The 70,457-nt window shown below is 42.1% G+C and overlaps 2 long non-coding RNA genes across 6 annotated transcripts; one reads left to right on the top strand and one right to left on the bottom strand.

Moving 5' to 3' along the window:
- Nucleotides 1-27,488: 27,488 nt before the first annotated feature.
- Nucleotides 27,489-50,800, bottom strand: LOC128778537 (uncharacterized). Of its 4 annotated transcripts, XR_008424091.1 has the most exons (8): nt 50,724-50,800; nt 34,968-35,107; nt 32,733-32,789; nt 31,820-31,874; nt 31,677-31,712; nt 31,310-31,595; nt 30,074-30,156; nt 27,489-28,633 (listed from the first exon to the last, which is right to left on the bottom strand). It is a non-coding gene; the product is annotated as an uncharacterized LOC128778537 (long non-coding RNA). The 4 variants fall into 4 exon arrangements; XR_008424095.1 differs by lacking the exon at nt 31,820-31,874; XR_008424092.1 differs by lacking the exon at nt 31,820-31,874 and having other exon boundaries at nt 31,310-31,712.
- LOC128778536 (uncharacterized) lies at nt 28,323-32,423 on the top strand. Of its 2 annotated transcripts, XR_008424090.1 has the most exons (3): nt 28,323-28,433; nt 29,686-31,832; nt 32,147-32,423. It is a non-coding gene; the product is annotated as an uncharacterized LOC128778536 (long non-coding RNA). The 2 variants fall into 2 exon arrangements; XR_008424089.1 differs by lacking the exon at nt 29,686-31,832.
- Nucleotides 50,801-70,457: the final 19,657 nt, after the last annotated feature.

Raw genomic sequence — 70,457 nt, 5'->3', positions numbered from 1 at the left:
AGTCACATGATGTCTCACAAAACTTCCCCTGTTGCCTTATTGAGGGATGGGGAGGGCAGAGCTCCATGGTCTGAGATAGGTTCCTTGGACACCACCCAGGAGAGTTGTGTGTAAGCATATGGCTCCTTCTACATCGGCCAAGCCAATCCACTTTGTCCCAGGGACACTGAACCCTGTGAGCCCCTTTTTCCTCCCAGCTTAGGGAAGCAGCCAGCCCTCCAGGAGCTTTTGGGTCATGGCTGGGCCACCAAGGGTAAATGTCTGGCTATCCACATGCTGCCAGCATTGCTCTAGCAAATGTCAACATGAGCAGCTGCTGTACAGGGGATTCTCCTTCATTGTGATCAGGGCCTGGGACAAAACAAAACATGAGAGAGGGAGAGACAGGAATGCCCTGTGCTCCTGGACAGGGCTGCATGCACAGAGCAGATATCCTGAAGCCTGGGGAGAGGTGGAGAAAGGGACAGGCAGGGAGAGAGACACTGAATTTGTGATAGGGGAATTGGGCAAGTCCTAGAGAGTGAAAGGAAGAAATAGAGATGTGGTTAGAGAGAAACAGAGACAAAGAGGAAGTACAAGGGGGAAAGTAGAGACCTGGTCCAGGAATGTGGATGGGGTGAGATGGGCCAGGGGAGAGGGGATGTATGAAGTGTCTCTGAGTGCTGGGGCAGAAATGGTAGGTATCATGGGCATCAATTTTCCGTGACTCCAAGACTCCAACATCCCTGGGGCCAAGCTTTGCAGAGGCTATTGCATTTGAAAAGATGGGTATCCCTCATTTCTCCTGGAATTGTGGGGGCACAGCCTCATGTTCTGTCATAGACAGGGATGTCTTGAGGGAGAGTGTGCTGCTCATTGGCAGGTAAACGCCAGAGCCTACCCTGTGGGGAGGGGACCCGGACCCATCTCCCTCACTGCCCCAGGCCCTGTTGGATTTCCCCAGCACTCCCTACCAGCTGGTCTTCCTCATGTTCTGAACCCAGGCATCAGGCATTGTGTTGCCCCCAGGTCCGGCAGTCTGTACTTGGCAGAGTTGAACTGCTGATATTGATAAAAAGTATTTGACAAGAAGGTCCATATTCTCCCTCTGGAACTAGCGGTGTGCATCAAGATCGTGGGTTTCTATCCTCCTGTCCACTGCCAAACTGAGGATGCCAGATGGTAGGTGAACCCTTTAAAACACCATAGTCTTCTCTTACATCAAATTCAAAGACATTTTCTTGTCCCAGCTTTCTTTTAATTTTGAAGAGATGACAATTAGTAATTGAAGGCATAATGGTCCTATAGGAATTTGACATATATGACTGATGGACATTATTTCATACATCTATATCCCTAAAGCACATTTCATTGGAAATATTAGCCAAGTATACATACAGTAAATTCATAACAGATGTGTAGCTCCCTGTAAGTTGCATTCTGACCCTGTCACATATGTGTCATCAAAGATATTATTAGTGACTATTTAGATAAGCTCTCAACATCAAGATGTGATATTAGAGAATCTGGTATAAATGGAGTTTCACAGATTCTAAATTAGGAATGCTTTTTTAAATTTATAATGTTTCTGTTTTTCTTTTTTGGAGACAACCTGAGGGAGGAAGGGGGGAGAGAGAAGGAGACACCTTCTCCTTCTGGGGCAAGCTCCAGGCTCTGAGCTGTCAGGACAGAACCTGACGCAGGGCTCAATCTCATGGACTGCAAGATCATGACCTGAGGGGAAGTCGGACGCCTAACTGACTAAGCCACCCAAGCGCCCCAGGAATGATAGTTCATTGGCAAAAAAACAGAAATTAAAGATAGCGTAAAGGATGTCGACTTTTAATTGAAATATTCTTCACACATTTGTTGTATTAGTTTTAGGCATACATTTTAGTCATTCCATATGTCTATAAATTATGTTGTACTTCAGCACAAGTGTAGCTATCCTGTGAAAGCATGCAACAATATTATTACAGGATTGACTCTATTCCATTGGCTGTCCCTTGTATCCCTAGGACTCACTCATTCCATAGCTGGAAGCGGTTATCTCTCTCTAAGGTGTCAATTCTTTATCTAACCTAAATAGTCTGGTGGCAAACACAATTACTTGCTCAGCATGTGTAAATTGGCGGTCTATTTTTCTGTGGACATTGCTTAAAACATTACAAATGATGTCATTATGTTAATAAATTCAGTTTCATTCTTCACTCAAAAGAAAGGAGAAGGAAAAGATTTCTTTGTGTCCCAGGCCCTGTCACTAAGACCCTTCCCAATGTGGAGAACTGGCTGAGTTGCCCAGAGCACCTTCAGTCCCTCAGCTGAGCGACCAGGGCCTTCAACATTGCAGGAATTCCCATGGTAGCCAGCAGAGAGAGCTCAAGCACCACAGACCCGGAGGGGCGGGTTCCTCTGCCTAGGCAGTGATGGCCAGCAGAGGGCGCACCATCGGCTTTTCTGACCCAGGGTACTTCAGAGCAGGAAGTTGCTCCCAGAGGACTCAGGGCCTCTGCCGCTGTCTCAGGACAGAGAGCAGAGCTGCGTTTCCAGCGGGTTCTGCCGCCCGCCCCAGGGGAGTCCTTGGGAGCTTTGCAACAACTTGGCATCTCCTGAGTCGCCAGAGAGAAGCTGCCTTTTTGTACTGAGTGCTGAGGAGGGGGCGCTGGGTGGTTTCCCTGGGCAAGCTGGTTGCTAAGCAGCACAGGCCCTTGCATTTTCTGGGCTGTTCCCGTGTTTCATTCCTCCACTTACCGGACGTATTTTATTAAAGGACTCGTGGATTGCGGGGTCCCACGACATCACCTCATAGATACAGTCGATGGTTTGTTCAAGATTCAGGCTTGTTTCCAGGAAGAAACCCTGACAAATTCAGAAGAACGGGAGCTGCATTCCATTAGGACGTGAATACACGAAATGTTTGTCTCAGGACCTTCTAGAAGAATGAGCTGGGACCCACTTTCCGAGTCCTGCTGGAACCAGAGACCGAGGTAAGGGCACAAACTGTCCCCCACATCATACATGCTTTTTAAAAAATTTATGGTTATTTTTCCAACCTAATGAAGTGATTGAAAACTACAGAAAACCTGGTAGGTAGGTGTCTTAACCTTATGTTATCTTTTACTTTAAATTGCACTTAGTAAACATACAGTGTAATATTAGTTTCAGGAATACAATATAGAGCAACACGTCCACGCGTCACCTGGTGCTCATCCCAGGTGCACTTCTTAATCCCCAGCAGCTGTTTCATCCATTCCCCCACCTCACTGTGGAACCCCTCAGTTTGTTTTCTAGTTAAGAGTCTGTTTGTCACTGTCTCCTCCCCCCCCCTTTGTTTTGTTTTATTTCCATGTGTTAGTGAAATCATCTGGTATTTGTGTTTCTCTGATAGGCTTATTTCACCCAGCATAACATTCTCTCGCTCCATCCACCTCGTGGAAAATGACAAGATTTCATGTTTTTACGGCTAAATAATATTACATTCCATATACTACATCTCAGTTTTATTCATCAGTTGATGGATGCTTGGTCAGTTTCCGTAATTTGGTGTAGAAAATGCTGCTGTAAACATCATGGTGCATGTATCCCTTTGAAGAATTATTTTTGTATTCTTTCTGTAAATACCTCATAGTGAAATTGCTGGATCGTAACATAGTTCTATTTCCATTTTTTTTTTTTTGACGAATCTCCATGATGTTTTCCAGAGTGGCTGCACCAGTTTTCATTCCTTCCCACAATGCAAGAAGGTTTCTCTTTCCCCACAGCCTTGTCAACACCTGCTGTTTCATCATTCATTGATTTTAGTCATTCTGACAGATGTGCCGTGTTATCTCATTGTACTTTTGAATTGTATTTCCCTGAAGATGAATAATGCTGAGCCTCTTTTCATGTGTCTCTTGGCTATGTTTATGTCTTCCTTGGGAAAATTTCCATTCATGTCATCTGCCCATTTTTAATTGGATTTCTCATTTTTTGGGTGTATACCTTTATATATTTTGGACGGTAACCCTTTATCAGATGTCGTTTACAAATATTATTCTGTAGGTGTTTTAGTTTTGTTGATTATTTCCTTGGTGACAGAAGCTTTTTATTTTTATGAAGTCCCATTATTTTTGCTTGTGTTTCCCTTACCTCAGGAGATATATCTACAAAGATGTTTGTACAGCCAATGTCAAATAAGATACTGCCTGTGTTAGGTATCCTCTGGGATTATTATGGTTTCAGGTTTCACACATAGGTCTTTATCCGTGTTGGATTTATTTTTGTGTATGTTGTAAGAAAGTGGTCCATTGTTGTTTTTGTTTTGTTTTCCAGGTTGCTGTCTAGTTTTTCCAAAACCATATGTTGAGGAGACTTTTTTAAAGTTTATGTATTTATTTTTGAAAGAGAGAGAGAGCATGCAGAAGAGGGGCAGAGAGAAATGGAGAGGGAGAATCCCAAGCATGCTCTGCACTGCCCTGAGATCATAATCTGAGCTGAATCCACAATCACACGCTTTGGAGCCACACATGTGTCCGAAGAGTATCTTTTTTTCCCCATTGGATATCCTTTCCTGCTTTGTTGAGAATTAATTGACCATATACGTGTGAGTTCATGTCTGGGTTTCCGTTCTATTGATCTCTGCGTCTGTGTTTTTGTTGTTGTTGTTGTTGGTGGTGGTTGCCAGTACCATACTCTTCTGTTCAGTACAGCTTTGTAATATAACCTAAGGTCTAGAAGTGTGATGACTCCAGCTTTAGTTTTGGTCTTCAATTTCTTTTGGCTGTTTGGGGTCTTTGTCATTCCATACAAATTTTGCGATTATTCTAGTTCTGTGACAAATGTTTTGTTTGTGTGGTAGGGATTTCATTATATGTGTAGATTGTTTTGTGGAGTGTAGACCTTTTAACAGTATTTTGTTCTTCATATCCATGAACATGAAATGTGTTTCCTTTACTTTGTGTCCTCTTCCATTTCTTTCATCAGTGTTTCATAGCCTTTAGAGTACAGATCTTTTACCTCTTTAGTTAGGTTTATTCCAGGTATTTTGGGGTATTTGGTGCACCTGTCAATGGGATTGATCCCTTACTTTCTCTTTCTGTTAATTCATTATTCATCTACAGAAATGCAATAGATTTATGTACATTGATTTCTGTATATTTTGATTTGTCGAATTCATATAGCAATTCTAACAATTTTGGGGGGAGTCTTTCATGTTTTTTATAGAAAGTATCATGTCAGTTCCAAATAGCGAAAGTTCTATTTCTTCCTTGCCAATTTGAATGCCTCTTATTTCTTTTTGTTGTCTGATTGCTGTGGCTAGGACTTCTAGTACTATGTGGAATAAATGGTGAGAGGGAACATCCCTGTCTTGTCCCTGACGTTGGAGGAACAACTTTCAATTTTTCCCCATTGAGGATGAGATGAGCTGTGGGTTTTTCATAGATGACCTTTATTATGTGCAGGTAGGTTGAGTCCCAATCTACTTGCTAGGGGGTTTTATCGTGAATGGATGTGACATTTTGTCAAATCGTTTTTCTGCATGTCTTGAAAGCATCATATTGTTCTTATCCTTTCTTCTATTACTGTGGTGCATCATGTTGATTGATCTGTGAATGTGGAACCATGCTTGCAGCCCAGAAATATATCCCACTTGATTATGGTAAATGATTATATTAATGTATTGTTGACTTTAATTTGAAGGTATTTTGATGTGAATTTATGCATACATACTCATCGCGGTATTGGTCTGTAGTTTTATTTAAAAATTTTTAAACATATTTAAAATATTTACTTAGAGACATAGAGTACATAAAAGTGAGGGAGGGGCAGAGAGACAGGGAGAGAGAGAATCCTGGCCATGCTCCACACTGTCAGCACAGGGTCCATCGTGGGACTCGAACCCATGCGCTGTAAGATAATGTCCTAATCCGAAATTAAGAGTTGGACACTAAGCCGACCGAGGCACACAGGCGCCCTGGCAGTTTTCCTGTTTAGTGGAGGCTTTATCTGGTTTTGGTATCAGGGTAATGATGGCCTCATAAGATGAATTTGTAAGTTTTCCTTCTTTTTTTATTTTTTGTAATAATTCAAGAAGAATACATATTATCTCTTCCTTAAATGGATGGTAGAATTCATTACTGAAGCCATCTGACACTGAACTCTTGTGTTGGGGGGATTTTTTTATTACTGATTTAATTTCTTTCTGTTTTCAGATTTTATGTATCCTCCCATTTCAGTTTTGGTAGTTTGTGTGTTTCTAGGAATTTGTCCATTTTTCTCAGAGTGTCCAATTTGTTGCATATAGTTTTTCATAATATTATCTTCTAACTGTATTTTTGTGGTGTTGACTGTTATTTCTCCTGTGTTATTTGTGATTTTATTTACTTGAGCCCTTTCCTTCTTCTTTGTGAAAAGTATGCCTAGGAGGTTTTCATGTTGATTACTGTTTTCAAGGAACCAGCCCCTGGTTTCATTGATTTGGTCTAGTGTCTTTTTGGTTTGTATATCCCTTATTTCTGCCTTAATCTCTATTATTTCCTTCCTTGGCTGTTCTTCTCATTCCTTTAGTTATAAGTTAGGATTGTTTGGGATTTTTCTTGCTCTTTATGGTAGGCTTGTATTGCTATATACTTCCATCATAGACTGCTTCTGCCGCATTCCAAATATTTTTACCAGTGTATTTTCATTTTCATTTGTTTCAGTGTATTTTCTCATTGATTTCCTGTTTGACCCATTCATTTGGTAGCATGTTATTTAACCTCCCTTTATTTGTGGCCTTTCCCCCTGTGTGTGTGTGTGTGTGTGTGTGTGTGTGTGTGTGTGCGCGTGCGTGTGCATGGTTAACTTCAAGTTTCCTAGCTTTGTGGTCAGAAAAAATGCGTGGTCTGATCTCTGTCTTTGGGTACCTGTTGAGGCCTGATTTGTGACCTAGAATGTGATCAATTCTGGAGAATGCCCCATGTGCACTTAAAAAGAATGTGTACTCTGTCATTTTAACATGGAGTGTTCTGAATATATCTGTTAAACCCATCTGGTCCAGTGTGTCATTCAAAGCCATTGTTTCCTTGTTGATTTTCTGTTTACAGGTTCTGTCCATTGATGTGAGTGATGTGTTAAAATCCTCTACTATCGTTATATTATTATAAATGAGTTCCTTTATGGTTGTTGTTCAATGTTTTATATACTTGGTGGTTGCATGTTGGGGGCATCAAAATTTACAATCATCGGATCTTCTTTTTTGGTTGTCCCCTTAATATGAGATAGTGTTCATCTTCATCTCTTGTTACAGCTTTATTTATTTTTTAAATTTAAGTCTTAGTTGACATACAGTGCATTCTCGGATTCGGGAGTAGAATTCAGTGATTCATCCCTTACATACAACACCCAGTGCTCATCGCAACAAGTGCTATTCTGAATACAGGTCCCCCATCTAGCCCAGAGCCGACCCATCTCCCTCCATGAACCTTCACTTTTTTTTCTCTATCATTAAGAGACACATGTGGTTTGTTACCACTCTTCTCTTTTCCTGCCCCCTTCCCATGTTTTCATCTGTTTTGTTTCTTAAATTCCACATGAGTGAAATCATATATTTGTCTTTCTCTGATTGACAAATTTCACTTAGCATAACACATTCTAGCTCCATCCACATCGTTGCAAATGGCAGGATTTCATTCTTTTTGAAGCTGAGACATATTTGATTGTATATACATATGTATGTATGTGTGTATGTACACACATATATGCATGTGTGTATATGTATGTATGTGTATGTACACACATACATACATATACACACATGCATATACATGAATACACAGACACACACATACACAGGCCCCACAACTTCTTTATACCTTCATCAGTTGATGGATACTTGGGCTTTCTCCATAATTTGGCTACTGTTGATAAAGCTGCTATAAATATTGGGTGCATGCAATTTTACTACTAGGTATTGGCCTAAAGGGTACCAAACTGCAGTCTCGGTTTTAAAGTTTTTTTGCCCGATATAAGTATTCCTACTGGGTTTCTTTTGATATTATTGGCATGATAAATATTTTTTCATTCTCTCAATTTAAATCTGCAGGTGACTTAAGTCCAAATAAGGCTTTGTAGGCAGCACCTAGATAGGCCTTGTTTTTTTTTTTGTTTGTTTGTCTCTTTTCTTTTCTTTTTTTTTTTTTGTCCATTCTGACCCCCTATCCAATGTCTTTTGATTGGAGCATTTAGTCGATTTACATTCAGAGTAATTATTGATAGGTATATATTTAGTGCCCTACTAGTTGTTTTGCCATTGTATCTTGATGTTTTCTCTGATCCTTTCTTGTCTGTAACAATTTTGGTCTTTCATTTCCACTCAAAGAGTCTGATATAAATATTCTTTTCTTTTGACTGGTAGTACATTTCTTTACTTATTTTTAATATTTCTTCTTTTTTAAAGTTTAAGCCCAAGTTAGTTACCTAATAGTGGAATACAGTTTAAGGATTAGAATTTAGTGATCCATCAATTACAAAATATATCCAGTACTCATCCCAAGTTCTGTCCATAATGCCCATCACCCATTTAACCCATACCCCTATTCAGTAACCCTCCAGGAACTCTGAGCTTCTTCCCTCTATTTATGGTGTCTTATCGTTTGACTCCATCTCTGTTTGTATCTTATTTTTGCTTTCCTTTCACTACGTTCTTCAGTGTTATGAATTCTCTCATCTGTGGAATTTAATATGATGTGTGTCTTTCTCTGACATATTTTGCTTATCATAATAAAGTCCAGTTCACTCCACATTGTTGCAAATAGCAACATTTCACTCCTTTTGATCGCCGAGTAATATTCCATTGTATGAATATACCACATCTTCTTTATCCATTCATCTGTCAGTGGTCATTTGGCATCTTTGCATAATGTAGCTATTGTTGATAATGCTGCTATAAACATTGGAGTGCATGTGCCACTTCGAGTCAGCGTTAGTGTATCCTTTGTGTAAATACCTAGTAGTGCAATTGCTGGGTCCTAGTTCAGTTCTATTTTTGGTTTTTGTAACGAATCTCCATACTATTTTCCAGAGTGGCTACACCATTTTGCATTCCCACCAGCATTGCAAAACCTTTGCCTTTGCATCCTTGCCAACATCTGTCGTTTCCTGAGATGTTAATTTTAGCCATTCTGATAGGCGTGAGGGGATATCTCATTATGGTTTTGATGTGTATTTCACTTATGAGGAATGAGGTTAAGCATCTTTTCAAGTGTGACCAATCTGGATGTCATGTTTGTTAAAGTGTCTCTTCATGTCTTTTGCCCATTTCTTCACTAGATTATTTGGTTTTTGGGTGTTGAGTGTGATAATTTTTTATAGATTTTGGATACTAACCCTTTATCTGATATGTCACCTGCAAATATCTTCTCCCATTCCATTCACTTGCCTTTTAGTTTTGCTGATTGTGTCCTGTGCTGTGCAGAAGCTTTTTATCTTGATGTCCCAATAGTTTATTTTGGTTTTTATTGCCCTTGCTTCTGGAGACATGACAAACAAGAAGTTGTTGCGGTCAGGATCAAAGAGGTAGGTTGCCTGTTTTCTCCTCTAGGATTTTGATGGTTTCTTGGCTTACATTTAGATCTTTCATCCATTTTGAGGTGTGTGTGTGTGTGTGTGTGTGTGTGTGTGTGTGTGTGAGAGAGAGAGAGAGAGAGAGGGAGAGAGAGAGAGAGAGAGAGAGAGAGAGAGAGAGGGAGAGGGAGAGAAGTTTAAGAACATAGTCCAGGTTCATACTTCTCACTGTTCAGTTTTCCCAGTACCATTTCCTGAGGAGACTTTTCTTTTTCCTTTGGATATTCTTTCCTGCTTTGTGAAAGATTATTCAGCCATATGTTTGAGGCTCCATTTCTGGGTTCCCTATTCTGGTCCTTTGATCTATGTGTCCGTTTTTGTGCCCGTACCATACTGTCTTGATGATTGCGGCTTTCTAATGCACCATAAAGTCCAGAATTGTAATGTCTCCATCTTTGTTTTTCTTTTTCAACATTACTTTGGCTCTTTGGGGTCTTTTCTTGTTCCATACAATTTTAGGATTGTTGTTTCTAGCTCTGTGAAAAATGCTGGTGTTATTTTGATAGGAATTGCATTGAATTTGTCGATTGCTTTGGGTAGTATTGACATTTTCTTTTTCAATATATGAAGTTTATTGTCAAATTGGTTTCCATAAAACATCCACTGCTCATCCCAAAAGGTTCCCTCCTCAATACCCATCACCCACCCTCCCCTCCCTCCCACCCCCCATCTACCCTCAGTTTGTTCTCAGTTTTTAACAGTCTCTTATGCTTTGGCTCTCTCCCACTCTAACCTCTTTTTTTTTTCCTTCCCCTCCCCCATGGGTTTCTGTTAAGTTTCTCAGGATCCACATAAGAGTGAAACCATATGGTATCTGTCTTTCTCTGTATGGCTTATTTCACTTAGCATCACACTCTCCAGTTCCATCCACGTTGCTACAAAGGGCCATATTTCATTCTTTCTCATTGCCACGTAGTACTCCGTTGTGTATATAAACCACAAATTCTTTATTCATCAGTTGATGGACATTAAGGCTCTTTCCATAATTTGGCTATTGTTGAGAGTGCTGCTATAAACGTTGGGGTACAAGTGCCCCTATGCATCAGTACTCCTGTATCCCTTGGGTAAATTCCTAGCAGTGCTATTGCTGGGTTATAGGGTAGGTCTATTTTTAATTTTCTGAGGAACCTCCACACTGCTTTCCAGAGTGGCTGCACCAATTTGCATTCCCACCAACAGTGCAAGAGGGTTCCCGTTTCTCCACATCCTCTCCAGCATCTATGGTCTCCTGATTTGTTCATTTTGGCCACTCTGACTGGTGTGAGATGATATCTGAGTGTGGTTTTGATTTGTATTTCCCTGATAAGGAGCGACGTTGAACATCTTTTCATGTGCCTGTTGGCCATCCGGATGTCTTCTTTAGAGAAGTGTCTATTCATGTTTTCTGCCCATTTCTTCACTGGGTTATTTGTTTTTCGGGTGTGGAGTTTGGTGAGCTCTTTATAGATTTTGGATACTAGCCCTTTGTCCAATATGTCATTTGCAAATATCTTTTCCCATTCCGTTGGTTGCCTTTTAGTTTTGTTGGTTGTTTCCTTTGCTGTGCAGAAGCTTTTTATCTTCATAAGGTCCCAGTAATTCATTTTTGCTTTTAATTCCCTTGCCTTTGGGGATGTGTCAAGTAAGAAATTGCTACGGCTGAGGTCAGAGAGGTCTTTTCCTGCTTTCTCTCTAGGGTTTTTATGGTTTCCTGTCTCACATTCAGGTCCTTTATCCATTTTGAATTTATTTTTGTGAATGGTGTAAGAAAGTGGTCTAGTTTCAACCTTCTGCATGTTGCTGTCCAGTTCTCCCAGCACCATTTGTTAAAGAGACTGTCTTTTTTCCATTGGATATTCTTTCCTGCTTTGTCAAAGATTAGTTGGCCATACGTTTGTGGGTCTAGTTCTGGGGTTTCTATTCTATTCCATTGGTCTATGTGTCTGTTTTTGTGCCAATACCATGCTGTCTTGATGATGACAGCTTTGTAGTAGAGGCTAAAGTCTGGGATTGTGATGCCTCCTGCTTTGGTCTTCTTCTTCAAAATTACTTTGGCTATTCAGGGCCTTTTGTGGTTCCATATGAATTTTAGGATTGTTTGTTCTAGTTTCGAGAAGAATGCTGGTGCCATTTTGATTGGGATTGCATTGAATGTGTAGATAGCTTTGGGTAGTATTGACATTTTGACAATATTTATTCTTCTAATCCATGAGAAGGGAATGTCTTTCCATTTCTTTATATCTTCTTCATTTACCTTCATAAGCTTTCTATAGTTTTCAGCCTACAGATCTTTTACATCTTTGGTTAGATTTATTCCTAGGTATTTTATGCTTCTTGGTGCAATTGTGAATGGGATCAGTTTCTTTATTTGTCTTTCTGTTGCTTCATTGTTAGTGTATAAGAACGCAACTGATTTCTGTACGTTGATTTTGTATCCTGCAACTTTGCTGAATTCATGTATCAGTTCTAGCAGACTTTTGGTGGAGTCTATCGGATTTTCCATGTATAATATCATGTCATCTGCAAAAAGCGAAAGCTTGACTTCATCTTTGCCAATTTGGATGCCTTTGATTTCCTTTTGTTGTCTGATTGCTGATGCTAGAACTTCCAACACTATGTTAAACAACAGCGGTGAGAGTAGGCATCCCTGTCGTGTTCTTGATCTCAGGGAAAAGCTCTCAGTTTTTCCCCATTGAGGATGATGTTAGCTGTGGGCTTTTCATAAATGGCTTTTATGATGTGTAAGTATGTTCCTTCTATCCTGACTTTCTCAAGCGTTTTTATTAAGAAAGGGTGCTGAATTTTGTCAAAGGCCTTTTCTGCATCGATTGACAGGATCATATGGTTCTTCTCTCTTTTTTTTTTTTTTATTAATGTGATGTATCACGTTGACTGATTTGTGAATGTTGAACCAGTCCTGCATCCCAGGAATGAATCCCACTTGATCATGGTGAATAATTCTTTTTATATGCTGTTGAATTCTATTTGCTAGTATCTTATTGATAATTTTTGCATCCATATTCATCAGGGATATTGGCCTGTAGTTCTCTTTTTTTACTGGGTCTCTGTCTGGTTTAGGAATCAAAGTAATACTGGCTTCATAGAATGAGTCTGGAAGTTTTCCTTCCCTTTCTATTTCTTGGAATAGCTTGAGAAGGATAGGTATTATCTCTGCTTTAAACGTCTGCTAGAACTCCCCTGGGAAGTCATCTGGTCCTGGACTCTTATTTGTTGGGAGATTTTTGATAAACGATTCAATTTCTTCGCTGGTTATGGGTCTGTTCAAGCTTTCTGTTTCCTCCTGATTGAGTTTTGGAAGAGTGTGGGTGTTTAGGAATTTGTCCATTTCTTCCAGGTTGTCCAATTTGTTGGCATATAATTTTTCATAGTATTCCCTGATAATTGTTTGTATCTCTGAGGGATTGGTTGTGATAATTCCATTTTCATTCATGATTTTATCTATTTGGGTCATCTCCCTTTTCTTTTTGAGAAGCTTGGCTAGAGGTTTGTCAATTTTGTTTATTTTTTCAAAAAACCAACTCTTGGTTTCATTGATCTGCTCTACCGTTTTTTTAGATTCTATATTGTTTATTTCTGCTCTGATCTTTATTATTTCTCTTCTTCTGCTGGGTTTGGGGTGTCTTTGCTGTTCTGCTTCTATTTCCTTTAGGTGTGCTGTTAGATTTTGTATTTGGGATTTTTCTTGTTTCTTGAGATAGGCCTGGATTGCAATGTATTTTCCTCTCAGGACTGCCTTCGCTGCATCCCAAAGCGTCTGGATTGTTGTATTTTCATTTTCGTTTGTTTCCATATATTTTTAAATTTCTTCTCTAATTGCCTGGTTGACCCACTCATTCTTTAGTAGGGTGTTCTTTAACCTCCATGCTTTTGGAGGTTTTCCAGACTTTTTCCTGTGGTTGATTTCAAGCTTCATAGCATTGTGGTCTGAAAGTATGCATGGTATAATTTCAATTCTTGTAAACTTATGACGGGCTGTTTTGTGACCCAGTATGTGATTTATCTTGGAGAATGTTCCATGTGCACTCGAGAAGAAAGTATATTCTGTTGCTTTGGGATGCAGTGTTCTAAATATATCTGTCAAGTCCATCTGATCCAATGTATCATTCAGGGCCCTTGCTTCTTTATTGATTCTCTGTCTAGATGATCTATCCATTTCTGTAAGTGGGGTGTTAAAGTCCCCTGCAATTACCACATTCTTATCAATAAGGTTGCTTATGTTTATGAGTAATTGTTTTATATATTTGGGGGCTCCGGTATTCGGCGCATAGATATTTATAATTGTTAGCTCTTCCTGATGGATAGACCCTGTAATTATTATATAATGCCCTTCTTCATCTCTTGTTACAGCCTTTAATTTAAAGTGTAGTTTGTCTGATATAAGTATGGCTACTCCAGCTTTCTTTTGGCTTCCAGTAGCATGATAAATAGTTCTCCATCCCCTCACTCTCAATCTAAAGGTGTCCTCAGATCTAAAATGAGTCTCTGGTAGACAGCAAATAGATGGGTCTTGTTTTTTTATCCATTCTGATTCCCTATGTCTTTTGGTTGGCGCATTTAATCCATTTACATTCAGTGTTATTATAGAAAGATATGGGTTTAGAGTCATTGTGATGTCTGTATGTTTTATGCTTGTAGTGATGTCTCTGGTACTTTGTCTCACACGATCCCCCTTAGGATCTCTTGTAGGGCTGGTTTAGTGGTAACAAATTCCTTCAGTTTTTGTTTGTTTGGGAAGACCTTTATTTCTCCTTCTATTCTAAATGACAGACTTGCTGGATAAAGGATTCTCGGCTGCATATTTTTTTCTGTTTAGCACACCGAAGATCTCGTGCCAATCCTTTCTGGCCTGCCAAGTTTCAAAAGAGAGATCAGTCACGAGTCTTATAGGTCTCCCTTTATATGTGAGGGCACGTTTATCCCTTGCTGCTTTCAGAATTTTCTCTTTATCCTTGTATTTTGCCAGTTTCGCTATGATATGTTGTGCAGAAGATCGATTCAAGTTACATCTGAAGGGAGTTCTCTGTGCCTCTTGGATTTCAATGCCTTTTTCCTTCCCCAGTTCAGGGAAGTTCTCAGCTATGATTTCTTCAAGTACCCCTTCAGCACCTTTCCCTCTCTCTTCCTCCTCTGGGATACCAATTATGGGTATATTATTTCTTTTTAGTGTATCACTTAGTTCTCTAATTTTCCCCTCATACTCCTGGATTTTTTTATCTCTCTTTTTCTCAGCTTCCTCTTTTTCCATAACTTTATCTTCTAGTTCACCTATTCTCTCCTCTGCCTCTTCAAGCCGAGCGTCGTCGTTTCCATTTTGTTTTGCATTTCTTTTAAAGCGCTTTTCAGCTCCTCGTGACTGTTCCTTAGTCCCTTATCTCTGTAGCAAGAGATTCTCTGCTGTCCTCTATACTGTTTTCAAGCCCAGTGATTAATTTTATGACTATTATTCTAAATTCTCTTTCTGTTATATTATTTAAATCCTTTTTGATCAGTTCATTAGCTGTTGTTATTTCTGGAGATTCTTCTGAGGGGAATTCTTCCGTTTGGTCATTTTGGATAGTCCCTGGAGTGGTGAGGACCTGCAGGACACTTCCCCTGTGCTGTGGTGTATAACTGGAGTTGGTGGGCGGGGCCGCAGTCAGACCTGATGTCTGCCCCCAGCCCACCGCTGGGGCCACAGTCAGACTGGTGTGTACCTTCTCTTCCCCTCTCCTAGGGGCGGGATTCACTGTGGGGTGGCATGGCCCGTCTGGGCTACTTGCACACTGCCAGGCTTGTGGTGCTGGGGATCTGACGTATTAGCTGGGGTGGGTAGGCAAGGTGCACGGGGGCAGGAGGGGCAGGCTTAGCTCGCTTCTCCTTAGGTGATCCACTTCAGGAGGGGCCCTGTGGCAGCGGGAGGGAGTCAGATCCGCTGCCGGAGGTTTGGCTCCGCAGAAGCACAGAGTTGGGTGTTTGCGCGGAGCGAGCAAGTTCCCTGGCAGGAGCTGGTTCCCTTTGGGATTTTGGCTGGGGGATGGGCGGGGGAGATGGCGCTGGCGAGCACCTTTGTTCCCCACAAACTGAGCTCTGTCATCTGGGGGCTCAGCAGCTCTCCCTCCCTTTGTCCTCCAGCTTCCCACTTTCTGAGCAGAGCTGTTAACTTATGACCTCCCAGACGCTAAGTCGCGCTTGCTGTCGGAACACACTCCGTCCGGCCCCTCCGCTTTTGCCAGCCATACTTGGGGGCTCTGCTTGGCTGGGGGCTCTGCCTGGCCGGCAGGCTGCCCCTCCGCCCTGGCTCCCTCCCGCCAGTCCGTGGAGCATGCACTGCCTAGCTGCCCTTCCTGCCCTCTTCTGTGGGCCTCTTGTCTGCGCTTGGCTCCGGGGACTCCGTTCTGCTAATCCTCTGGCAGTTTTCTGGGTTATTTAGGCAGGTGTAGGTGGAATCTAAGTGATCAGCAGGATGCGCGGTGAGCCCAGCGTCCTCCTATGCCGCCATCTTCCAACCTCCTCTAGTATTGACATTTTGACAATATTTGTTCTTCTAATCCATGTGCATGGGATTTTTTTTTCATTTTTTTGTGTCTTCAACTTCTTTTATAGACGTTGTATGGTTTGTTCTTTTAATTTTTTTAATGTTTATTTATTTTTGAGAGAGAGTGAGCGAGCAAGCGAGAGCACATGACCAGGGGAGGGGTAGAGAGAGAGAGGGAGACACAGACTCTGAGGCAGGCCCCAGACTCTGAGCTGTCAGCACAGATCCCGTCGAGGGACTCAATCCCACAAATGCAGGATCATGTCCAGAACTGACGTTCTTAACGCACTTAACCAACTGAGCCACCCAGGAGACCCTCTATTGTTTTAACTGTATTGATCTTTTCCTTCTTTGGTTGGGTTTATCCCTGGGTATTTTATGGTTTTCAGTGCAGTTGTAAATGACATCAATTCCTTGATTTCTCTTTCTGTTGATTCATTACTGGTGTATAGAAATGCAATCAACTTCTGCATATTGATCTTATATTCTGATACTTTCCTGAATTCCTGTATCAATCCTAGAAGTTTTTTGGTGGAGTCGTTTGGATTTTCCACGGAGAGTATCGTGTCTGTGAGCAGGGAAAGATTGACTCATCCTTGCCAACTTGGACACCTTGTATTCTTTTTGAGGTCTGATTGCTGAGGCTAGGACTTCCAACAGTATGGTGAATAATAGTGCTGAGAGTGGACATCCCTGTCGTGTTCCTGACCTTAGGGGGAAAGGTCTCAGTTTTTCGCGATTGAAGATGATATTAGCTGTGGGACTTTTGTATCTGGATATTCTCATGTTGAGGCATGATACTTCTATCCCTCCTTTCATGAGGTTTTTTTTCAGCAAGAAAGGATGCTGCTGCATTTTGTCAAATGTTTATTCTGCATCTATTGAGGAGATCATGTGGTTGTTATCCTTTCTTTTATCAATGTGATGTATCACATCAGTTGATTTGCAGATATTGAATCTATTGTGCATCCCAGGAATAAAATCCACCTCATTGTGCTGAATAATCCTTTTTATGTATTGTTGGATCCGGTTTGCTACTTTTTGTTGAGAATTTTTGCATCCAGGGTCATCAGGGAAATTGGCCTGTAGTTTTCCTTTCTGGTGGGGTCTTTGTCCAGTTTGGACTCAAGGCCAAGCTGGCCTCATAGAATGAGTTTGGAAGTGTTCCTTCCATTTCTCTGGCCATGACCTTATCTTGTTCTTTCATTTGGGATGCATTCCTCTTGTCTTGGCATTTTGGTTGAGTATTTGCCTTCTCTGTTACCAAAGCTCATTATGTTCCCTCCTCTGAGATGAATGGCTTTATGAAGAGGAGATCATCTAGTGTCCAAGGCCTGGCACATCACGGATTGTCTTTGGTGTGTGTTGCATACACTGTTTTGTGTTCTGGCTGCACTATCCTTCAAGCCAGTTGTATGAGCAATGTATGGTCCTTGGACAGAATGTGGTGAGAATTACCTAAGTCTGCTATGATCTGCTTGTTAAATGAGACTTGAAACGATTGCCACTAGAAGTGAAGCAGAACTGTCTGGTCAAGAGAGGTGGTGTGATCATGGGCTTCCACTGGTGTTCTGGGGAATGGGCCAGCTCCATTGGGACTGAGGTAAGCTTCAATGACCTAGGCCAGTCTCTCCAGAACACAGGAATGTGGGGTTGGTGTAAGCATCTTAGGCACCCAGTGTGGGGATTGCCTTATTTCCAGCAGATGGCTCTGTGTTTTTTTGCTGGGAGGGGGGTGTGCAGAGCAGGGAAATGGCGCCACGCAGCTCTTCTGTCCTAGCTCTTTGTCCCCTCATTGTGAACACTGCTTCTTAGGGATGTTCTCCACGATGAGTGTGTAATCTCCCCAGTGTGTGCACCAGGCGTTGTACAGATCACTGTTTCAATGCCATCTGCCTGCAAGTTGTTTGCGCCTTCTCTTCAGGAGTAGGCCAGTGCTATCACAGCTGTATCCCAGCCAAGACTGCTAACCTTTGAAACTCCACATTCTCGGGGTGCCTGGATGGCTTGGTTAAGTGTCTGACTCTTGATCCTGGCTCAGATCATGACCTCTTGGTTGTGGGATTCTCTTTCCCTGTTGTCTTGCCCCTCCCTTGCATGTGCTCTCTTTGTCTCTAACTTGAATAAACTTAAAAAAAAAATAGTGGCATGGAATACCTTATTTAGGCAAGACTGCCTCTGAGGGGAATCGCAGGGATCTATCAGTTAAATTTCCAGCACTGACTAGGAAATTCTTTGCTGACTGGTTAAAGGTTACATTCCTGCAGGAATGAAATTAGGTTTAGTGACATGTGGCCTTAATGTAAGTAACTCCATGATGGGCCTGTGATTTTTCTTAACATTCCAAACCCAAATTTTTACACATACATTTTTTTTTCATTAAATGTATAGCCCTAAATAATATTTTAGCCATCTACTGCCGGCCCAAAGATCATATCCTGTGAAACTGTGACCATCTCCTAATCATAGGTGAAGATCGACTCTGTGGCTCTAAGATCTTTGTGGCTCTGATCTATGTTACTAAGATCTTTGTGAGTATAGGTTACTGCTGGCCTTTTGAAGTCTTTGATGCAGGGACCCCCAGCCATGTTGCTGAGCCATCACTTAGGCACAGAAGCACCCTTTCCAAGTCACCCCGCCCTAAAGCGTTGTCTTTCCCTCTGGTACTTCTGGGACTTACCCTTTGGCAAGTCACATATCCTCATGCAAACATGTCAAATGGGCCCAGAGAAAGCTGCTTGCCTGTGACTCCCCCTTCATGGTCACATCTTATCCTTCTGAAACTCTTTGAACTCCCTATAGTTCTTCCAGTCTTTGAATAGCTCTTTGATTTGGAAATATTTGATTCTCTTGTATTCCTGCTAAAAATATGCGTGAATATATTAAAGCAAGGATTCTTAACAATAAGTGAGCCAGTCACAATGTTTCACCTGACCGCGTGTATGTTTTTATTTTTGACAATGTTCAGGCATGATGTGACATACATCCTGTAAAATCTGAGTATCATTCATTATCTAGCATAACCACCTTTATGGAAAGCCATTCAATGACATGCTCGTTCAAGATCCGAAAAACACTTAATTTACATACCACATAATAGAGTGGTATATACATATTTTATTATCTTAAAATATGTAAAGTAGATGTTTCTATGAAGTGTTTATCATGCATTCAGTTTTCTGTACCATGAATGCTATTACTTAAATTAAACAATAGTAAGAACAACAAGAGTAGGTACATGTCCATCACTAGTAACTAATACTGGAACTAGTTATATAATCTTATGTGTTGAAAAACCATGGTTACTAATAATCTTTTCTTTCATGATGGGTTTCTAGTTACCAAAAAAAAATTGGGAAGATAATACTGAGTATCCACATACATTAGACTGTTTTCTCACTATTGCTGTCATAATGGTTGGTACATGATCATAATCAGTGTATCAAAGAGATATGGTAGTATGAAGTAAAGTTTAAATTTGTATTCAGATTGCTTCGGTTTTAAACTCTCCTAGCCCAGACTCATCCCACCTGGCACATTACAGTCATCCTGTCTCCTTAGGCTCCACTTGGCCATAACAATTTTTAGATTTTTCCATATATTTCATAATCTGCAAAGTTTTGAGTGTATGTTTGTAGAATGTATTTTGTAGAATAATCCTTGGTTGGGATGTGTCTAACGTTTGTTCGAATGCTTAAGCCAGAGTTATTGTGTTTTGGAGCAGAAGATCCAGAGGCATAGTGCCATCCATAATTATCACTTCACATAAAGATTGTTTACTCTGAAGATTGGGGTCTTTTTTGGTTCCATACAAATTTTAGGACTGTTCTCGTTCTGTGAAAACTGCTGTTGGTATTTTGATGGAAATTGCATTAATTCTGTCAATTGCTTTGGGAAGTATAGACATTTTCACTATATTTGTACTTCTGATCCGTGAGTATGGAAGGTCCTTCCATTTCTTTGTGTCATCTTGAATTTCTTTCATCACTGTTTTATACTTTTCAGAGTATAGGTCGCTCACCACTTTGGTTAGATTTATTCATAGATATCTTATTTTTGGTGTACGACTGTAAATGGGACTGTTTTCTTAATGTCTCTTTCTACTTCTTCTGTATTGTCTACAAATGCAACAGATTTCTGTACAATGATGTATCCTGTGACATTGCTGAATTCATTTATCAGTTCTAGCAGTTATTGGGTGGACTCTTTAGGGTTTTCTATATATAGTGTCGTGTAATCTGCAAATCGTTTTGTTTCATTTGTCTGCTGGCTGTGGCTAGGACTTCCAGTAATTTGTTTACTAAAAGTGGTAAGAGTAAACATCCTTGTCTTCTTCCTGACCTTACAGGAAAAGCTCTCAGATTTTCCCCATTAAGGTTGATTATAACTGCAGGGTTTTCATAGATAACCTTTATTATGTTAATGTATGTTTCCTGTAAACCTACTTTAGGGGGTTACATGCATGAACGGATGCTGTACTTTGTCAAATGTTCCTTTCTGCATGTATTGAAATGACTGTATGCTTCTTTTCTTTTAACATTTATTAATTTTGAGAGAAGCAGAGCGTGAGCAGGGGAGGGGCAGAGAGAGAGAGGGAGACATAGAATTCGAAAGAGGCTCTTGGATCTGAGCTTTCAGCACAGAGTCTGACGCGGGACTTGAACTCAGGAATCATGAAGTCATGACCTCAGCTGATGTCAGACTGTTAAAGGATGAGCCACCCAGATGCCCCGATCATCTGGTTCTTATCCTTTCTCCTGTTGATGTATTGTATAACATTAATTGATTTGCGAATATTGAACCACTTTTGTAGCTTGGGAATAAATCCTACTTAATTGTGGGATATATTTACAGTTGTTATATCTTCTTTTTGGATTGTACCATTTACTGTTATATACTGTCCTCCTCTGTCTCTTGTTATGTACTTTTTTTAAGTGTATTTTTTCTGATACAAGTATTGTTACTCCAGCTTTCTTTTGACATTAATTTGTGTGATGTTTCTCTATCCTATCATTCTTGAGGTGTAAAGTGTGTCACTTGTAGGCATCTGAATCTGTTTTGTCTTTTCATCCATTCTTACTCCCTACATCTCTAGATTGGAGCATTAACTCCATTTCTCTCAAAATTGATTGATATGTATATATGTATTGCCATTTTATTGCCTGTTTTGTTGTGGTTTCTAATGATTTTCTCTGATCCTTTCTTGCCTTTCTTTCATGTATTGCTTATTTTCTTTAGTGATATATTTTGATTTATCTCTATTCTTAGCATATTTATGACTGGTTTTAGTATAGGGCTACTGTTAGGTGTTTATATAACCTCTTCTGGATTTAGCAGTCTGTATTAAGTTGATGGTCATTTACCTTTTAACCCATTACTTTCTCCTCCCTAGGTTTTTGGTAGATGTTATTATATTTCAAATCCATTTCTCTGAGTTCTTTAACTGATTTTTTCCAGAAATGTTCATTTTTTACTTGAATTGTGTCTTCTACCTCTATACTGTCACTGTTGGTCTCTCCTTTCCACTCAAAGAATCCCTCTTAATATTTCTTGCAGGACTGGTTTAGTGGTACAAACTCCTTTAGTTTTTGTTTGGGAAAGTCTGTGTCTCCTTCATCCTGAAAGATAGCCTTGCTGAATAGAGTATTCTTGGCCGCTGATTTTTCCATTCAGCACTTTGATATGTGATGTCACTCACTTCTGGCTTGCCAAGTTTCTGTTCAGAAATATGTAGCTAGCCTCATGGGTCTTCCCTTGTAAGTTAAGGACTGTTTTGCTGCTTTTACGAGTTTTTCTTTATTCTCACCCTAATTTGTAAGTTTGTTTACAATAGGTTTGTGTGTTGGCCTGATTTTGTTGATTTTGATGGGAGTTCTCTAGTCTCCCGGATGTGGATGTTTGTTTCCCTCCCCCAATTAGGGATGTTTTCAGCTATTATTTCCTCAAATAAATTATCTGACCCATTCTCTCTTCCTTCTGGGACACCTACAATATGAATATTATTTTTCCTGTAGTCACTGAGTTCTCTTAGTCTCATCTCATGTTGCAGAATTCTGTTTTCTCTCTTTGGTTTAGTGTGATTAATTTCCATCACTCAGTCTTCGAGGCCACTAGTTTGTTCTGCTGCTTCTTCCATCACTCTGTTCATTCCAGCAAGCATGTTTCTCCTTTATTGTGTCCTCAGTGTCTGTGTTATATCTTATCTCTGTCAGGGGTCTCACTCTTCTACTCATTTCGCAACTCCAATGAGTATCCTTATGATCATTGCTTTAAATTCTATATCAGGTATGTTATTTATATCTCTTTGGCTTAGATCTCTGGCTGTGGCTTTGACTAGGTCTTTCATTGTAGATAAACATCTCTGTGTGTCCATTTTGTTTGTCTCCCTGTCTCTATTTCTCTGTGTTAAGAAAGTCAGCTGTGCCTTCTGATCTTGAAATTAATGCCGTTATGAAGAAGAGGTCCTGAAGTCCTCAGCAGTGCACGTCTCCATTTATAGGACCTGGACCTTCAGGAGGATATCATATGGGTATTGCTCACTCCCTGCTGTTGTATCTGGGTTACTTTTCCTTTCAGTGCAGGTGTCTGCACTGATTGCATGCCTGTTGTGGGCTGTGCTTGCTCTCAGTGGGGTCAGTGGGACCCAGGCAGGCCAGCTGAGTCAAGAATCAAGAATCAGCATGAATACATGTGTCTTCTGTGGCCTGGACATTGTGTAAAATGCCATGTTTATGTTGCCTCTCTACACAGGCAGGGACCTGGCTATCACTCATCCTTCTGGATCACCCAGTGCTGGGTCAGCTGACCTCCAAAGCACCAGGATCTAAACTCAAGGGAATTCAGCCCCCCTGGGTTTTAATGCCAAATGTTATGGAGATTAGTCTTCCCTGTGTCAGCTCCCTGGTGTGAGGGCTCACTTTCTCTGCTCCTTCTGCTGGCATCCAACCTCCACCTTTCTGACCTTCCTAACCTTCCTGATGCAGCTTCTATTTAGGTGTGGAGTTTGTTGTGCAGGTCGTGGATCCCTCTCTGGTTCATGGACTTGGATGTGGAAGTTATATAGTTGAAAACATGGGACAGGGTGAGCTCAGGGTCTGCTTACTCTGCTATTATTAATTTTTTAAATGTCTTATTATTTTGGATTTTTGAGACATGGGCAGACAGACTCATCTCACCCATGCACTTTAGGATTTGAAAGGAATGTTCCCACGTTTGCTTCTAGTATTTTGTGCTTTGAAACTCTCTTTAATGAGGTATAATTTACATATAACAAATAGCCTCAAATTAAAGGCTATTAAAGGCATTATAATTTGATGAGACTTGATCTCATGGATACAGCACCATGAAGTCATATGGTTGCTCTCTAAACCTTAAATCATGATCCCTTTGTGTCTAGCGCTAATGTTGCTTTTGAAGTAAGGACTTGTTTTTTTTTTTTTTTTTACGTTTTCAGATATTTCCCAGGTGTCTGAATGCCTGCAGTAGGGTACCTACCTCCTTTTCTGATAAACTGTATTCCCGTAAGTATTGCAGTCGGTCTACCTTTGGACTTTATCCTGCGTTGTATCTTTCAGTCTGTTCACTTAATTTTGTTGCAGTACTTTAATGCTGAGGGATGCATAATTGGATTGATTTTCACTAAATGGTACAAGCTGCAGTTCCAATCATGACAGGAAGCACATGCTTCCTGTGTTAGGTACTCAAGAGCAAGGCAGATACCCTGGGCACTTGAGCTGAGTATGTCACTCGGTGTTTTGCCAGCCCTCTTCCCTTCCGTGGGAGACAAGGGTCTCGTTTTGGTCACACAGAAATGTAGGTGAAGTCAGCAGAGAAGGGTCCCTTCTCTTCCGTTTGTCTCTCAAACACCCTGTCACTACCTTCTGCCTGTCCCTTTCCCTGACTCAATCCCCCAGGCCCACTGCTCCACTCTAGCCATGATCAGGCTGTCCTCCAGCTGCTGGCCTCTGCTCTGGCCATCACTCAGTGAGGAAACTACAGGAGGATTATGTAGTTCATGGGTCTGATCAAGAAATCTCTGTTCCTCAGAGTCCTCCTACACGTGGTGCTGTCTGTGGAGACCTGGCATCCTGGGCGTGTGTCTGACCTTCACTCCTCTCTACAGTCACTGCTGGTCCCTCATCCTTCTCCACCATTAGAACTCAGCCATTTCCTAAGGACAGATACCTCTCTGTCTGACCCCAAGACACCATGGAGTCAGGGAATATTTCCAAAATAATTGAGCATAAGCACCCCATCAATCTAGATATAGGAAGTTCCCATCACCCCGGAAAACTCCCTCAGGCTCCTTTTAAGAAAGGGTGATCTTGCTTCTATCCTCCATCACCACCATTTCTGCCACTCTGTTACCTGTGTGTACAGGAACCCCACTGTGTGCACTCAATGGGGAGTGAGAGTAGATGGCCCTAGAAGCAGACACTGACAGAGACAAAACGATGAAAGGTAGATTAGGGGACAGTAGGAAGGAGAAAGTGGAGGGGACATGATGGGCAGGGAAAGCATTCAGGTAGATCTGACACCTTCTTAAATGTATATACAAACACGATTGTCTGTCACCGTGCACAGTCCTCTTCAAATTTCAAAAGAGTTGTCCTATAAGGCAAAGAGATTTTGGTTTATTTCCCTGTGATCTTATGTTTTCCTACATGCATTCTGTCTTCTGTAGTTTATCTGTGGCCTCAGATGAACACTGTAGTGTGTGGCTGCATCTGTGAGATTATGTGTAATAAAAAATGATTCTCTTCAGATCTAGGTCTCTGAATGTACACATTCTCATAATTATCTTTTCTTTCATTGTGTGGCAGGGCCCGAATTCTAATAGAAAAACGAGGGACATTGTCTTATTTTTTAAAACAGTGATTCCCACTCCCTGGGCTGAGTTGTTAACAGTCTTAGTTTAATGAACTCCTGTGACCATCTTTTTTGGAGGATCATTGTGTGGAGATATCTTAATTGAAACTGTGAGAAGCGTGTTCCCAGAGATTTTGCAGATGCTTTATACACTGAATGTCTTCTTTTTCTCTTGTTCTTAGAAACAAATATTACCCCTGTTTTCACAGATAACACAGCTGAGGCTCTGTGTAGGTCCCACTGAGAACTGTATTAGGGCTGAGACAGCAGGAACACAGGCAAAGCCTCAGGATATTGTGTGAGAAGTTTGAGGAGATGCAAAGCTGTAGTCAGGGTGATGACAGGGGTCCAGCAGTGGTGGCATCTGGCCAGCCCTGAATTGTAGGATGACTCAGCTGATCTAGACCCTGTCTCCACTTTTAGTCTCACTGAGGGATATGAACTTGGGCATACAGCATTTTCATAACACCAAGTTAAATTCCCATATCTCCAGGGCTCTTTCCCCCACAAATATCCAGAACCTTCAGGAAAATCAAGGGAGACAACAATCCTTTTAGATGATTACCTGTGTGCACTTTGGCAACACACTGACATTTTGGAGATGAACACTGCATTGTGCACTGAGAGTGATCCCAAATAGCAGCTCCTTATGGGCCTCACACTCCCTGCTCAGGCTGTGGTCAGGAATGACCTCCAACTGCATCTCACTGACCCCAACACCCTCCCCTCTGCACCTCCTCAAACTCTGCTTACTGTGCTCAACTTCCCTTCTATTCCTGTATGATTCAAGGTTCCCCCGGTTTTGCACTGGATCCTTCACTGGTGTTTCCATTTTGGTGATCACAAGGTCTGCATCATTTAATGAATGTCTCTCTTTCACACAGGACACCTGATGCTCTAAAAGTTAGGGGTGCACCTCATTCATTACAGAACCCAAAACATTGTGTCTCCAACATACTCACCAGTACTGCTGATATGTCTGCTTTTGTGTAAAAAATCCTCTTTCATTTGACAAGAGAAACGTATAGCTCACTGTATTACAGGGACATGACACCACCCATTGTATGTATGTCCTGAGAAACTTGAGATATGCTACAGTGTCCTTAGGCAGTTTGTAGTTGGATTGCCAAGACTCACAACCATCTCTACATCATTGCCACAAAGTCAATAATGAAGAAGATGAATATACTTTACCAGCCACTCATCCAGTTCAGGTCATCAAAACAAATAGAGTAGGTGGAGGGGGATGTGGCTCCTAGCCCATGACTGGTGTTGAAGGGTGGTCCATGGGGTACAGCCTGCAAGGCAACCCTGGGAAAGGACCAGGACTCTTGCATACAAAATAGCCTGCGGAAAAGAAATGAGAGGTATGTTCATAGGATAGAACAGAGCACCAACACCAGCAAAAAGCAGAAACCCAAAGAAGCAGTGCTCATATTCTACTAGCTTCCCCACCACCAGGTTCTAAGAGGGCAGCATCAGCGCCAAAATCTCTACCCATACTTTGGGTCCTCACTTTGAGGTGAGGAATGGATGTGATTGGGATAAACTAGTGTCCCATGTGTCTGGAAATGTAGAAATAGCAAGGGCCCTTTTCCTAGAAGATTTATAGGCTGAATACTAAATTAACAAAGTAGCATATTCCAGATAGGAAGGCAACTATGTCCAGGATCACACTCCACCCTTCATCCCCTCCACCACAGAGGCTGTTTATTGTGTATGTGAAGAACTACAGAATGAGAAGGAATGAAAATGCCAGTGTCCACACATGGAATCATAGCTCTTGTGGCTCAAAGTTCTGCCTCTAAGCCCCTGCCTGTGCCCAAACTACTGTCCTGACAATGGGGTCTCCTCCTCTCTGGAAGTGCTATCCATGGGCACAGAGACATATGGGGAGATGGGGATCCTGAGGGCCTGTAGAGGACCTGGGAAAGTATGCTCTTAGAGAAACAGGTAGCCTATACATGTTAGTTGGGTTCAGCTAATTTATTTGAATTCAGAGGTACTTCTCAGCTTAAGTACAGTACATTTTGCAGGGTAATTGTGTTCCCTGGAAAAATGAGCTGAAATTCTAAAAGACAAAATTAACACAAATGCACTTTGTTTTCATGTTTTAGCTGTACCTGTGACACAGGACACGAGAGAACGTGCTCATGTGAACGCAAGTGAAGGACACCGTGGGGACTTGCCACACAGGTAATTTTGGATTTTTTCTCTTCACAATTTAAGTTTCAGTGCATGTTTTCTATGACAAATATGCCACCTAAGGTTCAGAGTATTTGTGCCCAGGGCACACCTGAGGGGATTCTGGACAGCATGTTTACCAAAATGCTGATGGGTATGAAGTTTACTTTGTCTAAAACCATTCTAAATGACACATACAAAAATATAAGTTGCGGTGAAGGCAGTTCGCATTTTCAAATTGTAAGGATACCCACAGATTTTTCTGACCACGTTAAAACCCTCAATAGAAGGAAACAGGAGAGGAAGAAACAGCAAGAGCAATGATTCCACATTGAGGAGATCCACAAAGAATGAGGCAAGGTAGGAGACTTCCAAGTGGAGTGTGGTGTCATCCTCCTTGATTTATTCCAGGAACACATTGGAAAAGCCCTATGGTCCCCACCTTTAGGCACGCTTAGCTGCTCAAGTTACCACAAACAGATGCCAGCTGGAAAACAGGGAATCCCATAGACTCGGTGGTAAAGGTTTTGCATTTGGGAAAAACAAAAACAAAAACAGCAGACATACCATATGACACACAAACCAGAGACAATGGCAGGAGAGTGTCCTGTACAGAAAGATGTGGCTGTCCATAAAGACTTAGAACGAAAATGGCCACAGCATTTACTTTGTGCTTCTCTGCAGTTTTGGCAGAGCCAGTGTTGATGTCACTCTTGGTTGTGATACCTACTTCTGGATCTGCAAAAAGCCCCAGAAGGGATGGAGGTTTATTCTGATTTGAGTAGACTGTTTGGAGATCAAAAACAAAAACAAAAGACCCTCCCCTCATACTTCTGACAACTTAAACTCTTTGCCCTAGTGAGATCCCAAATTACATGCACAGGGTGTCCCACATGCCTCCGGTGATCCCCAAGAAGAACTTGAAGAACCATCCCTTATAACTTGATGAAGACTCCTAAAAGCCCTGATTCAGATGTATTCATCACTCATCGAACAACTATGGATGGCTAGGGGCACAACTAGATGGACATACATTACGTTGTGCCTCATGCCTCACAGATCCCAGCACGTGGACTGTGTACAGGGCATTTCTGCTGAAGTGCTATGTCTGATTTACTGCATACAGCCCCATTCCTTCTCCACAAGAGACGCCTGTACCAACCCATGGTGGGGGAAAGGACAAAGATGAGATCCTGAGAAACTTGAGGAATATGGTAATGGCAGCAGACACATTCCCCTTGCATCACAATGGTCTGTGGTACCGCCTCTGCACCTTGGCCCAAGACCTAACAGCAACAAAAATAAGGTGAGTGTGTTTTACAAGTCAACTCCTAGTGCTTAGATCATCTTACCAAGTGTTGCAGGTGGAGGGGTTCCTGGTGGCCCCAAGGCCACCAAGGTTCAGGAGGTGGACGTGCCTAATAGTCCATGGGGGCGGGGCATCTCCAGGGTAGGGCATGCAGAATTGTCCAGTTAACGGAGGAGGTCCCCAGGATCCAGACTGCCCTGCAGAACAGAAGTGACAGCTACATCCATATGCCAGACAAGAGAACCAATACCAAAATCAGCTGTAACCCAGAGAAGAATGTGTCAGCACCTGCCACCTTCTATGCCACCAGGATCCAAGAGAGTAGCATCAGTACCTGAAAACTCTGTCCCTGCCACTGGATACCACCTACAGCTTGGGGTAGTAGATGCAAGAGGTTAACCTACTGCCACCACACATCACTGCCCATGTCTGTGGTAGTAAAATGGCAAGGGTCCTGTCCTAGAGGGTTAACAGAAGTAATTACAGATTAATGAAGTAGCATTCTCCAGACAGGCAGCCGTCGGTGTCCAGGTTCACCCTGCATCCCTCCTCTACAGTGACTCCAGATGTTCTGCTTTTGGTATATTAAGAACACACACACAGACACACACACAAATGAGTGGGAATACACGGCTCATATTCTGCTCATGGAATCACATCCACTCCTGGCAAAACGTTCTGCAGCTGGACCCTCACTGTGCCTCCTCTGCTCCTCTCCCTGAGAAAGGAGTCTTCCCTCGTGAAATGTTGTCAAAGGCCTCGGAGACCTCTGGGGAGTGGAGGATGCCTGGAATCTTGCAGGGGAATGAGAGTCTTCTGTGAAGAACAAGTTACTTGTGGTGAATGTCTACAAAGCTCAGATGTGTTCATCTTAATTCATAGGGAATTATGACTTTAAGCATTCTACAGGACACAGAATAATTATGTGCAATGGAAAAAAAGAAGGAGAAATTCACATAACAGATTTCATGCAAGTGTTTTGGTATAAAACTCCTGGTATGTGTCATGAGACTGTATCAGCTCTAACAGTGACTGGGGACACAACCAGAAACTGCTCATAGAAACACAATTGAAGGACACAGTGTTCAAACTATTTTTTACCTAAGGTATAGCTGGAAGGATTCTGGGCAAGTCATTTACTAACAAAGACAGGAAGGTGATGAGTGATTACATTGACTTTATCTAGGACCACTCTAAATGGCACAGGGCACAAAATATAAAGTTGGAGTCAGGATGTCGTTTCTAACAGGTTCATCTCCTAGCCAGAATCAAGAAAGGAAGACACAGCAGCCACACTGTTCCCACAGAGGTGAGGTCTGGAAGGGGTCACCCAGGCCAGGAGACTTCTGTTTGGAGTGTGCAGTCATCCTCCTCTCATTATTTCTTGAAACTCACGGAAAAACCTTAAGGCACTCAGTCTCTAAGGGCTTTTGGCTTCTAAACCTACCACAGAAAGCTGACAGACTAAAAATTGAGAAGCCTGTTGGCTCCTGGGTTATGAGTATGCATTTCGAAAACAAAGAATAAACAGACATATCACACAACACGCAAAATGAGACAAGGCCGGGAGAGCGTGCTGTACATAAAGATGAGGGTTTCCCAAAAGAGTTACAACTGAGAATGGCCCCGGCATTTACCTTGTCCTTGTCTGCATTCTTGTTACAGCCAGAGCCGCTCTAACTCACAGAGGTTTCAGCAGTTTCTCGATCTACTAAAGACCCTGGAAGGGACAGAGGTTTATTCTGCTTTTAGAGGACTGTGCGGAATGAAAATCATCCCTCCACTCATTCCTCAAATATCTTAAACTTTTCCCTACAGTCAGGTCCCTGACCAGAGGCAGAGGGTATGCCACATGCCTCAGGTGACCCCCAAGGATAAGGGAGAGAACCATCCCCTCACCTTGATAAAGACCTCACAGTGCCCTAGTTCATGTTGTTTCATAATTAATCACATAACTGTGAACAGGTCAGGCACAACTAGCAATTTAGAATTCATCAGTAAAACAGTTTTCTCAGTATACATCATGGGAAATCACGATTTCATTCCAGATCAAGAATAAATATGAGGATGCTTGGATTCAGCATCCAACTCTTGATTTTGGCTCAGATCACGATCTCACAGCTTGTGAATTCAAGCCCAGTGTTGGGTTCCTCATTGACAGTGTGGAGCCTGCTTGGCATTCTGTCTCTGCCTCTCTCAAAATAAATAAACTTAAAAAAAGAATAACATTGAGAATACTGGTTTGGTGTATATCCTCAATGAGTCCTCAAGAAGGGTGCCTTTCTTCAGACTTCAGGCAAATTGTTCAATCTCTCAGCTTATCTACAAGCTGCCTTCCACATGAGAGCAGTTAGTATATGATGAAAGACTAATTTTACACTATTAAGAAAAAAACTGTGAGAAGTTAGCAGTGAAGCTGCAGAGTTGCACTGATACCATCAGAGGACTAAGCTAAGCTTTATGGAACTTGAATTGAGGGATGTAGGGCTACAGTTCCCAAAAACAAACAAAAAGAAAGACCGTTAAAACTAGTGAATAAATGACCTTCTCCTCAAATAAACTAGTCTTCATATTGAGTCCGGGTGGGAAGAAGGATGAGGCCCATGTCCTGTCATCCTTTCCAGGCTCTTCAGACAGGGGGATGCTAGAGGAGGTGGGAGGCTCACCGTCAGAGGAGGGGCATGAGCTCCACCAGTCACAGGGACAAGTGCCTCACTGTCTGCGGCACCAGAGGAGAACACCCTTCTGTCACCCCTTCAGACCACCTGCCGTCCTTAGTGCTTGTGATTCTTTCCAGACCACACGATGATCACATACAGGAACAGGCTGCACAGCAGAAATTAGACTGCGGCACATCACAACGTGCTCCTTACCTCTCCTTGCAGGGTTCTGCATCTCTGGTCTTGCAGCCATTGGTTTCTGCCTCGTGTATCCCTCAGGCAGCCTCTTTGCTTCCATCCCATCCAGTCTTGGATACAGAAAAATAATGGACTTCTATAAGAGTTGCAACACCACGTCGTCTCCTAGACAACAAACAGTGCAGACGTCATCCCTGGAAACACCCATAAAAACGCAAGTCAAATGACCACATCTGAATTTCAAGTAAGCGACCTCCCTGCCCTGCTCCGCCATCTCCCTGTCCCAGATCTGAGTCTTGATCTGGGGGAGAAAAAACACATCCACCTTCAGTCGTGCCAGACTGTGCACTAAAGAAAGAGGAGGAAACAAGAAAACACTTACCTAGTTGTCCTGAGCATTCTTCTCATGAACTGCGATCTGAAAAAGCCAACAATGAAAAGCCCGTGGTTAGGGATCCCAAGGGCCACTGCACTCACCCGCGTGAGGTACTAAGGGTTCAGTATGTCAGGAAGAACTCAGGTTACCTGGTATCTAAAGGTGAGCTCTGCCTGCTGTTCCCGTCTTTGTTCAATTTGTTGCCTGTGAGTTATAATTGCTCTTGTCAGATAAGGCCCAATATTGGGTATGATTTTAAATAAGCTGCCCACGTTCCCAACAACCTCATATCTGTCCCCTGATACAATTTATTCTTACACATGAAACACTTTGCACATGATTATCAATGTACAGTAGGATCAAAGCTATTGTTACATCCTTTCATTACTCATTCCATGCCTGTAGGGTTCAGAGTTCATAGAATTCCTTCCCATTTTCAATCTTTGTCTAACTTATATCCTCACCATGTTTCCCAGGGTTGCAAAGACGAGGGCCATGAAATGGCACTACCACGTTGATGGGTATGATTCATTGTACGACACACTGCTTTCCTACAGATGATGACAATTGACACCACCCCCGAGGAATGTTAGCATGGACAAAGTTTCCACACAGTCTGGCCACTACTTGAATCTGCAAATGTTTAGAAACTTAATTGTTTTATTCTTTCTAAACTTACCTTTTTTATCTGTTCATACTCTATGCATATGTTGACTTTAAACATTGCAAAAAGATTAAAAACCAAAAAATGAACAGCAGTTCCATGAGCTGCTGGTAATTACTAGCTGAACTCACTTGTACTTGGTTATTTCTTCTGTAGCTATTTTTTCCCTAATGTTTATTTATTTTTGAGACAGAGAGAGTGAGCACATGCATGAGCGGGGGAGGGACAGAGAGAGATGTAACAGAATCCAAAACAGGCTCCAGGCTCTGACCTGTCAGCACAGAGCCTGACACGGGGCTCAAACTCACGGATTGTGAAATTATGACCTGAGCTGAAGTTGGATGCTTAAATGACTGAGCCACCCAGGCGCCCCTTCTGTAGCTATTTTCAAATTTTACCTGCAGCTGCCAGCTGATTCTTCTTTGCCACCAGTTCACAGTGTCATTTTCAGCTTCCTAAGATGGGAAAGATACATACACAGTCAGGAACAAGGTCCAGAAGTTCCCCCTCTTTACCTCCCAGCACTCTTGAAGGCCTATGCAAATATCCCTTCCCCAACTTCTCCCATAAATGCACAGACTGACAACCCAATCAGAGAAATGAAGTGAACACCCCATTTAAGTCCAAGAAAATTCAACTTCTGTCTGCTGCCAAGTCTCTGCTATTGGAACGGTCTTTCTAGTTCTCGTTTCCTCTCCTTTATCATAAAGTCATCAAATAACATTGTACTTTGTGCCTTCCCAGTTGGTCTTTTGTTTGAGATGGTGAAGACTAATTTCATCTCAGTGAGTGAAAAACCATATCTGACCAACTGTACCCATTAGGATGAAGCAGGGGATCATCACTAGTCTTACACCTCCATGGGGAGCCCTGATTCTCAGGCCAAAGTTGTACCATGACACAGGCAATCATCTGAAAGACGACCTTCCAGAATATGGTTTCACTAACATTGCAGCTCACTCCCAGACATCGCTAGAGTTCAGGACTGCAACCCCTGCCTCCACCTTCAAAAGGCCGATCTTAGAACAACATCATCTCCTGAAGTACAACCTGATAAGAACTGTCACACAGTCTGGGTTTACTTCCAGGAAACAGATTTCAGATGGAAAACTCCCAACTTCATGGAGCCAAATCTACTTTAACAAGACTCATTCCATTGATAGTGAAGGCAGCAAAAGGCAATGTTTGGCAAGGCTGAGTGGCTGTGTTGCCCTCAGACTATTCTCTTTGTGGTGTTGATTGAGACGGATTCAACTTGACACTTGATGTACTCAAGAATCACATGCAAAATTGAAAATCTCTTAGAAAATGACACAAAAGCACTAGACAGAGAAAGGCACATGCATTTCCTTCTGGCCTCTCAGGCCGTCTTTCAGCAAATGCTTGTTGGAGTGGTTGTAATGTAGTGGCTCTGTTGTAAGGGGTTGAAGATAGAGAGGTGGTCAGGGTGCTGTACCCACTCACAGAAAGAGCTTACCAGTTAACAAAAACAAGATGCCAGTGAGACAGAGCAAGCCCTAAACTCAGCTGTGGGAAGGACAAACATAAGGAGTCTAAAGTCCCCCATCTCCTCCTGAGAACAAAAGGAAATACTGCACAAAGAAGGAAACATGACTGAATGCACCAAATATTTGACAACCCCACAAAGACACACAAGACCAAGACGGAGAAGAAGGAAGCCCAGGACAAAGCCAGCCTGGCAGTTGGACCCAAACTCCCTAGGAATCATCATTGATGTGGGGGGCATACATTTGAATGGCAAAGAAGCTGAACAACTTTATGGGTACAGACTTAGAAGTAAACAAGTGTAGTTCAGGGGCGGCCAGCAAAGATGAGCCCTAGTGAAGCTGCGGGCTTTGGCCAAGACTCAGAAGAGTTACACTTAAAAAATCAGGGGACAGGAAACAACTTGACTTTCTTAGGGATTGGGCCTGCAGTGAGCAATCTCACTGGGGATCCAGTACTGCTGGTACCCCTACCCACTTTCCAGAAAGCAACTTCCATTGTTTCTGCAGCAAGATAATTCAATTTTTTCCCCACACATTTTTGACACATGTCTGGTCCTGGACAAAAATGACCTAATTGCTGGGTGACAAAACAGTGTGATGCGATTGAAACCTGTAGGACAGTGTAGGTGGATCCAGAGTGGATCCAGGTATTAATGTTATTAATGATGGTAACTTCCCTCTTCCACCCCCAAAACATGGCACAATGTGTGACAAGCACTTAGGACAGAAAGGAAAATGCAGGTTACATTACAGAAAGCAAGGTAGGAAGGGAAGGTGCAATTCTACCAAATGCATTGGGCAAAAATACTCTGGACCCAGTTCCAAAAGAAATACAATTATCTCTACTGGCTGCCATGTTCTCCCATACTATCCGGTCCTTGTGACAGTTCTCACATGAACATCTTACTTTTCTAAAAATTTTTTTAACATTTATTCATTTTTTGATAGAGACAGAGTGCGAATTGGGTAGTGGCAGAGAAAGATATAGAATCCAAAGCAAGCTTCAGGTTCTGAACTGTCAACACAGAGCCCAACACGGGGCTTGAACTCATGGACCGTGAGATCATGACCTGAGCTGAAGTTGGACGTTCAACCGACTGAGCCACCCAGGCGCCCCCATCTTACTTTTTTTGTAGGCACTTTTCCTTGTTCATAGAATTCTTCCAGGTTATTTGCTTTCTCCTTCAGCTGTTTGACTTTTGCTTCCTTTGTGGCTTTCACAGACCTCAATGTATCACACTTGTCTTCCAGGGCGTTTTTATTTTCTGGATAAAAAAAAGGTGTTTTCTTGATAAACATGCACATGACCTGAGTCTTGATTTTGGTGAGACAGAAAAAGCGCAAGAACCATGAAGGCATGAAAGTATTCTTTCCCTTACCAATGCAAAGTCATTGCCATCATATGGGGATTTCTCCCCAACAGAAAATATAACTTCTAGTTGACAGTTATTGGACCTCAAGGCTCTTAGCTCTAGATCCTCGAATTCAACATTTGCATCTTGTGGTTAAGGCAGATATGAGGAAAGACTTTCACAGAAAACTGACCACACAACAATTTGTACCTCACACAGCAAGATCATGCATTGCAATCAACAAACACCATTTTGAGGCATGACTATAACTAGAAGATAAAGATGATGGAAAATAGTTCATGTCTAACAACTCATGGCTTTCTTAGTGGTATACGTATGTATGTATGTATGTATGTATGTATGTATGTATGTATGTATGCATGCATGTATGTAATGTATGCCTGTTTATCCCCCCATTCACGTTGAAAATTTACTATTCAGCATTCAGAGAGAAAGAGACTATTGAGCACCTGGGTGGCTCAGTCAGTTGAGCATCGGACTCTTGATTTTGGGTCAGGTCATGATTGTAGGATCATGTGATCCAGACCTGTGTTGGGCTCCACACTTAGCGTGAATCCTGCTTAAGATTCTCTCTCTTTCCCTCTGCCCTCTCCCCCACTTGCATGCCCCCTCACTAAAATTAAAAAAATAAAATCATAAAGCATAATTTAAACATATTTTTAAAGGGAAAGGATTATACACTTTGGCTATCACCCTTTCTCTCTCACCTATATTTGGGTATTTTCTACACATCTTGGAGGGCAGAGTTGAATGATGTGATAATTACCTAGTTGTGAAAATAAGAGATAACTCCTAGTCCTTGAAATAGCAAAACTCATCTTGGCGGTCCTAGTAAAATTCCAGCTCATTGGTCAGAAAGTTTTGGCTCCCAGAGGCCCACTGTCTACTGTGGTAAATGGCAGGCAAATATGCTGTGCTCACTTCACCCAATGAACAAAAACCCTCCAAAGCCAAATTACGGTAAAACTCAGCAGCCAACTCTTACCACTTCCTGTTTCTTCACATTTCTTTCTCTCTGAGTTTGCAAGGTAGCAAGGGCACTCTGAACGGTGTCATTTAAAATTTGATTAAAGTTAGTGCCTTGGGGGCTCAGTCAGTTAAGCATCTGGCTTCAGATCAGGTCATCATCTCATGGTTTGTGAGTTTGAGCCCTGTGTCGGACTCTGTGCTGACAGCTCAGAGCCTGAGGCCTGCTTCGGATTCTGTGTCTCCCTCTCTCTCTGCCCCTGTCTCTCTCTCTCTCTAAAATAAATAAACATAAATAATTTTATGTTTACCTGTACTCCACAAGTACAAAAAGATAGAGATCATACCGTGCATAGTTTCAGACCCCAATGCTATGAAACTCAAAATCAACCACAAGAAAAAATTTGGAAAGATAACAAATACTTGTAGACTAAAGAACATCCTACTAAACAACGAATGGTGGAATGCAAGCTGCTGCAGCCACTCTGGAAAACAGTATGGAGGCTCCTCAAAAAGCTAAAAAGAGAACTATCCTACGACACAGCAATTGCAATACTAGGCGTTTATCTAAGGGATACAGGTGTGCTGTATCGAAGGGACATATGCACCCCCATAATTATAGCACCACTATCAACAATAGCCAAAGTATGAAAAAAGCCCAAATGTCCACTGATGGATGAATAAAGAAGATGTGGTGTGTGTGTGTGCGTGTGTGTGTGTGTGTGTGTGTGTGATGGAGTATTACTCAGCAATCAAAAAGAATGAAATCTTGCCATTTGCAACTACACGGGTGGAACTAGAGGGTATTATGCTAAGTGAAATTAGTAGTCAGAGAAAGACAAACATCATATGACTTCACTCATAGGAGGACTTTAAGAGACAAAACAGATGAACATATAATGGAAGGGAAACAAAAATAATATAAAAACAGGGAGGTGTACAAAAAGCGCACACATAAATATGGAGAACAAGCAGTGGGTTACTGGAGGGGTTGTGGGGGGGATGGACTAAATGGGTAAGGGGCACTAAGGAATCTACTCATGAAATAACTGTTGCACTATATGGTAACTAATTTGGATGTAAGTTGTAAATAATAAAAACTAAAATAAAAAAAAGAATGAATGGGTGAACCACGAAGTTAAAGGGAAAATTAAAAAGTACATGCCCACAGCCCAAAACCTCTGGGATGCAGCAAAGGTAGTCATAAGAGGAAGTTTAGCAATCCAGGTCTTCCTAAAGAGGGAAGAAAAGTCTCAGATACACAACCTAAGCTTATACCTTAAAGTAATGGAAAAAATATCATCAAATAAAAACCAAATCCAGCAGAAGACAAGAAATGATAAAGATTACAGCAAAACTCAATGCTTTCAAAACTGAAAACAAAAACAAACAGCACCCCCCCCCCTCCGCAAACAGTAGAAGAGATCAATGTAACCAGAAGCTGGTTCTTTGAAATAATTAATAAAATTGATAAACCACCAGCCAGTTGGATCAAAAAGAATAAGGAAAGGACCCAAATAAATAAAAGCAAGAATGAAAGAGGAGAGATCACAACCAACACAGCATAAATACAAACAAGAATAAGAGAATATTATCAGCAATTATATACCAATAAAATGGGCAATCTGGAAGAAATGGACAAATTCCTAGAAATATACAAACTACGAAAACTGAAAGAGGAAGAAACAGAAAATATGAACAGACCCATAACCAGTAAAGAATTGAATTAGTAATCAAAAATCTCCCAAAAATCAAGAGCCCAGGGCCAGATGGCTCTCTGGGGGAATTCTACCAAACATTTAAGGAAGAGTTAACACCTATTCTCTTGAAGCTGTCCCAAAAATAGAAATGGAAGGAAAACATCCAAACTCTTCCTATGAGTTGGCATTACCTGGATTCCAAAAATAGACAAAGATCCCACTAAAAAGTAGAAGTATAGACCAATTTTCATGATGAACATGGACGCAAAAATCTTCCACAAGATATTAGCCAACCAGATCCAATGATACATTTAAACTTTATTCACCACGACCAAGTGGGATTTATACCTGGAATGCAAAGCTGGATCCATATCCACAAAATAATCAATGTGATTCATCACATCAATAAAAGAAGGGACAAGAACCACATGATGCACTCAATAGATGCAGAGAAAGCATTTGACAAAATACAGCATCCTTTCTTGATAAAAGGATTCCACCAAAAAACTGCTAAAATGATCCATGAATTCAGCAAAGTGGCAGGATATAAAATCAATGCACAGAAATTACTTGCATTCTTGTACACAAAGAAGCAACAGAAAGAGAAATCACAGAATCAATCCTGTTGACAATTGCACCAAAACCCAAAAAATACCTAGGAATAAATCTAACCAAAAAGGTGAAAAATCTGTACACTGAAATCTATAGAAAGATTATGAAAGAAATTGAAGATGACAAACACACAAAAACGAAAAACATTCCATGCTCCTGGATAGGAAGAACAAATATTGTTAAAATGTCAATAGTACCCAAAGCAATCTACATATTCAATGCAATACCTATCAAAATAACACCAGCATTCTCCACAGAGTTACAACAATCCTTCAATTTGTATAGAACCAGAAAAGACCCTGAATAGCCAAAGCAATCTTGAAAAAGAAAACCTAAGGAGGAGGTATCACAATCCTAGACTTCCAGCTGTATTACAAAGCTGTAATCATCAAGACAGTATGGTACTGGCACAAGAACAGACACTCAGATCAATGGAACAGAATAGGAACACAGAATTGGACCCACAGATGTATGGCCAACTAATCTTTGACCAAAAGAAAGAAGATCCAATGGAATAAAGACAGTCTCCTCAGCAAGTGTGCTGGGAAAACTGGACAGTGATATGCAGAAGAATGAGCCTGGACCACTTTCTCACACACAAAGACACTCAAAACGGATGAAAGACCTAAATGTAAGGTAGTCAGCCATCAAAATCCTCAAGGGGAAAGCAGGCAAAAACCTCTTAATGTTGGCGTCCACAACTTCTTACTCAACACGTCTCCAGAGGCAAGGGAAACAAAAGCAAAACTGAACTATTAGGACCTCATCAAAATAAAAAGCTTCTGCACAGAGAAGGAAACAATCAGCAAAACTAAAAGGCAACCAACAGAATGGGAGAAGATATTTGCAAACGACATACGAGATAAAGGATTAGTATTCAAAATCTATAAAGAACATACCAAACTCAACACCCGAAAAACAAGTAATCCAGTGAAGAAATGGGCAAAGACATGAGCAAACACTCCTCCAAGGAAGACATCCAGATGGCCAACCGACACATGAAAAAATGCTCAAAATCACTCATCATCAGGAAAATACAAATCAAAACCACAATGAAACACCCCTTCACCCCTGTGAGAATGGCTAACATTAACAACGCAGGCAACAACAGATGTTGGTGAGGAAATGGAGAAAGAGGAACTCTTGCACTGCTGGTGCACTGGCTTGCACTGCTGGTGCAGCCACTCTGGAAAACAGTATGTAGGTTCCTCAAAAAATGAAAAAGAAGACTGTTCTACAACCCAGCAGGTGCACTAGTAGGTATTTATGCAAGGGATACAGATATGCTACTTCGAAGGGACACGTGAACTCCAAAGTTTATAGCAGTACTATCAACAATAGCTAAAGGATGGAAAAAGCCCAAATGTCCATCAATGGATGAATGGATAAAGATATGGTATATATACATACATATATACATAGTATGTATATGTATGTGTGTGTATATGTATGTATGTATACACACACACACACACACACACACACACACACACACACACAAACAATGGAATATTAGCCATCAAAAAGAATAAAATCTTGCCATTTGAAACTACATGGATGGAGAGCCTCCTGGGGCCTAACACTAACCATAACCCTAACCCTAACCATAACCCTCACCCTACACTTAAACCTATGTAGCACATGGAATGTAAACCAATCCAGAGCCGCACATGTGCCCTCACTTCAGCCCTCCATGGAATTACAACATTGGTGTCGCTTCGGCTTTAGCGACTTCCCTATACTGAACCCTTACCCTAGCTAAGTGTCTATCTCCATGGGGACCTAATTCCAAATTCTGACAACAGCACGCAAATGGGTTCGAGAATCGGTGCAACAATACTCGGCATGGAACGTGGAACATCACCATGTCTTTTGCAAAGTGTGATTGCAGCTGCACGACAGGATACCTGAGGCCTATTCCAAGGGTGGCTCAAACATCTCTCTGGCCTTGGATCCTAAGAACTGATACTGACCGGCACGCTCCCTTCTGTACTGCTCTCAGCCCTTCTGGGAGACAACTGCACTGTTGTGGGTTCAGTGCCTGGAGCCTCCTGGGACATAAACCTAACCCTAACTGTAACCCTAAACATAACCCTCAACTTATACCTAACCCTATCTCTAACTGAACCCTATACTTGACCCCCACTGTCGCTAGAGCCCTCAACACAGCCCTTGAGGGAGATAATGAGAGTGGAGTCGCTTCAGCCCAGTCGTCTTCGTTGGACTGAACCCTAACCCTAGCTAAGGCTTTCTCCCCATGGGGACCCAATTCTAAAATCTGACAATAGCACCCACAAGGGTTCAAGAATCGGTGCAACAATACTCAGCATGGAACGTGGAACATAACCATGTCATCTCAAAAGCGCGTCTGCAGCTGCACAAGAGGATTCCTGAGGCCTACCTGAAGGGTGGTCCATACATATGCCTGGCCTTAGAACCCAAAGACTAATCCTGACAGGCACCCTCCTTCTGTCCTACACTCAGCCCTTCGGGGAGACAATTGCTCTGCTGTTCGTTCAGTGCCTGGAGCTTGCTGGGTTAGGACCTAACCCTAACCCTAATCGTAACCCTAATCGTAAACTTCAACCTACACTTAACCCTATCTCTAACCCAAACACTACACTTGACCCGCACACTCACAAGGGCACTCAATTCAGCCCTCCAGCGAGATCACGAGACTGGAGTCTCTTCAGCCATGGCCACACCGCTGGAACAAACTCTAACCCTAGCTAAGGCTCTGTACACATTGGGACCCAATTCCAATGTCTGACAACAGATCGCACACTGGTTCAAGAAATGGTCCAGAAATAGTTCACATGGAACTTGGAACATCACCATGTCACTTCCAAAGCGCGACTGCAGCTGCACGGGAGGATTCCTGAGGCCTACCCAAAGGGTGGCCCATACATTTGTCTGGTCTTGGAACCCAAATACGAAGACTGACGGGCACCCTTCCTTGTGTACTACACTCAGCTCTTCAGGTTGACACCTGCTCTGTTTGGGGTCAGTGTCTGGAGTCTCGTGGGACCTAAACCTAAACCTAACAGTAACCCTAACCATAAATGTCACCCTACACCGAACCCTGTCTATCTCATTAAGTCTACACAAGACCCACAGCTTCGCATGTGCCCTGACTTCAGAGCTCCATGGATTTACAACACTGGAGTTGCTTTGGCCCCGGTGACATTCCTGGAACAAACCCTAAACCTATCTAAGTGTCTCTCCCCATGGGGAACCAAGTCCAAAATCTGACAATAGCATGCACAAGGGTTCGAAAATAGGTGTAGAAATACTTGGCATGGAATGTGTATCATCACCATGTTATTTCCAAAGCGCGACTGCAGCTGCATGACAGGATTCCTGAGGCCTATTCAAAGGGTGGCCCATATGTCTCTCTGCCTTTGGATCCTAAAGACTGATACTGACCAGCACCCTCCCTTGTGTATTCCACTCAGCATTTGGGGATACAACTGCTGTGCTGTGGGGTCAGTGCCTGGAGCCTCCAGGGACCTAACCCAAACACTAACTGTAACATAACCATAACCCTCACACTACAACTAACCCTATCTACCACACTAACTCTAAACCAGATCCACAGCCACGCGTGTTCCTAATTTCAGCCCTCTATGGAGTTCACAACAGTGGTGTCGCTTCATTCATGGCGACGTCCCAGGATTGAACCATAACCCTAGCTAAGGCTCTATACCATGGGAGCCCAAAACCAAATCTGACAAGAGCATGCACACTGGTTCGAGAATCAGTGCAGAAATACTCGGCATGGAAAGTGGAACATCACCATGTCATTTCCAAAGCATGAGTGCAGTTGCACAAGAGGATTCCTGAGGCCTATGGGAAGGGTGGCCCATACATTTCTCTGGGCTTGGACACAAAGACTAATCCTGACTGGCACTCTCCCTTGAGCACTCCAATAAGCCCTTCGTGGAGACAACTACATTGTTGTGCGTTCAGAGCCTGAAGGCTCCAGGGACCTAACCGTAACCCTAACCGTACCCCGAACCATTACCCTTACCCTACACCTACCCCTGTATATAACCTACCCTACATTGAACCACACCCTCGCATGTGCCCTCACTTCAGCCCTCCATGGAATTCAAAACACTGGTGTCGCTTCAGACTTGGCGAACTCCCTGTACTGAACCCTGACCCTAACTATGTGTCTATCCCAATGGGGACTCATTTCCAAAGTCTGCAACAGCACATACATGGGATTGAGAATCGGTGCATAAATACTAGGCATGGAACGTGGAACATCACCATGTCATATGCAAAGCATGACAGCAGCTGCACGAGAAGAATCCTGAGGCCTACCTGAAGGGTGGTCTATATATTTATCTAAAGTTGGAACCCAAAGACTAATCCTGACCAGCACCCTCCATTGTGTACTCCATGAACCCCTTCGGGGAAACAACTTTTCCCTGTGGATCAGAGCCTGGAACCTGATGGGACGTAACCCTAACCCTAACCGTAAACCTAACCATAAACCTAACCATAAACCTAACGCTACACCTAAACGATCTCTAACCATAACCAACACTTGACCCGCACCCTCGAACAGACCCTCAAGACAGCCCTCGAGGAAGATCACAAAACTGGAGTCGCTGCAGCCCTGGTGACTTCCCTGGATTGAACCCTAACCCTAGCTAAGGCACTCTCCCCATGGGGACCCAATTCCAAAATCTGACAAGGCACGCACATGGGTTTGAGAATCGGTGCAGAAATACTCAGCATGGAACATAGAACATCACCATGTCATCTGCAAAGTGCGACAGCAGTTGCAAGAGAGGATTCCGGAGGCCTATCCGAAGGGTGGGCCATATGTTTGTCTGGCTTTGGAACCAAAAGACTAATGCTAACAGACACCCTCTCTTCTGTACTGCACTCAGGCCTCAGGGAGAAAACTGCTCTGCTGTAGAGTCACTGCTTTCAGTCACCTGGGACCTAACCTAACCCTAACGGTGAGCTGAACCATAACCCTCACCCTAAACCTAACAATATCTAGCACACTAACTCCACAGCAGACTCACAGCCACACATGTTCCCTCACATCAGCCCTCCACTGAATTTACAACAGTGTTGTTGTTTCAGCCCTGTCGACATCCCTGGATGAAAACCTTACCCTAGCTAAGGCTCTTATCCATGGGCACCCAATAACAAAGTCTGAAAACACCACATGCCTGGGGTCCAGAAACAGTGCAGGATCACACAGGATAGAACCTGGAACCTCAGCATGTCGTTTCTCAGGCCCGGCTGCGGCTGCCCGAAAGGATTGATGAAGCCTACACGACCAATGGCCCATACAGTTGTCTGGAATTGGAACGGAAAGACTAAACCTGAACGGCATCCTCCCATGTGCCCTCAACTCAACCCTTAGGGGAGACAACTGCACTGCTTTGGGCTCAGCGCCAGGAGCCTCCTGGGACCTAACCCTACCTCTAACCAGAACCCTCAACCAAAACCTAACCCTATGTCGAAACCTAACCCTACACTTGATCCACACCATCATAGGCCCTCACTTCAGCCCTCGAGGGAGATCACGAGACTTGAGTCACTTTTTACCTGGTGACATCCCTGGACCGAACCCTAACCCTAGCTAGGGCTCTCCAATGCCTGGGGTCCAGAAGCGATGTAAGATCACTCGGTATAGAACCTGGAACATCACACAAGTCATTTCCAAGGCCTGACTACAGGTGCTCGAGAGAATTCCTGAGGACTAACCGACGAGTAGTCCATAGAATTGTACAGTCTGGGACCCAAAGACTAATCTTGACTGGCACCCTCCCTTGTGCCCTCAACTCAGCCTTTTGGGGAGACAACTGCACTGCTGTGGGTTCAGCACAGGGAGAATCCTGGGACCTAACCCTAACCCTAACAAGAACCCTCAACAGAAACCTAACCGTATCTCGAACCATAACCCATGACTCACACTGTTGCGTGGACCCTCGATTCAGCCCTTGAGGGAGATCACGAGACTGGAGTCACTTCAGCCCTGGTGTTGTCTCTGAACCGAAACTTAACCCTAGTTAAGGCTCTCTCCCCATAAGGACGCAATACCAAACTGACAACACTACGTGCCTATGGTCCAGAAGCAGTGCAGGATCACTCAGCATAGAATCTGGAACATCACCATGTCATTTCCAAGGCCCGGTGGCAGCTGTCCAAGAGTATTCCTGAGGCCTACCTGAACACTGGCCCACAGCGTTGTCTGGCCTTGGAATCCAAAGACTCACCCTGAGGGCACCTTCCCTTGTGCCCTGAATTCAGCCCTTCGGGGAGTCAACTGCACTGCTGTGGCTTCAGTGCCTGGAGCCTGTTGGGACCTAACGCTAACCAGAACTCTCAAGCAACACCTAACCCTATCTCGAAAACTAACCCTACAGTTGAGCCGCACCGTCGCATGGGCCCTCACTTTAGCCCTCGAGGGAGATCACAAGACTGGAGTTGCTTTGGCCCTGGCGACATCCCTGGACCGAAACCTATCACAAGCTAAGATTCTTTCCCAATGGGGACCCCATACCAAAGTCTGACAACACCAAGCACCTGGGGTGCAGAAATGGTGCAGGAACACTCACCATATGATCTGGATCATCACCATGTCATTTCCAAAACCCAGCTGCAGCTATCTGAGAGGATTCCTGATGCTTACCCAACCAGTGACCCATAGAGATGTCTGGCGTAGGAACCCAAAGACTATTCCTGACCATCACCCTCCCTTGAGCCCTCAACTCAGCCCTTTGGGTAGACAACCACACTGCTGTGGGTTCAGTGCCTGGAGCCTCTTTGGACCTAACCATAACCCTAACCCCAGCCAGAACTGCCAACCAAAACCTAACACACTCTCGAACCCTAACTGTACACTTGACCTATACCATCACACAGGCCCTCATTTCAGCCCTCAAGGGAGATCACGAGACGGGAGTTGCTTCAGCCCTGGTGACGTCCCTGGACCAAACCCTAACCCTAGCTAAGGCTCTCTCCCCATGGGGACCCAATACCAAAATCTGACAACACCACATGCCTGGGGTACAGAAGCTGTGCAGGATCACTCCACATAGAACCTGGAACATCACCATGTTGTTTCCAAGGCTGGGCTTCAGGTGCTCAAAAGTATTCCTGAGGCCTAATCGACCAGTGGCCCATAGAGTTGTCTGGCATTGGAACCCAAAGACAAATCCTGACTGGCACCCTCCTTTGTGCCCTCAACTCAGCCCTTTGGAGAGACAAGTGCACTGCTATGGGTTCAGAGCCTTGAACCTCCTGGGAACAAACCCCGAACTCTACTCCTAACCCTAATCAGAAACCTCAACTGAAACCTAAACCTAACTCGAACCCAAACCCTAAAATTGCTCTGCATCGTCCTATTGGCCCTCACTTCAGACCTTGAGGGAGATGAAGAGACTGGTTTCGCTTGGAGCTGGTAACGTCACTGGACTGAACCCTAACCCTAGATAAGGCTCTCTTGTCATTGGACCCAATAACAACGTATGACAACACCACACGCCTGGGGAACACAAGCAGTATGGCATCACTCCGCATAGAACCTGTAATATACTATGTCCTTTGGAAGGACCGGTTGAAACTCCAGAGATATTTCCAAAGGCCTACCCGCCTAGTGGCCCATACAGTTGTCTAGCTTTGGAACTCAAAGACTAATCCTAATCAGCACCCTCCATTGTGCCTTCAAATTGGACTTTCGGGGACACAAGTGTACTGCTCTGGATTCAGCGCCTGGTGTCTCCTGGAACATAACTTTAAACCTATCCCTAAACCTAACCAGAACCCTCAACAGAATAATAACACTATCTCAACCCTAACCCTACAGTTGACACGCACTGTCGCATGGGTTCTCAATTCAGCCCTGGAGGGAGATCACGAGACTGGAGTCGCTTCGGCCCTGGCAACATCCCTGTAACAAACCATAACCCTACTTAAGGCTCTCTACCCATGGAGACCCAATAGCAAAGTCTGACAAAACCACACACCTGGGGTCCAGAAGCGGTACAGGATCACTCAGCATAGTACCTGAAACATCACGATGTCATTTCCAAAACCTGGCTGCAGTTGTCCGAAAGGATTCCTGAGGCCTACCAGACCACTCTCCCATACAGTTGTCTGGGTTGGAACCAAAAGACTAATCCTGACAGGCACCCGACCTTGGAACCTGAAATCAGCCATTCGGGGAGACAACTGCAATGCTGTGGGTTCAGCCCCTGCAATGTCCTAGCACCCAATCCTAACTACTAACCCTTACCCTAACACAAACCCTAACCTGAATCATAGCCCTAAATCCTATCCATAAACCAAACCATGACACTAACCCTACCCTAGCCCCAACCCCAACTGAAACCATAATACTAACCCTAAACCCTACACTGTAACCCTGAACACTAAACCCCAAATCCTAACCCAAATGCTAACTGTAGCCATAAACTTAAACTGTAAACCTGAACACTAAACTCTAACCCTAATCCTTAAACCATAAATCCTAAACACTACCCTTAAACCAAACACTGACCCTGACCTAACCCTAAATCCTAACCATTAACACCAAACCACGAAAACCTAACCCCATCCCAAACCCTAAACTCCAAACAATAAACCTTAAATCCTAACAACTATCCCGACCCTGACACTACCCTGTGACCCTAACCCTGAAGCTAATACTGACACTAATCCTAACACCTAAGCCCTACCCTAATCCTAACCATCACCCCAACCCTAACCCCTAAACCCTAAACCTAACCTTCACCATAATCCTACCCTTTTAACTCTAACCATCTAAACCTAACCCTAACCCTAATCCCTAACCTCTAACCCTAACCCCTAACCCTAACCCTAATCCCATGGACAGTCCTTCATCACCAGTCATGGGCTATGAACTCCCCCCCCTCCTCTTTTGGGTAGATAACCTGAAGTGGATTAGGGATTTGTAAAGCATATTCATCTACTTCGTGAAACACTTTGTGGGAAAAATGTAGAGATGGTTGTTAGGGCTTGGAATTCAACTGCAAAACTGCCTGAGGACTTTGTAACATATCTCAAGTTTCTCAGGACATATGCTCAATAGACTGTTTCATTTCCCTGTAATGAGGTCAGCTTTAGGTTTCTCTTGTCAAAAAGAAAGAGGATTTTTACACAAAGACAGATGTATCGAGCGTACTGGTGCATATTTTACAGACACAGTGTTTTGAGTTCTGTGAAGGATGAGATGCACTCCTAAGTGTAGGTGCATTTGGTGTCCTGTGGGAAATGGGGCACATGCATTATATGACACAGACCTTGTGGTGACCATAATGGAAGCACCAGTGAAGGAGTGGGGGAAACTTGAATCACACAGGAATAGAAATTTGAGGAATTTGAGGACAGTAAGCAGAGTTTGAGGAAGTGCAGAGGGGAGGGTCCTGGGTTCAGTGAGATGCAGTTGCAGGCCATTCCTGACCACAGCCTGAGCAGGGAGCATGAGTTCCACACGGAGCTGCTATGTGGGATCACTCTCAGTGCACAATGCAAGCTTCCTCTCCAAAATGTCATATTTGTCAACGTGCACCCAGGTGATCATCTAAAAAGGTTGTTGTCTCCCTGCGTTGTCTGAAGGTTCTGGATATTTATGGGTGAAAAAAATGCCCTGGATATATAGGAAATTTAACTTGGTCTTAAGGAAATGCTTGTCTGCCTAAGTTTATATCCTTCAGTGAGACTAAAAGTGAAGACAGGATCTAGATCAGCTCAGTGCCTGCATTGGCCTTCAGCCTGGGTCAACCTGCAATTCAGGGATGCCCAGATGCCACCCCTGCTGGACCTCTGACATCATCCTGACTACAGCTGTACATCTATCTCCTTAAACTTCTCTCACAATATCCCGAGGGTTTCCCTGTGTTCCTGCTGTCTCAGCCAGAATACCAATTCTCAGTGGGACCTACACAGAGCCTGAGCTGTGTTATTTGTGAAAGAGGGGTAATATTTGTTTCTAAGGACATAATGAAAAGAAGACATTGAATACAGAATGCATCTGCAAAATGTCTGGGAAATGTCCACTCACCCTTCTCACAGTTTCAATTAAGATATCTCCACACAAATGATCATCAAAAAAATATGGTCACAGAAGTTCATTAAACTAAGATGGTTAACGCCTCAGCCCAGGGATTGGGGATCGCCACTTTAAAGAAGAAGACAACGACACACTTATTCTATTAAGATTCAGGCCCTACCAGGCAAAGAAAGAAAAACATAATTATGAGAATGTGTATATCAGAGTTCTACATCTGAGATATGAAGACAATCATATTCCATTACATATAGACTCGCAGATGCATCCACACACTAAAGTGTTCATCTGAGGCCACAGATTAAGTACCGAAGAGGGAATGCATGTAGGAAAACATAAGACCATAGGGAAATAACCCCAAATCTCATAAATCTCACTGCCTTAATACAACAACTATTTTGAAATTTGAAGAGGACTGTGTGAGGTGACAGAGTATGGTGATTATCTATCTTAAAAATGTGTCAGATCTGCCTGCATGCTTTCTCTGCCCATGCTGTGCTCTCCACTTTGTTTTTCTTAGTATCCCTTAATAGTACTTTCACTGTTCTGTCTCTGTTTCAGTGTTTGCTTCTAGGAGGACCTACTCTCACCCCCCATCGAATGCACACAGTACGGTTCCTATACACACAGGTAACAAACTAGCAGAAATTGCAGTGATGGAGGATAGTAGCAAGATCGCCCTTTTTGCAGAGGAGCCCGAGAGAGTTTTATGGGGTGATGGTAACTTGCTATATCTAGATGCATGGGGTGCTTGTGCTCATTTATTTTAGAAATATTCACTGACTCCTGGTGCTTGGGGTCAGATAGACAGGTACCTGGCCCTAGCATATGGCTGATTTCTAATGGTGGGTAAGGATCAGGGACCAGCAGTGACTGTGGGAGATGAGTGAGGAGGCCACACATGGAGTCAGATCCTCCCTCAGGATGCTATGTCTCAAGGACAGCAACCTCGTGCAGGAGGGTTCTGAGGATCACATATTTCTTGATCAGTCCTGTGAACTGCATAATCCTACTCCAGATTTCTCACTGAGGGATGGACAGGGCAGAGGCCAGCAGCTGGAGGACACACTGATCATGGCTGGAGTGGAACAGTGGGCCTGGGAGATTGAGTCAGAGAAAGGGAAAGGCAGAAGATAGTGGCAAGGATTTTGAGAGATAAAGGGAAGAGGAGAGAAGGCAATGTTTTCTACTGACTTCACCCACATTTCTGTGTGAACAAAAGGAGATTCTTGTCTCACAGGGAAGGGAAGAGGGCTGGCAAAAAGATAGAGTGACATTCTCAGCTCAAGTGCTCAGGATATCTTCCTTGCTCTTGAATACATATCACAGGAAGCCTGTGCATTCTGTCATAAGTGGAACTGCAGCTCATACCATTTAGTGAAAATTAAAGCGATGATGAAGACCTCATCATTAAAGTAGTGCAACGAAAGTATGTGAACATACAGAGAGATACAATAGAAGCAAAAGTCCAAAGGTAGACCAACTGCAAAACTTATGAGAATATAGAGTATCGGAAAAGGAGATACCCCAAGCCAGCTTTCAGACACCTGGGCAATATGTGAAAACGTGGGAAAAAAAAGTAGTCCTTACTTCAAAAGCAACATTAGCATTAGACACAAAGGGATTGTGATGGAAGGTTTAGGGAGAAACCATATGATTTCATGGTGCTGTACCCATGGTCCTGTACCCTCAATCTCATCAAATTATACCCTTTAACTTGAGGCTTTGTTATATGTAAGTATACCTCATTAAAGAGAGTTTCAAAACATAAAATAATAGAAGCAAATGTGGGAAAGCTCCTTTCCAATCATAAAGTGCATGTGTGATATGAGTCTGTCTTCCCATGTCTCAAAAATCCAAAATAATAAGACATTTAAAAAATTAATAATAGCAAAGTAAGAGGACCCTGAGCTCACCCTGTCCCATGTTTTCAACTGCATAACATCCACATCCAAGTCCAGGAAGCAGATAGTGATCCAAAGACTGGCAGAACAAACTCCACACCTAAGTAGAGAGAAGCTGCATCAGAACGGTTAGGAATGTCAGAAAGGTGGAGGCTGTTTGCCTGCAGAAGGGGCAGAAAAAGTGAGCCCTCACACCAGGGAGGTCACACAGGGAAGACTAATCTCCATAACATTGGGCATTAAAACTTAGAGGGGCTGAATACCTTTGTGTTCAGGTCCTGGAGCTTTGGAGGTTAGCTGACCCAGCACTGGGAGATCCAGAAGGATGAGTGATAGCCAGATCTCTGCCTGTGTAGAGAGGCAATGTAAACATGGCATTTTACACAATGCCGAGGGAACAGGAGACATATGTATTCATGCTGATTCCTAAGTGTGTTGGAGGACTTCTTCAACAATGAGGGAGCTCACAGGCACCATTCTTCTCCTCCAGCCTCCCAGAATAAGCATAGAAGCACCCACAAGAGGGTGAGGCTGCACAGACACTTGCTAACTAACCCGTTAGCAGTGCGCCAGTCCCAAGGGTTCACTAGGGGACTCACCAAACCAAGCCTGCTGGTCTCAGGGCAAACATTTTTCAAACCACAAGGGCACCCTGTCTGACAAGCTGCATGCACAGCTGCCACAGCAGACTGTGCACATCTGCACCTCACCCAGCTGTACATATCCAGGTACCCTCATCTGTCTCACTAAGCCACATGTCCCCAGGCACAGACATGTTCTGTGCATATCTTCAAGCCCCTAGCTTCCACCGCTGGTCCACAACCCCCAGGCACCAAAGGACATTGGGAAATCTGGCATAGGACTAGTAGCCCTGTGCAATTTTGCTAACACTCCTGCCCTGTGCCCAAGTTATCCAGCGGGCATACCACCCCACAGCTGGCCTGCCTGGGTCCCACTAACACCACTGAGACAAAGCACAGCCCACAACAGGCAGACATCTGCAGTGCAGGTGCAGACACCTGCACTAAAAGGAAAAGTAACCCAGACACAGCAGCAGGCCGTGAACAATACCTATACGATAGCCTCCTGAAGGTCCAGGTCTTATAAACGGAGATGTGCACTGCTGAGGTCTCCAGGATCTCTTCTTCATAACGTTATTAGTTTCAAGAGCAGAAGGTACAGCTGACTTTCTTAACACAGAGAAATAGACAGTGAGACACAAAATGGACACACAGAGATGTTTATCCACAATGAAAGACCTAGTCAAAGCCACAGCCAGAGATCTAAGCCAAAGAGATGTAAGTAACATACCTGATACAGATTTGAAAGCAATGATCATAAGGATACTCATTAGAGTTGTGAAATGAGTAGAAGAGTGAAACCCCTGACTAGAGATAAGAAATAATACAGTAGACATTGAGGACACAATAAAGGAGAGAGAAGCATGCTGGAACTAACAGAGGGATGGAAGACGCAGAGAAACAAACCAGTGACCTCGAAGACTGAGTAATGGAAATTAATCACATTGAACCAAAGAGAGAGAACAGAATTCTGCAACGTGAGATGAGACTAAGGGAACTCAGTGACTACAGCAAAGATAACAATATTGATATTGTAGGAGTCTCAGAAGAAAGAGAAAAGGGGGCAGAAAATTTATTTGTGGAAACAATAGCTGAAAAATGCCCTAATTGGGGGAGGAAACAAACATCCTCATCCGGGAGGCTAGGGAATTCACATCAAAATGAACAAAATCAGGCCAACATCCAGACATATTGTAAGCAAACTTGCAAATTACAGTGACAATAAAGAAAAACTCTTAAATGCAGCAACACAAAGAGACCTTCACTTAGAAGGGAAGACCCATAAGGCTAGCTGGAAATTTAACTGACAGACCCCTGTCATTCCCTCAGGGAGGAAATCTCGCCTAAATAAGGTATTCCATGCCACTAAATTTGTTTTAAGTTTATTTATTTTGAGAGAGAGAGAGAGAGAGAGAGAGAGAGAGAGAGCGCACATGCAAGGGAAGGGCAGGAATAGAGGGAGAGCGAAAAGCCCATGACCACGAGGTCATGATCTGAGCCAGGATCAAGACTCGGACACTTAACCAAGCGATCCAGACCCCGAGAATGTGGAGTTTCAAAGGTTAGCAGGCTTGGCTGGGATACAGCCCTGAGGGCACTGGCCTAATCCTTGAGAGAAGGCAGCAAACTACTTACAGGCAGATGGTATGGAAACAGTGACCTGTACATCGCCTGGTGCACACAGTGGGGCGATTATACACTCATCATGGAGAGTATCCCTGAGAGGCAGTGTTCACAACAAGGGGACAAAGGAGCTAGGACAGAGGAGGTGTGTGGGACCATTTTCCTCTTCTTCCCCACAGCATAAACACAGCCATCTGCTGGAAACAATGTCATCCCCACACTGGCTGCCTAAGATGCTTACACCAACCCCACATTCCTGTGCTCTGGTGAGACTGGCCTTCTAGGTCAATCAGGCTTGCTTCGGTCCCAATGGAGGTGTCCCCTTCCCCAGGAGACCAGCAGAAGCCCATGACCACACCACCTCTCTTGACCAGACAGTTCTGCAGAGCTTCACTTCGAGTGGCAGTCATTTCAAGTCTCATTTAAGAAGCAGATCGGAGCTGACCTAGATAAAACTCAGCACATTCTGGCCAAGGACCATACATTGTCCATACAACTGGCCTGAAGGACAGTGCAGCCAGAACACAAAACAGTGTATGCAACACACACCACAGACACTCCCTGATGTGTCAGGCCCTGGACACTAGATGACCTCCTTTTCATAAAGCCATTCATCTCACAGACAGCTAACATAATGAGCTTTTGTAACACAGAGAAGACAAATACTCAGCCAAAATGCCAAGACAAGAGGAATGCATCCCAAATGAAAGAACAAGATAAGGTCATGGCCAGAGAAATGGAAGGAACACTTCCAAACTCATTCTATGAGGCCAGCTTGGCCTTGAGTCCAAACTGGACAAAGACCCCACCAGAAAGGAAAACTACAGACCAATTTCCCTGATAAACCTGGATGCAAAAATTCTCAACAAAAAGTAGCGAACCGGATCCAACAATACATACAAATAATTATTCACCACAATGAATTGGATTTATTCCTGGGATGCACCACCAATTCAATATCTGCAAATTAACTGATGTGATACATCACATTGATAAAAGAAAGGATAACAACCATATGATTCTCTCAATAGATGCAGAAAGAGCATTTGACACAATGTAGCATCCTTTCTTGATGAAAAAAAGCACTCATGAAAGGAAGGATAGAAAGATCTTGTCTGAATATCAGTATGTCCAGATACGAAAGTCCCACAGCTAATATCATCTTCAATGAGGAAAAACTGAGAGCTTTCCCCCTAAGGTCAGGAACACAACTGGGATGTCCACTCTCACCACTGTTATTCCACAAACTGTTGGAAGTCCTAACCTCAGCAAGCAGACAACAAAAAGAAATACAAGGCGTCCAAATTGGCAAGGAGGGTAAAACTTTCCCTCTTCACAGACATGATAATTTCCAAGGAAATCCAAAAGACTCCATGGAAAAACTGTTAGGACTGATACTGGAATTCAGGAAAGTCTCAGGATACAAAATCAATATACAGAAGTTGACTGCATTTCTATACACCAATAATGAATCAGCAGAGAGAAATCAAGGATTGATGTACGTTACAACTGCACTGAAAACCATCAAATACCCAGGGGTAAACATAACTAAAGAGGTAAAAGAATCAGTACACTTAAAACAATAGGGGGGCGCCTGGGTGGCTCAGTCGGTTAAATGCCAACTTCGGTTCAGGACATGATCCTGCATTTGTGGGTCTGAGTCCTGTGATGGGCACTGTGCTGACAGCTCGGAGCCTGGAGCCTGCTTCAGAGTCTGTGTCTCCCTCTCTCTCTCTTTCTGCCCCTCCCCTGCTCATGTGCGCGCTCTCTCTCTCTCTCTCTCAAAAATAAACAAAGATTAAAAAAATAAAGGAACAAACCATACAACATCTATGAAAGAAATGGAAGAAACACAAAGAAACGGAAAAACATTCCATGCTCATGGATGAGAAGAACAAATATTATTAAAATGTCAATACTACCCAAAGTAATCAACACATTCAATGCAATCCCTATCAAAATAACACCAGCATTCCTCACAGAACTAGAACAAACAACCCTAAAATTTGTAGGGAGCCAGAAAAGACCCCAAATCGCCAAAGTCATATTGAAAAAGAAAACAAAGCTGGAGACATTAAAATTTGGACTTTATGGTGTATTAGAAAACCGCAATCATCAAGACAGTATGGTACAGGCACAAAAACGGACACAGACATCAATGGAACGGAAAAGGGAACCCATAAATGGACCCTCAAACATATGGCAGAGTAATCTTTGATAACACTGGAAAGAATATCCAATGGAAAAACAAAAGTCTCTTCAGCAAATGGTACTGGGAAAACTGGACAGTGAAAAGATTGGACCTGGTCTATGTTCTTAAACCACACACACACACACACACACACACACACACACACCTCAAAATGGATGAAAGATATAAATGTAAGAAAGGGACCATCAAAATCTTAGAGGAGAAAACAGGCAATCTACCTCCTTGATCCTGGCCACAACAACTTCTTGCTTGTCATGTCTCCAAAGCAAGGGCAATAAAAACCAAAATGAACTATTGGGACCTCAAGATAAAAAGCTTCTGCACAGCAGAGGACACAATCAGAAAAACTAAAAGGAAACTTAATGGAATGGGAGAAGATATTTGCAGATGACATATCAGATAAAGGGTTAGTATCTAAAATCTATAAAAAATTATCACACTCGACACCCAAAAACCAAATAATCCAGTGAAGAGATGGGCAAAAGACGTGAAGAGACACTTTAACAAAGATGACATCCAGATTGGTCACACATGAAAAGATGCTCAATCTCACTTGTCATCACTGAAATACAAATTGAAACCACAATGAGATATCCCCTCACACCTATCAGAATGGCTAAAATTAACATCTCTGAAAAAGACAGATGTTGGCAAGGATGCAGAGAAAGGGAACGCTTTTGCAATGCTGGTGGGAATGCAAAGTGGTGTAGCCACTCTGGAAATAGTATGGAGATTTTTCAGAAAAACTAAAAATAGAACTACACTAGGCCCCAGCAATTGCACTACTACGTATTTATCCAAAGGATACACTAACGCTGAGTCGAAGTGGCACATGCACTGCAATGTTTATAGCAACATTATCAACAATAGCTAAATTATGCAAAGAGCCCAAACGACCATTGACAGATGAATGGATAAAGAAGATGTGGTATATTCATACAATGGAATATTACTCAGCGGTCAAAAAGAATGAAATCTTGCTATTTGAAACAACATGGATGGAACCGGACTTGATTATGCTAAGCAAAATATGTCAGAGAAAGACACACATCATATGATTTCTCTCATCTGTGGAATTTAATACAACTGATGAATGTAGTGAAAGGAAAGCAAAAATAAGATACAAACAGAGAGGGAGTCAAACGATAAGAGCCTCTTAAATACAGAGAAGAAACTCAGGGTTCCAGGAGGGTTACTGAATAGGGGTATGGGCTAAATGGGTGATGGGCATTACGGGCGCACTTGGGATGAGTATTGGGTATATTTTGTACTTGATGGATCACTAAATTCTACTGCTGAAACTGTATTCCACTATAAAGTAATTAACTTGGGCTTAAATTAAAAAAAAAGAAATATTAAAAAGAATTAAAGAAATGTACTACCAGTCAAAAGAAAAGAATATTTAAATCGGGCTCTTAGAGTGGAAATCTAGGACTAAAAGTGTTACAGACAAGAAAGGATCAGAGAAAACATCAAGAAACAATGGCAAAACAACTAGTAGAATGGCACTAAATATATACCTATTAATAATCACTCTAAATGTACATGGACTAAATGCTCCAATCATAAGACATTGGATAGGGAGTCAGAATGGACAAAACAAACAAACAAAAACAACACTTATCTAGATGCTGCCTACAAAGCTTTATTTGGACTTAAGTCACCTTCAGATTTAAAGTGAGGGAATGAAGAAACATTTATTATGCCAATAATGTCAAAAGAAAGCCAGTAGCAATACTTATATCAGGCAAAATAACCTTTAAAACCAAGACTCTATTTTGGTACACTTTGGGTAAATACCTAATAGTGACATTTCATGAACCCAGTATTTATAGCAGCATTATCAACAGTAGCCAAACTATAGAGAAAGCCCAAGTATCCATCAACTGATGAAGTTATAAAGAAGTTGTGGTGTGTGTGTGTGTGTGTGTGTGTACGTATGTATACGCATATATACATATGTACGTATGTGTAAGTTCATATATACAAACATATGTATATACAAAGAAATATAACTCAACTTCAAGAAGAATGAAATCTTGCCATTTGCAATGATGTGGATGGAGCTAGAATGTATTACACTAAGTGAAATATGTCAATCAGAGAAAGACAAACATATGATTTCACTCATGTGGAATTGAAGAAACAAAACAGATGAAAACATGGGAAGGGGGCAGGAAATGAGAAGAGTGGTAACAAACCACATGAGTCTCTTAATGTTAGAGAAAAAACCCAAAGGTTGATGGAGGGAAATGGGTCAGCGCTGGGCTAGATGTGGGATGAGTAGTAAGGAGAGCACTTGTTGTGATGAGCACTGGGTATTGTATGTAAGGGATGAATCACCAAATTCTACTCCCGAATCCGAGAATGCACTGTATGTCAACTATGACTTAAATTAAAATAAATAAATAAATGAATAAGTAAATAAATAAATAAAGCTATAACAAGAGATGAAGACGGACGCTATCTCATACTAAAGGGGACAATGAAACAAGAAGATCCAATGATTGTAAATTTTGATGCACCCAACATGCGATCACCAAGTATATAAAATATTTAACAACAACCATAAAGGAACTCATTTTTTATAATATAACGATAGTAGAGGACTTTAACACATTGCTCACATCAATGGACAGAAGCTGTAAACAGAAAATCAACAAGGAAACAATGGCTTTGGATGACACCCTGGACCAGATGGATTTAACAGATATATTTAGAACACTCCATACTAAAATGGCAGAGTACATATTCTTTTCAAGCGCACATGGGACATTCTCCAGAATTGATCATATTATAGGTCACATATCAGAAGAACAGCAGAAGGAAGGAAGTAATAGAGATTCAGGCAGAAATAAGGGATATCAAACCAAAAAGACACTAGACAAAATCAATGAAACCAGGGGCTGGTTCTTTGAAAACAGTAATCAACATGAAAACTTCTAGGCAGACTTTTCAGTAAGAAGAGAGAAAGGACTCCAATAAATAAAATCACAAGAAAGGAGAAATAACAGTCCACACCACAAAAATACAGTTAGAAGTTAATATTATGAACAACTATATGCAACAAATTGGACACTCTGAGAAAAATGGACAAATTCCTATAAACACACAAACTACCAAAACTGAAACAGGAAGATACATAAAATCTGAAAACAGAAAGAAATAAAATCAGTAATAAAAAAAATCTCCCCCCAACACAAGAGTTCTGGGCCAGATGGTTTAACTGATGAATTCTACCATCTATTTAAGAAAGAGGTAATATGTATTCTCCTCGAATTATTACGAAAAGTAAAAAAGAAGGAAAACTTATAAATTCATCTTATGAGGCCATCATTACCCTGATACCAAAACCAGATAAAGCCTCCACTAAAACCGAAAACCGGCGGGGCGCCTGTGTGCCTCGGGCTGTTTACTGTCCAACTCTTAATTTTGGATTAGGACATTATCTTGCGGTGCGTGCATTTGAGTTCCATGTTGGACCCTGCCATGACAGTGTGGGGCATGGCCAGGATTCTCTCTCTCCCTATCTCTGAGCCCCTCCCTCACTTTTATGTACTCAAAGGAAAGAAATAAACATTTAAAAAATGTTAAAAAATTTTTTAAATAAAACTGCAGCCCAATAGCCTGATGACTATGTATGCAGAAATTCTTATTAAAATACCTTCAAATTAAAGTCAACAATGCATTAATAGAATCATTTACCATAATCAAGTGGGATATATTCCTGGGCTGCAAGGGTGGTTGCACATTCACAGATCAATCAACATGATGCACCACAGTAATAGAAGAAAGGATAAGAGCAATACAATGCTTTCAACAGATGCAGGAAAACTATTTGAAAGAATGTCACATCCATTCATGATAAAACCCCTCAGCAAAGTACATTGAGACTCAACCTACCTGCACATAATAAAGGTCATCTAGGAAAAACCCACAGTTCATCTCATCCTCAATGGGGAAAAATTGAAAATTTTTCCTCCAAGGTCAGGGACAAAACAGGGATGACCCCTCTCACCAGTGTTATCCCACATAGTACGGGAAACCCTAACCACAGCACTCAGACAACAAAAAGAAATAAGAGGCATCCAAATCGGCAAGGAAGAAGTAGCACTTTCGCTATTTGGAACTGACATGATGTGTTCTATAAAAAACATGAAAGATTCCCTTAAAAATTGCTAGAATTGATATATGAATTCCACAAGTCACAATATACAGAAATCAAGCTACATAGATGTATTGCATTTCTAACACAAATCATGAATTAACACAGAGAGAAAGTAAGGGATCATTCCCATTGACAGGCTCACAAATACCACAAGAAACCAGGAATAAACCTAACCAAAGAGTTGAAAGACCTGTACTCTAAAGTCTATGAAACACTGATGAAAGAAATGGAAGAGGACACAAAGAAATGGAATACATTTCATGTTCATGGATGGGAAGCACAAAATACTGTTAAAATGTCTACACTCCTCAAAACAATCTACACATATAATGAAATCCCTATCACACTAACAAAATCATTTGTGACAGAACAATGACAAATAATCTCAAAATTTGTATGGAATAACAAAAGTCCCCAAACAGCCAAAACAAACTTGAAGAAGAAAAGCAAAGCTGGAGACATCACAATTCCAGACTTTAGGTTATATTACAAAGCTGTACTGATCAGAACAGTATGGTACTGGCAAAACAACAACAACAACAACAACAACAACAACAACAACAACACCACCAAAACACAGAGGCATAGATCAACAGAATAGAAAGGCAGAAATGAACTCACACCTATATGGTCAATCAATTCTCAAAAAAGCAGGAAAGAACATCCAATGGAAAAAAAGATAGTCTTGGGACACAGGGGTGGCTCAACCAACAAAGCGTGTGATTGTGAATTCAGCTCAGGTTATGATCTCAGGGCAGTGCAGAGCATGCGTGGGATTCTCTGTCTCCATTTCTCTCTGCCCCTCTTCTGCATGCTCTCTCTCTCTCAAAAATAAGTAAATAAACTTAAAAAAAGTTTATTTTTTAAAAATAATTCATATATCAATTCTAGCAATTTTTAAGGGAATCTTTCATGTTTTTTATAGAACACATCATGTCAGTTCCAAATAGCGAAAGTACTACTTCTTCCTTGCTGATTTGGATGCCTCTTATTTCTTTTTGTTGTCTGATAAACATATGGTTTTGGAAAAACTGGACAGCATCCTGCAAAACAAAACAAAAACAACAATGGACTACTTTCTTACAACATACACAAAAATAAATCCAACATGGATAAAGACCTATATGTGAAACCTGAAACCATAAAAATCCCAGAGGATAACACGGGTAGTATCTTATTTGACATTGCCTGTACAAACGTCTTTGCAGATATATCTCTACAGGTAAGGGAAACACAAGCAAAAATAATGAGACTTCATAAAAATTAAAACCTTCCATCACCAAGGAAATAATCAACAAAACTAAAACACCTACAGAATGATATTTGCAAATGACATCAGATAAAGGGTGAGTGACCAAAATATATACAGTTATACAGCACCCAAAAAATGAAAAATCTGATTAAAAATGGGCAGAAGACAAAAATGGACATTTCCCGAAGGAAGACATATACCTGGCCAAGAGAAAAATGAAAAAATACTCAACAATACTGATCTTCAGGGAAATACAATTCAAAAGTACAATGAGATAACACATCACATCTGTCACAATGACGAAAATCAATGAAGGATGAAACAGCAGGTGTTGCCAAGTATGTGGGGGAAAGAATAACTTGCACTGTGGGTAAGAACGCAAACTGGTGCAGCCAGTCTGGAAAACATTATGGAGATTTCTCAAAAAAAAAAACAACAAACCTGGAAATGGAAGTACCTTTCGATCCAGCAATTTCACTACAAGGTATTTCCACAAAGAATACAAAATCTTCAAAGGGATACATGCACCGTGATGTTTACAGCAGCATTTTCTACAACAGCCAAATTACAGAAACTATCCAAGCATCCATCAACTGATGAATAAATTGAGATGTGGTATATGGAATGTAATATTATTAGGCTGTAAAAACATGAAATCTTGTCATTTGCCATGAGCTGGATGGAGCGAGAGAATGTTATCCTGGGTGAAATAAGCCTTTCAAAGACAAATACCAGATGATTTCACTAACACATGGATATAAAACAAAACAAAGCGGGGGGGGGGGCGGGGAGTAGACAGTGACAAACAGACTTTTAACTAGGAAACAAACTGAGGGCTTCCAGAGCAAGGTGGGGAATGGGTGAAACAGCTGCTGGGGATTAAGAAGTGCACCTGGGATGAGCACCGGATGACGTGTGGAAGGGTTGCTCTATATTTTACACCTGAAACTAATACTACACTGTATCTTTACTCACTGCAATTTAAATTCAAGATAACGTACGTTAATGACAGGTACCTACCAGGTTTTCTGTAGTTTGCAATCACTTAATTAGGTTGGAAAATTAACCATGAAACTTTTTAAAAGGCATGTATGATGAGGGGGACAGTTTGTGCCCTTACCTCGGTCACTGGTTCTAGCAGGCCTCGGAAAGTGGGTCCCAGCTCATTCTTCTAGGAGTTCCCAAGACGAACATGTCATGTATTCATGTCCTAACAGAATGCAGCTCCCGTTCTTCTGAATTTCTGTCAGGTTTTCTTCCCGGAAACAAGCCTGAATCTGGAACAAACCATCGACTGCATCGATGAGGTGATGTCGTGGGGCTCCGCAATCCACAAGACCTTTAGTAAAACATGTCTTGTTCAAATACTGTCCGGGAAGGGGAGGAATGAAACACGGGAACAGCCCAGAAAACGCAAGGGCCTGTGCAGCTCAGCAACCAGCTTGCCCAGGGAAGCCACCCAGCGCCCACTCCTCAGCGCTCAGTACAATAAGGCAAATTCTCTCTGGCTACTCAGGAGATGCCAAGTTGCTACAAAGCTCCCAAGATCTCCCCTGGGGCGGGCGGCACAACCTGCTGGAAATGCAGCTCTGCTCTCTGTACTGAGGCAGTGGCAGAGGCCCTGAGTCCTCTGAGAGCAATCAAAGCCCTTCCTGCTCTCAGGTGCCCTGGGTCAGAAAAGCCGATGGTGCGCCCTCTGCTGGCCATCACTGCCTGGACAGAGGAACCCGCCCCTCCGGGTCTGTGGTGCTCGAGCTCTCTCTGTTGGCCATCATGGGAATTCCTGCAATGCAGAAGGCCCTGGTAGCTCAGCTGAGACACTGAAGGTACCTGGGTAACTAAACCTGTTCTCCACATTGGGAAAGGTTTTAATGACAGGGCCTGGGACACAAAGAAATCTTTTCCTTCTCCTTTCTTGTGAGTGAAGAATGAAACCAAATTTATTAACGTAATGACATCATTTGTAATGTTTTAAGCAATGTTCACAGAAAAATAGACCGCCAATTTACACTTGCTGAGCAAGTGGCAATTGTGTTTACCACCAAAATACTTAGGTTAGATAAAGAATGAACACCTTTGAGAGAGATAACGGCATCAGCTATGGAATGAATGAGTCCTAGGGATACAAGGGACAGCCAATGTAATGGAGTCAATCCTGTAATAATACTGTTGCATGCTTTCACAGGATAGCTACACTTATGCTTAAGTACAATATAATTTATAGACATATGGAATGACTACAATGTATGCCTAAAACTCATACAAATGTGTGAACAATATTTCAATTAAAAATAGACATCCTTTACACTATTTTTAATTTCTCCTTCCTTGCCAATAAACTATCATTCCTGGGCGCTTGGGTGGCTTAGTCGGTTAAGCGTCCGACTTTGACGCAAGTTGTGATCTTGCAGTCCATGAGTTTGAGCCCCGCATCAGGCTCTGTCCTGAGAGCTCAGAGCCTTGAGCCTGCCTCAGATTCGGTATCTCCCACTCTCTCCCCCCTCCCCAGCTCGAGCTCTCTCAGAAAAAGAAAAAAGAAACATTAAAAATGAAAAATAATTCCTAATTTGGAATTTGTGAAATTCCATTTCTACCAGATTCTCTAACATCACCATCTTGATGTGGAGAGCTTATCTGAAAAGTCACTAATACTATCTTTGATGACACATATGTGACAAGGTCAGAATGAAACTTACAGGGGAGCTATGAATCAGTTGTGAATTTACAGTATGTATCCTTGGCTAATATTTCCAATGAAACGTGCTTTAGGGACTCGGATGGATGAAATAATGTCCACCAGTCATATAGGTAAATATCCTATAGGACCATTATGCCTTCAATTACTAATTGCCATCTCTTCAGCATTAAAAGAAAGCTTGGACAAGAAAATGTCTTTGAATTTGATGTAAGAGAAGACTAGAGTGTTTTAAAGTGTTCACCTACCTTCTGGAATCCTCAGATTAGTTGTGGACAGGAGGATAGCAACCCACGATTGGGATGCACACCACTAGTCCCAGAGGGAGGATATGGACCTTATTGTCAATTTTTTAAATCAATATCAGCAGTCCACCTCTGCCAGGTACAGACTTCAGGACCTGGGGACAACATGATGCCTGAGGCCTGGGTTCAGAACTTGAGGAAGGCCAGCTGGTGAGGGAGAGGGGAAATCCAACAGGGCCTGGGGCAGTGAGAGAGATGGCCCCAGGACACCTCCCCACAGGGCAGACTTGGAGTATACCTGCCAAAGAGCAGCACAATCTCCCTCAAGACATCCTTCTCCATGACAGAACATGAGGCTGAGCCTCACAATTCCAGAAGAAATGAGGGATACCCATCTGTTCAATTCCAATGGCATCTGCAGAGCTTGGACCCAGGGATGTTGGAGTCTTGGGGTCATGGAACTCTGATGGCTATGATACAAGCCCTTTCTGCCCCATTACTCAGAGCCACCTCATACATCCTGTCTCCCCGGGCGCATCTAACGCCATCCACATACCTCGAGTTGGTGTCTACCTTCCTCTTTGTACTTCCTCTTTGTCACTGTTTCTCTCTAACCACATCTATGTTTCTTCCTTTCACTCTTTACGGAGTGGTGTAACATATGGTGCTAACCTTCATTCTTATACATGTGAATATCCAATTTTCCCAGCACCAGTTATTCAAGAGACTATTCTTCTCCACTGTGTATTTTTGACTCCCTTGTCAAATACTAGTTGACTGTGCATACATGGGTTTAGATTGGGCTCTCAATTTCCGTTCCATTGTCTTGTGTGTGTGCTTATGCCAGTGACATAACAGTGACTTCTTTGTGTTAGAATGAAGCTTGAAATCAAGAAGTGTGATGCCTCCTATTTTGTCCTTTCTTGCATTGGCTACTTAGGGTCTTTTTGTGGTTCCAAATACATTTGAGGATATGTGTTTCTAATTGCACAAAAATTGCATGGGAGTCTTGATAGAGATAGCACTGAATCTCTAGAGGGCTTTGAGTAGTATGGACATTGTATCTGTATTAATTCCTCCTACAGATGGACATGGGGTGGCTTTTCACTGACTTGTGTGTTCTGTTTCTTCCATGCAAATTGAATTTCTTCCATTTCTGCACACAGGTTTTATAGTTTTCTGTAGAGATCTTTCACCTCCTTGGCTAAATTTACTCCAATAAATTTTATTGTTTTTGATGCTATTGTAAACGTATGGCCAGCTAATCTTTGACAAAGCAGGAAAGAACATCCAATGGAAAAAAGACAGTCTCTTTAACAAATGGTGCTGGGAGAACTGGACAGCAACATGCAGAAGATTGAAACTAGACCACTTTCTTACACCATTCACAAAAATAAACTCAAAATGAATAAAAGATATGAATGTGAGACAGGAAACCATCAAAACCCTAGAGGAGAAAGCAAGAAAAGACCTCTCTGACCTCAGCCGTAGCAATTTCTTACTTGAAACATCCCCAAAGGCAAGGGAATTAAAAGCAAAAATGAACTACTGGGACCTTATGAAGATAAAAAGTTTCTGCACAGTAAAGGAAACAACCAACAAAACTAAAAGGCAACCAACAGAACGGGAAAAGATATTTGCAAATGACATATCGGACAAAGGGCTAGTATCCAAAATCTATAAAGAGCTCACCAAGCTCCACACCCAAAAAACAAGTAATCCAGTGAAGAAATGGGCAGAAAACATGAATAGACACTTCTCTAAAGAAGACATCCAGATGGCCAACAGACACATGAAAAGATGCTCAACGTCGCTCCTCATCCGGGAAATACAAATCAAAACCACATTCAGATATCACCTCACGCCAGTCAGAGTGGCCAAAATGAACAAATCAGGAGACTATAGATGCTGGTGAGAATGTGGAGAAATGGGAACTCTCTTGCACTGCTGGTGGGAATGCAAATTGGTGCAGCCACTCTGGAAAACAGTGTGGAGGTTCCTCAAAAAATTAAAAATAGACCTACCCTATGACCCAGCAATAGCACTGCTAGGAATTTACCCAAGGGATACAGGAGTACTGATGCATAGGGGCACTTGTACCCCAATGTTTATAGCAGCACTCTCAACAATAGCCAAATTATGGAAAGAACCTAAATGTCCATCAACTGATGAATGGATAAAGAAATTGTGGTTTATATACACAATGGAGTACTATGTGGCAATGAGAAAGAATGAAATATGGCCCTTTGTAGCAACATGGATGGAACTGGAGAGTGTGATGCTAAGTGAAATAAGCCATACAGAGAAAGACAGGTACCATATGGTTTCACACTTATGTAGATCCTGAGAAATTTAACAGAAACCCATGGGGGAGGGGAAGGAAAAAAAAGAGGTTAGAGTGGAAGAGAGCCAAAGCATAAGAGACTCTTAAAAACTGAGAACAAACTGAGGGTTGATGGGGGGTGGGAGGGAGGGGAGGGTGGGTGATGGGTATTGAGGAGGGCACATTTTGGGATGAGCACTGGATGTTGTATGGAAACCAATTTGACAATAAACTTCATATATTGAAAAAAATGTATTTAGTTTAGTTTAAATTTATGTATGCATTTCTTTAGTATTTATTTTTTCAAGTTTTTATTTAAATTCCAATTGGTTAACATACAGTGTATGTTAATTTCAGGTATAGAATGTAGTCATCCATCACTTACATACAACACCCAGTGATCCTCACTGCTAGCGCCCTCCATAGCCCATCACCCATTTAACCCATGCCCCTGCCCACCTCACTTATAGTAACCTCCATTTGCTATTTATAGTTAAGAGTCTGGTTTCTGGTTGATTTTTATTCATTCAATTATGTGAAGGGTCACATTTATTGATTTGCATTTCTGAAACATCCTGCCTTTACAGGGAAAAAACCCTTCATCACGGTCAATGATTCTTTTCATGTGATCCTGAATTTGGTTTGCCTGTACATTATTGGGAATTATTCATCTATATTCATCATGGGGATCCTGGCCTATAGATTTCTGTTCAGGTAGTATCCTTTCTGGCTTCCTACCAGGGTAATTCCAGTCTCATGAAATGAGTTTGGTGGTGTTCATTCCTTTTGAATCAGTGAGAGGACTGCTGTTAGTTCTTCTACAAACGTTTGGTTAAATTCACCAATGAATCCACCTGGTCCTGGGGTTTTCTTCCTTGGCAGAACTTCGATTACTGATTCAATTTACTTACATTGGTTATCTTCTTGTATTGATACAGTCTTCCTTTAATGGGTCTGTGCAAACCTTCTATATCTTCCTGATACAATCTTTGTAGGTTGTGTGTTTCTAAGAACTTTTCCATTTCTTCTAGGTAGGTAGTTTTATGTCATCTAATTTGGACATAGTCGCCACTTTGTCTGCTTTATGTTTCTTTGGTAAAAGGCATAATATCTTCTCTTTTATGTATAATTCTTTTGAATTTGGTCCTCTTTATGTCTTAGCATAGTCCATGTATAGTCCTGACAATTTTGTTTCACTCTTCTGAAAACCCACTGTTGGTGTTCTTCATATTTTCTATTGATTTCATTGTCTGTTTCATTGGTTTCCTCTCTCATATGGATTAATTTCTCCCTTTTGAGAACATTAGGCATAGATTGTTTTTTTCTTCTAGTTCTTAGAAGTTAAAGGTAGGTTGTTCATGTGAGTCTCAAATCTATCCTCCACGCATGCAAATCCAGTGACTCATCAGAGAACCTTCAATAGGTCTTTTCTGTCCTATTTCTCATTCTCAGAACTCTGAGAAATAGAATCCAAAAATTTATTTGAAGACACAATAAATGAAAACTTCCTTAATGCGGGGAAGGAAACAGATACAGAGCAGGAGGCACAAAGAACCCCCATTATATTCAAAAGAAGCAGATCCACACCAAGTCGTATAGTAATTAAAACCCAAAATGTCGTGATAAAGAAAAATTTTCACAGCAATAAAACAAATGTTGACAGTTACCTACAAGGGAAACCCCATAAAGTTATCACTGGATGTATTTCAGAAGAAACTTTGAAACCGTAAGTGAGCAGCACGGTTTGGTAAAGGTGCCGAATGGAAAACATCTGCAGCCAAAGAGAGTCTATCCACCAAACTATCATTCAGATGGAAGGAGAGATCAAGAGGTTCCCAAATAAATACTAAGCGAGTTCACAATCAACAAACCACCCCTGCAAGAAATGTTAAAGGGGACTCTTTAAGTGGAAAAGAAACACCTAAAGTGACAATATTAAAGTGTGAAACGTAAAAGCAATAAAAATGAGTATATCTGTAAAACATCAGTCAAGGTATTCACAATATGAAAGGTTTTGAAATAGGAACACTACATAGCTACAACACGGGGAGGAGAGGAGTAAACAACTGGTTCAAACTTAAACAACTATCAACTTAATATAGACTCCTATATGCAGAAGTGGTTAGGTACAAACCTAATAATACCCACAAATCAAACACTACTAATACATATGCAGAGTATAAAGACAAACAATTTCAACTGTGAAATTGTGAAGAAACCCAGCAAATCAAAAAAAGAGAAAGAGAACAAAGGATCAGAAAAAATCAGAAATAACCAATATCAAGTAATAATAGGACAAGTAGATGTCTATCAATTACCTTGAATAGAAACAGAATAAATGCTCAAATCAAAGGCACTGGGTGACAGATAGGGGCAACTGGATGGCTCAATCGCTTGAGATTTCGACTCTTGGTTTCGGTTCAGGCTATGATCACAGGATCATGGGATTGAGCCCCAACTGGGCTCTGCACTGAGCATGGAACTTGGTGAGGATTCATTCTCATTCTCATTCTCTCTCTCCCTCTCTCTCTGTCTCTCTCTTCCCTCATTCCCTCCACCCCGCCCTCCCATGCCTGTGCTCTCTCTCTTCATAATAAAAGGCACTGGGTGATAGAATGAGTAAATATATAGGACCCATCTATCTTCTACCTACAAGAGACTAATTATAGAACTAACGTTTCAAAAGAAATCTGCAGTAGCAATACCTTTAGCAGACAAAATAGATTTAAAAATAAAACTGTAACAAGAGACAAAGAAGGACACGATAATAATAAAAGGTACAATCAAACAAAAAGGTAGAACAATTGTAAACATATATGCGCTCAACCTGAGAGCATCCAAATACACAAAGCAGTCCAAAACTAAAGAATTGATAGTCATCCAATAATAGTAGGGCACTTTAACACCCCAATGACATCAATGGAGAGATATTTCAATCAGAAAATCAACAAGGAAGTAGAGACATTGAATGATAGAGTAGACCAGATGGACCTAACTGATATATTTTAGACATTCCATCCTAAAACAGCACAATACACATTCTTTTCATGTGCACATAGAACATTCCCCACACTCGATAAAATATTAGGTCATAAAACAAGCCAAAAGAAAATCAAACAGATCAACACCATACGATGTGTCTTTTCAGACCACAATGCTATGAAACTAGAAGTCTACAACAAGAAAAAAAATCTGGAAAAGGCACAAAATCATGGAAGTTAAATAACATGCTACTAAACAATCAATGGCTCAACCAACAAATCAAAGAGAAAATCCAAAAAAACATGGAAACAAATGAAAATGAACACACAACAATCCAAACTTCTGTAAAGCAGGAAAACTGGTTCTAACAGGGAAGTTTATAAAAATACAAGTCTGTCTTAGGAAAAAAAGAAACAAAAAAACACACATTGAAGGAAACTCCATTACTTTATAAAATAAAAACCAGACAAAGGACAACAAAGAAAACTCACAAAACAGAATGAAGAAAATAATTAAAATCAAAAAAGAAATAAATGATATAGAGATTAAAATTATACACCTGATGCATCAAAAACGGATGAGGCAGTACGTGAAATCCTATCATACCGAGAGAGGCAGGGTGATGGTGTGAAACAGTCCAGAGCCAAGCAAGAATGGGGCAAGGCAAAAACAACCTCCAGTGCAGAGAGACAGGGGCAAAATAATTGAACACACTCCCTCCCAGATGCAGGGCGGCGTCCACGCATAAAAATCTCCCTGCTCCAAGTGGGAGTGCAAACATAACTTACTTCTTGTCCTAGACCTAACCCTAACACTAGCCCAAATCCCAACACCTAAACATAACAGCTAACCCTAACCATAACCCTAATACTAAACCCTGTCACTATCCCTACGCCTAAACCCAAACCTAACCCTACCGAATTGAGAAAGTAAACAAACCCTGAACTAACCCTAACCTTGATCCTAAACCTCTAACCCTAACCCTATAACTCTAACCCTAAAACCCTAACCCTAATGCTCTAACTGTACCCGCTAACCCTAAAATTATAAAACCTAAAACTAACCCTATCCCTAACCATAAAACACTAACACTAACCATAATGCTAACCGCTTATCGAATCTCCACACCCATAAGCCGAACCCAAGTCCTAGTCCTAGACCTCACCTTATCCCTAAACCTAACGCAAACCCTAACACTAATGCTATCAACTTACCGTAACCCCACCATCTAACAATTACCCTAACTCTCAAACCCAAACCATAACTCTAAACCTAAGCTTAACCCAAGCCCAAACCTAATGCCTAAACCTAACTCTAACTCCAAACCCTAACCCTTAACCATAACACTAAACACTAACCATAACCTTAAACATAACCCTAATGCATAAACCTAAGTCTAACCCCTAACACTAACCCCTAACACCAACCCTAACCGTAACCCTAACCCCTAACACCAAACCCAATCCCAAACCCTAACCCAACGCACACGACACACAGGAATGGTGTCACATCCACACTGGTGAAGTCCCTGATCAGAACATTAACCCTAGTTAAGGATATTTCTAGATGGGGACCCAATTCCTATCTCTGAGAACACCACAACCAAATGGCCCAAAGCGGTATAGAATTACTCGACATGGAACATCGAACATCATCATGACATTTCCAATGCCTGCATGGAGCAGAACAAGGGGGCTGATGAGGCCCAACTGAAGATGGCACACACACGAGGCTGGTCCTGGAACACAAAGACTAAGCCTGAACAGCCCGTTCTGATGAGGCCCACACACAATCCTCTGGGGAGACCACTACCCTGCGGAGGTTCAGCGCTTGGAGCTTCCTGGGACCTAACCCTAACCTTAACTGTGACACTCACATACCGCTCAAACTAAACCTCACCCCAACTCTAAACCTAA

The sequence above is a fragment of the Panthera pardus genome, unplaced genomic scaffold (genome assembly GCF_024362965.1).
Source record: "Panthera pardus isolate Hobbes unplaced genomic scaffold, ASM2436296v1 HiC_scaffold_20, whole genome shotgun sequence".
NCBI classification, from domain to species: Eukaryota; Metazoa; Chordata; class Mammalia; order Carnivora; family Felidae; genus Panthera; species Panthera pardus.
Note: the sequence above shows the minus strand (reverse complement) of the source record. Positions and strands in the feature narration are given on the sequence as shown.